Source organism: Tachypleus tridentatus, chromosome 13 (assembly GCF_004210375.1).
Source record: "Tachypleus tridentatus isolate NWPU-2018 chromosome 13, ASM421037v1, whole genome shotgun sequence".
Taxonomy (NCBI): Eukaryota; Metazoa; Arthropoda; class Merostomata; order Xiphosura; family Limulidae; genus Tachypleus; species Tachypleus tridentatus.
In genome coordinates this window covers 194,409,450-194,481,538 of record NC_134837.1, presented here as the reverse complement: position 1 = coordinate 194,481,538, position 72,089 = coordinate 194,409,450, and the positions used below count along the sequence as shown (strand labels likewise).

The window sequence follows — 72,089 nt, the reverse complement described above, 5'->3', positions numbered from 1 at the left end:
TCTATTAAATCCACCGCGTGGAATCAAACCCCGTATCACAGCGCTGCACTTTCGTATCAACAACCCTTATTTTACATTTTTAGCCTAACGACAACCCCCTTTAAAATGATTGCACAACCATTGTACATTAAGCCGGAACACAACCTTCCTGTAAAATGGTTGTACAACCAACGCATATTGAACTCAAATTGCAAAAAAAAAAAAAAAAACAATTATAGATTTTATTCCAAATCTAGAAATTTCAATATGGGGGTTCTTTTTTAATGAGTCGATTAAAATCACACTTTTGCCTCCCTAAAAAACAGCTTGTTAGTTGTAACTTATTCCTGAAGATTTATGTTTTTAAACATTTTAAAATCTGTGATTTAGTTTTTATAGTAATACCACATAACTGTCAGAACATCGACTCATCACAAAATCCTACATTTCACCATACTCGGTATCATTCCTGTATTTCAGTATTATAAAATTCAACCTAAAATATTTTGTTTCTCTGAAGTTCAGCACAAAGCTAAACATTGGGCTACCTGTGCTCTACCCACCACCGGTATCGAAACCTGATGTTTAGTGTTGTAAATCTGCAGACATGCCGCTGTACCACAGAGGGAAGGAGCATTCGAAATGCCTTGCTTGCTTATTCGTTTTTTTTTAATTTCGCGCAAAGCTACACGAGGGCTATCTGCGCTAGCCGTCCTTAATTTAAAATAGTGTATGACTAGAGGGAAGTCATCACCATCCATCACCAACCTTTGGGCTACTTTTTCACCAACGAATAATGGAATTGATCGTCACATTATAGCGTTCCAATGGCTAAAAGAGCGAGCATGTTTGATGCGACAAGGATTAGAACCTGCGACCTTCAGATTGCGAGACGAGAGCCCTAAACGCCTGGCTCATTCGGAAAGGAAAGAATTATCAGAAAATTCTTTCTAAGCCAAGCTGTGCTTAGCACTAATTAGCAAAAGAGGCACAAGGGTTACAGTTGTATATGTCACTCTTTTCTCTAAGCCTAAGTAAAATTAACAATAATGAATAGAAGAAAAATAAATACAATACCCACTATTCTACAAATAAATACGGTGAGGTTAATACTGATAATACGATTTAAAAATTTTATTTGTAGCTATATTGATCGTAAAGCTACTAAGGCAACCAGAAAGCAACACCTTACTCCAACTGGCCTTGCTAGGAGACTGAATGTCACTCTTATAACGCACTCATAGCTTAAAAGTGAGGAATATTTTATGGTATTGCACGGATTCGAACCCAGTTCGCCAATTCCGAAATTTAGATCTCTGCCAAAAAAAAGACCAACCCATGTCTGGTTTCGAAAACAACTAATTTTGAAAAGTTAGTATACTATCCAGAAATTACTACATTAGTTTCCAATTATACTACATGAACTATAACAAATGTCGTAGAAATGTACCTTTAGATAATTATATTCGGTACCAAAGTAAACTGTCAAAAGGCATTCAGAAACAGGTTGGACTAAACTCTTGACAAGACATGATACATTGAAGGGCTCGTTAATTTTCGTCGCCACTGCAACCCTCATCTAGAAGTCTTCAAACCATTCTCAATAAACGTCAGATGAAATGCCAAGGTAAGGAAGGGATTTCCGTTTAGCAGTTTCCATCCATCAAGGCTAGCTGCTTAGGTTGCTCATTGTATTCACCAGTTCAGGCCAACAACAACAAAAAAAAAAATTTTCGATACAGTTGGAGACCCCCTGTGACGACAGATAAACGGACAGCTTGCAGAGAGGGAGTAATAAAATTTCATTTGGTTTATGGGTTGTTCTGTACAAAGACAATTCAGACAAGTAACAAGGTATGTCACTGATATTCTGATGTCCAACAAGCCTCAAAGCCATCACTAAAACCCAGATACTAACCATATTAGATGCATTAGATGATGTAGCTATAAATATTACTTAAATATCAGTATTGACTTAAATAACGCGCAGCTGTTTCATTTATAGACTTCATAAAACGACGATGACGTGGATTTTCCAACTACATCTTTCAAAATTAGACATTTTTTCGTACAATACGAAATAAGTATATAGAACTGTTAGCTGTGCATCTAAGTGGGGTTGATACTATAATAAATATAAACCGATTTAAGTTCAGAACTGTGCTTAATGCTATTACTACACATGGAAATTAGGATAATATTAAAACACGAATGAAGAGGAAATCCCAGAATTTTTTATACAATAGTTACTTACGTACATCAAATAAAACCTAATGTTAACAAATAGTTAACAACTATTGCAGTTTATCAGGGTTCAGAACGACAGATTTCAATAATACTCATATTTTGTTTAATAAATTATACCGGTTCGTAATTTGTTTATACTGCCCAATTAAATACCAGTCACTCTCTACGTCAGCGATAATTAATCGTTTTAATTATGCTTCTGCGCCACTAGACTTTTCCAGAACATTTGTAATTGAATAATAGCAGATTGCAATATGACGAAAGTCCCTTCTTTGTACACTTAAAAAGTAAAAGAAGTAAATTATTTACTCGCTGAAATCTTCATCTAACTGAGAACTTTCCTGTGAGAAAACACACCAAAATTACATTCAATTACTTCGTTAAGACTTGCCGTTCTTTTATAGCGTTTATGGCCGAAATGTTATATAATTTAATAATTTTGTGCAAGTATGAAGAAACAGCACTGTACAAGGTACAATTTTCGAGAGCCCTCTGCTAGTACAGCGGTAAGACTACGGATTTACAACGCTAAAACTAGGGGTTCGATTTCCCTCGGTGGTCTCAGCAAATAGCCTGATGTGGCTTTGCTATAAGAAAAACACATACACCCAATACTCGAGAGAAAATGCAGTTTTAACTTAATAAATGTTGATTGGTTTGGTTTGGTTTGAATTTCGCACAAAGCTACTCGAGGGCTATCTGTGCTAGCCGTTCCTAATTTAGCAGTGTAAGACTAGAGGGAAGGCAGCTAGTTATCACCACCCACCGCCAACTCTTGGGCTACTCTTTTACCAACGAATAGTGGGATTCACCGTCACATTATAACGTTCACACGACTTAAAGGGTGAGCATGTTTGGTGTGACGGAGATTCGAACCCGCAACCCTCAGATTACAAGTCGAGTGCCTCAACCACCTGGCCATGCCGGGCCAGTTTCTATTGAGCAGTGTAAATTTTTTCTTATGTGGTATTCGGATCGTATATAATAGAGCGTGTTTTTTGTGGACTTATATTTACACAAACATTTTTTATCATCTCGTCAATGTCTTGCTTTACTTCCTCACACATTTCAATCTAATTATTTGATAATTTTGTTAAAATTTGGGTGACAGTATCGAAACTTTAGATTCATATTTAAAATGTTATATGGAACTGGAACTGGCAGCTGAAATGCACCCTATGCACAAGTGGATTAAACAGCCAGACTTCGTACTGTCCAAAATTAATCATCCTTAAATTTGAACTGTTGACCAGAGGGTGTGCTCTCAGCCAGCAGCATGGGTCGCAAGAGCTTTCTTCGACTCTTTGAACCAAATAACAGGACTGACTGTCACTCTTTTTAACAAGCCGACGGTCGAAAGTGTTAAGCTAGTTCAGCGGCATTACGTCTTGAACTTTGGACTGTTCAGTACATAGCCCGATAATGTGCTACATCAAGCCCTATATGTTACATGTTTATCTATTTGCATGTTTCAAACACACCAATCGAAAACGATTTCGTCTTGCCTAAATGTGACCAAGTCCGGTCCTATAAATTAAAATCATTAATACCCTGAGGGTAGCGGATTCGAGTCATTGTCCCCAAAACATTCTCGTCCTTTCAGCTCTATGGGCGTTACAATGTTACTATCAATTCCACTATTCGTTGTAAACGAGTAGCCCAAGAGTTAGCAGCGGATGGTAATGACTAGCTGCCTTCCTTCTAGCCTATCACTGCTGTATTAGGAACGGCTAGCGGTGATAGCCCTCTTATAGCTTTGCAAGAAACTCAAAACAAATCAAGCCAACTGCTTCCTTAAAAATGGAATCAAGTATTCGGGACGTATGTTTATTGAGCATTACCTACACATACTCTTCTTCATATTGCATTTCACTGTTATTTATTGAGTGTACAATCTGTGGTCATTCGACACAGCTTGTTCAAGCATGAGTTTCTACGTATAATGAATGACATTCTTCGCAATACTGTGACTTCGTTCGATATCAGTTAATAATTTCGCTGTATGTCCTTTCTCGGAAGAGGATGTGACTCATTTCGTCCATAGGTCAAGAATTCGATATTAACCAAATATCTAAACTGACGTATCAAAACACGCCACTGAAAACTGTGCTTTTAAAGAGCTAATTAGCCCCCTCTACAGGAAGAGATTCTTATATATATCCATGGAAACTAGCAAAGATTCGTATAAGTATATTGCTACCTATTTTAAGTCATATATAATAAATAAGCTTAAAATACTGAAAACAAAAAATATTCATTAATAAGTTTCCATTGAGTAATTATATATAATTTTTGTTGTGATCTCAAATAACAATAAAGTTATTCAACATTATTTTTGGTATATTCGTTTTCAGACACAGTGTATCAAAAAGCCATAAAACTGACGTGTAGCATCTTTAATATTTTGATTAGGTTTAAATTATAGCAAGCTGATGGCTGTCCTGTTTGTCCTTATATACAGATATATAAAACTGGATAAATAATATAATAAAAATCAGTATGTTCTATGAACATACTGGCATGTTTGGTGAATATATATAAATATATATAAATACAAGTGGTAGGCTTGTAAGTTTTGTTTTATCGTCTTAATTTTTGTTTTGTTTTTGTTTCTTTAACAAACAGACTGTTACTGGAAATTTGTATTTACACGTGCTACAAGACGTTTTCATTCTATAACTCCGAGAATCTCCTGGAAGAGCTATCTTCCAACAGGATGGACCACCACCCCATTTTGCTCGAACTGTTAAAGTGTTTTAAACCAAACTTTTTAGAGCATTGGATTGGTAAGAAAGAACCTATGAAATGACTCATTCGTTTGTCCGTTTAACCCTAACGTCCGGGACTTTTTGAAAACAAAAGTCTGTCATGACAAACCAAAAGACCTTGAAGAATTGAAATGTTGGATTTGTGATGCAATCTTATCTATCTTAACTGTTATGTTAGAAACTGTCTTCTCAGAAGTTTAACACACAATTAGGTTAATTATTGTGAATGATAAAAAGACATGTAGAAGTCTAATAATTACTTGAACTACAACTTACAAGCCAAGCTTACTACTTGTCTTTGTATTATTTTTTTTATCTCAAATAAAAATAAAGTTGTTGGTATATTCATTTTCAGACACTCTGTAGGTAAAATCCTGCACTTTTAATTTAAGTTTAAAAACATCTTTATTATTTAACCGTCAAATATATCTTCTAGATCATTCATATAATACACAAAAAGTGAAAAGCAAATTTTTATAAAGTTACCGTAACAAGCGAGACGAAATGATGTGTTTACTCAGAGGTCCGCGGCATGTTTCGGCCAATCTGTAGGAACATCGGGGGAATGTATAATTCTTAATCAACAGTCATGTTATTAAAATTCCTTTCAAACTAGTTTTTACAACTCCCTGTCTTAATATAAATACTGCGTATTTTACATTAATAGGTTATGTTTTGTAGTATGGACGTATAAGGACTATAGGCCTAGGTATGTATGTCCGCAAGCTTGTCACAATGATTTTGCCAGTTCGTGGAATGAAAATGATTTCGAGGCAATGGCACAGAATATATGTATATATATATATGCATCTGTTATATCAGCAGAAGATATATATAGTATCACGTGACATGTACCCATCCAGCGTTTTCTCTTTGAAACACAGATTCTGAGAAACTCAATGTTATTTGAAATAAGGTTTCATGTTGTTTTGATTTTATCGATCAAGAAAATTGGTCAATTAAATGATTAATTAAAGATGTTTATTGCTTCAATAACTAGCAGTATAAGTTTTAACTTCGTCTAGAAAATAATTATAATTGTGTACGAGGCTTTCACACAAAACCCAAAAGCAATTTTTTTTTTCTATCAAAAAATTTATATTATCCGAGAGCTTAAATTTTGTTAATGCTTTACCTAATCAAAGATTTATTACATTTCATAGGTAGCGGCTTGTGTTTGGAGTCCTGTGCTACTAAGTCATGGACATGAGGCGTAATTATTTGCTGAGGCCAAACCCATGCTGCCCGCTTCACACAGTGTCCTGTGAAGTGGCTGACATACTTCGTGACTGGACGCTGCCCCACATGCAACCCGCCTTGCACGGACGTATCACAGAAGCTGGAACAACAAGCTAGTATAACTTAACTCCTGCAGCAATTAAAGGACAGGCGAACACACAGTAGAACTCTTACATAACCTGGTATGTTTTTCTTCGACTCTTAAATGTCTGCATAGTAGGTCAGATCATACACAGTTTGTTTGTTTGTTTGTTTTGGAATTTCGCACAAAGCTACTCGAGGGCTATCTGCATACACAGAGTCATAAACGAAGAATAAATCAATGCGCATTAAAGGCGTTCTTTTTTGTTGTAGTTTATAACAAATTAACAGTAGAGATACCTAGTGTTATAGTTAATATTCTGTAGGCATTCCTTTCTCTCTTCGACTCTTATTAAACATACCAGTACTCGTTCAAATTGCTTAAAACACACCTATAAATACATTACAAAATGTCACGCTCTGTAGCACAATATTTTCAGTTAATTTTAATATCAATTTCAAAACAGAGGTATGGAAAAAAATGATATTATGCCTGCCGGACAAATCATCTGGGATCTTTTCGTTCAGTTGCAGATCATATCTGTAGGCTAATGTCGACCTGAAATGTTGTTTGTATGCAATGCTATCAACTCGATGTTGACGTGTTGCAATTGTTGCCCGGAAGTAAGAGCACTCGATTTCAGAGCTGAGACATTTGTATAAAACAGCAAAAATAGATTTGTTACCAATACGTTATAATGTGCCACAAAGGTTTAAGTTTGGTTTGTTTTGAATTTCGCGCAAAGCTACTCGAGGGCTATCTGCGCAAGCCCTAATTTAGCAGTGTAAAGACTAGAGGGAAGACAGCTATGTCATCACCACCTTCCATCAGCTCTTGAACTACTCTTTTACCAACGAATTGTGGGATTGACCTCACTTTATGAGGCCTCCATAGCTAAAAAGACGATCATATTTGGTGTGACAGGAAATCGAACCCGCGACCCTCCGATTACCTTAATCACCTGGCCATGCCGGGCCTCCAGAGGGTTAAGTAAAAGTGGTTATAAAAGATAATACATGGCTGACTGTACGTATACCTTATACGTATCATTTGTACGTTAGATTAGGCTTAGATTTCCTTCTTTCGTTGTACATAAAATAAAAATATCCAAATCCGGAAATCAGGAAGTATGCATTACATATGGCCTTAGAGGTATAAGAGTTCTTATCTTTCCATGAAGGTTTAACGTATTATCCTTCAGTGTGTGGGTGAATTATCTTCATATAGTTTACACCCATGATGATTATATATGTGTACATATAAATCACGCTTTTATCTCTTACACATTTTAAGACATCGGCACAAAAACGTGAATTGCGGAGATTAAAATCTTTTAGAGGTAAATCAGAGGCTTCCACAACAACAACGTCGACTGTACTGGTATCGATAATTATGTACAAAGTGAAGAAGATTTCCGATTTATTGATACGACCGTACGCTTCGGGGTATCAACGGAAAGGTTAAATATCGTTTCAACTCTACAGTAAAATATTCGTTACATATACTCCCGTAAGCGATGTTGAAGGTGTCTTGAAACTGTTCCAATAATATTCTGGCCCAATTCCTTGGGAAATTATATGAAGACTTTAAATTATTGGGGCGTTTAATTAGCTGTTACAATGTACCGTATAACGTTATGTGTTTGAACAAACGGAGTTGACGCCCATATCGGAGTCAGTGAAACGGATTATTTTTCTACCACCCAATCACACAATTTTGAACAATGCAAAACATACCTCTTAGGGGCTGGTTTAATGGACACTTACTTAGAATAATCTTTGAGGTTCAATCTGTCTTTATTGTTAAAAGAACAAACTGGTTTAACTTTTGTTTCTTTCCCCAGTTGTAAAAACGACGTCTAAAAAAACGTATATGATATCGTGTTAAAATAAAAATATTGTGGAATGAAAACAATTATAACTTATGTTCTTGTATTATTCCATTTCATATCATGATGTTTGTGTATCGTACAGTTACTTAAAGAGAATGTTAGGTGTATTTCAAGGCATCCTATGAAGCGGTGGATACATTAATGATACATGTGACTTATAGTGAAGTACTGAAAAACATTTGTGATTTCTGCCTTCTGTATGTTATATGCTTGATTAACCACATTTACCCGAATAGATCCATCATTTTCTATTGGTATGTAAGGGTGCATCAAGCCCTATTTGTTTAATTTTGGGCAAAGCTACTCGAGGGTTATCTACGACAGCCCCTAGTTTACAAATGATACACAAAATGAAAATTAGCTAGTCTGTTTTTTGTTATGCAGAAAGGTTTAGAAAAAGCTAAGTGTGCTCTAGCCATCACGGATATTGAAACCCAGTTTTTAGTATTATCAGTCCGCAGACATACCACTGTGCCACTGGGGCACAGCATCTAGTTAACGCTACCCACTGACTGATAGTCACATTATTGACGTCCCCAAAGTTGAAAGAGCAAGAATGTTCGGTGATAGGATTCGAACCCGCGACTGTCAGATTGTGAGTGAAGTTCCCAAGTCATGTGATGTCATCCATCCAAATATCTCTCTCATTAAGTTGATTATTTCCTTGCCTCGGATTCTTTCAGCAACGCCCCTGTGAACACTTTCAGTTCCCAATTATATTTCATGTTTATTTATCCATAATATTTTACAGACTCGGCCTATAATAAGCTTTTAAACCTCTCGTGTCATGCGTTCAGCAACTAAACTCCTCGTTTGTTTGTTGTAAATTTCGCGCAAAGCTACACGAGGACTATCTGCGCTAGCTGTTCCTAATTTACCAGTGTAAGACTAGAAGGAAGGCATCTAGTCATTACCAACCATCGCCAACTCTTGGGCTATTCTTCTACCAACAATAGTGGAATTGACCGTCACATTATAAGACCCCTAAGCATCGTGCCCCTAAACACATTGGAAACGTTTAACGTGTATTTGTTAAAGACCGAGTCAAAATCCACGATGTCAATATTTTTAATCAGCAATCGACCATCAGAAACTTTACGGTTACGTTGTACGTATTGCAAACTGTAACTGTTTGTAAATACGTACGGAATATTATGCACAATCAACACTCATACATCATGCTATTCTTTTCTGAATAACAGTAAAATTATTTGTATTAAAAATAACAATAATTAATAATCGGTATTACAGATATAAAGTTGATAATTTTTGCAATTCGCTTTCTCAGTCTAGTTTACACTACAGCACTCGTTGTTCGCATAAAATGGTGATACAAATAGCGCTTGGACCACCGCTATATCCGTTTACATCCCACTCTGCCTCAGGAGTCTTGGTGTTAAGCTCGCCCTTTCAGCCGTGGGACGTTATAATGTGACGATTAATCCCACTATTCGTTGGAAAAATTAGATCGTACGTAAACGTGAAATTGATTACAAAAAGTTGTGAAATGACCAAAGTTTGTATTATAATAATAGTAAATTTTCGTAATCTAGGTACAATAACTAGTCCGGCATGGTCAGGTGGTGAGGACGTACGACTCGTAATCTGAGGGTTGCGGGTTCGAATCCCCGTCACACCAAACATGTTCGCCATTTCAGCCGTAGGGGCGTATAATTGACGGTCAATCCCACTATTCGTTGGTAAAAGAGTAGCCAAAGAGTTGGCGGTGGGTGGTGATAACTAGCTGCCTTCCCTCTAGTCTTACACTGCTAAATTAGGAACGGCTAGCGCAGATAGCGCTCGTGTAGCTTTGGGCGATATTCTAAATAATTATGCGAAAGGCCTAGTCGGCACCTGTTATAGCATATGTGTGTTGGTTGGCATAAATTAAATGTATTTCCCTTTATTTACAGACATATATTACACTGTGTGCGAATGCACTTTATATAATGCGCAAGATAACATTTTTTAAATGCGCACAACTAGCCTTATTTATTCAGCAACAAACGATTGGGTAAATTTATAAAGGCACATTATGATCATTTGTTTTCAGGGTGGAACACGGTCACGTGAAGTTATCTTTTTAAATAAGTTGGGCGAGGTTGGAATTCCCAGTGGCAAATTCTTTTTTTTTTTAATATCTTTCACTTTTCAAAAATCTAGCAACTGGACGTAAGTCGTCACTTTGTATACACTCAACCAAGTAATATATATTTTTTCTTTAATTTAACATTTGGATTCTCAAAATTTTACATTCAAAACACAAAGAAACACAACATAGATTAGAACTAGTATGGCGTATAAACACCCACTTACCTTATTTTCTGAGAACCTGGACGTTAACACTGTGTACACCACTTAACTTAGAACTATTATGTTGTATAAATACCCAGTAGCATAAATTTCTGTACTTGCTGATGTTCACGCTTTGTATGTACGCCACATAAATTAAAACTATTATGTAGTATAAATACTCAGTACCCTAACTTTCTAGGCACGTGGATGTTCACACAGTGTATGTACACCACGTAAATTAGGACTATTATGTTGTATAAACAATCAGTAACCTCACTTTCGGTGCACGTGTATGTTCACATTGTGTACACCACGTAAATTAAAACTATTATGTTGTATAAGCACTCAGTAACCTAACTTTCTGTGCACGTGTATGTTAACAATGTGTACACCACGTAAATTAGAAGTATTGTGTTGTATAGACATTCAGTAATCTAACTTTCTGTGTACGTTTACGTTCACATCGTGTACACCACGTAAATTAGAAGTATTGTGTTCTATAAACACCCGGTAACCTAACTTTCTGTTCATGTCTACGGTTGAACAAAATGACTACAACTTATAGATGGATTAGTAACAACCAAACACACACCTAAATGTAACGTATAGCACCTGAACACCCTGAAGTTGTATATGCCACGTTATACTTAAGAAGCACTAGAACGCCCTACTGTTTTGTCTAGTCGCGTGGCATGTAATAAATACATAAACATTACGTAGGTGCATTCAGTCGCATGTTATATAAATATAATATTCAAAATGATGCTGGGTATAGGGATATGGCAAGAACACGAAATATTCGGCACAACCAAAGGGTATTTAGCGATATAGGCCTGTATACAGAGTCTCGAATAATCAAAATTATGTTACAGAGAAAACTGGAATATAATAGAGCATTCATTCTTGATAAATTACAAACTTGGTCAATAAAATAATTCGAGTAGCCAACTCTTGGGCTACTCGTTTACCAATGAATAGTGGGATTGATTGTCACATCATAACGCTCCCACTGCTGAAAGGGCAAGCATGTTTGGTGTGGCACTAGGTAAATAATTTCTACTCTATCAAAACATATATAGAAGTTTCTTTCCAGGGGTTTATTCGCATTTTCACTTATTTGTTTATTGCTACTTAATATCAGTTGTTCTCCAAATTTCTTGTTTTCGTTCATACAGCAATGTCTATGTTTTTGATAACTATTTGTTGTGTATTAACTTTAAAGTTGCATTTCTTTCAACACTGAATAAATGTTTTACACAAGTGTCGTTTTTAATCGTTTATTAGTTTTCGTTTTCGATACAGAGTGATAACATGTTCAAGAAATACGACACAGCATCGTATTATTTGAATAAGTGATACATTTAAAACAGTGAGGAAATAATTACTTATTTCTCACAGGCAACAACCAGTACAAACAGCAGATTTATTGAAATGTCTTTCTCCTATCCTATCTTACAGTAACATTTATCTCTTAGCGTCTATTGACAAAATTATATCAGTCATTTTCTAGATAGGAGGCCGAAAGTTGCCTGAAGGGGTCACATGTTTTAATCATTCACATCAGTAAGAATTTCAGTCTACTTACCTTTTGGTAATACAGATAATGAACGTGTGAGAAATAGTGTGTATTCTACGCAGTACTTAACTACTTTTTTATTGGTAATACAGATGATAAACATGTGATAAGCAACATGTATACCACGAAATAATTAAATTATTTTATAGCAATAGGACAGCTGATTTTTAGATTTATCCACAGACGGTGTTGGACGAAATAGTCTTTGTAAAATCGGCACAGTTCACCAACATATATGGTAATAGTTTAATTTCCCTATGCCCTATGATACAGAAAGTGTCCACGTGGACCAATATATTTTATAAGCACATCTCGCATGCTATTTTATTCAACTTGTGTAATATGGTAAACAGTTCATGTTGAACTTAAGTAAAGTAACAAATTTAGTTTGAAGTCACGTCATTATATTCAACATTTTCGTAACTACCGCCACTCTGTTCTACTCTCAGTTCTCTACCGCGACGATCACGATTATCCAATTTATAACTCATGCAGGTTTCTTTATTTTGATTTCCATACAGCATTTATCTTAATACTGGACGTGACTAAACAAAACCGACATTTGAAATACCTATAGTCGGTTGATCCGAGCCTTTTAATTCACGAAGATTTCACTGTCGTTACTTCGGCTTTTGTTTGGAGATGTGCTCCGAGGACACGTTGGAGATGATAATTTAGCAGCAAGCCGTAAAAACTAAAGGCTTTCGTTACCATGGTTTCTGAGTGACAGAATTTATTGTGCGAGCTCTTCTAATCTATTAGCAACAGTAGCACCTGATAGTAAGAAGAAATCAAGTGTAATAATTAGTGGTATAAAATGTATCAGCTATATTTAAAAACATTTGAATTTTCTTAATCACGCTGCCATTTTATGGTTTGTTTTAAATTTTCGCGCAAAGCTACATGAGGGCTATCTGCTCTAAACATTCTTAATTTAGCTGTGCAAGACCAGAGAGAAAGCAGTTAGTCATCACCACCCACCAGCAACTCTTGGGCTACTCTTTTACCAACGAATAGTGAGTTTGGTTTGGCTTGTTTTGAATTTTGCGCAAAGCTACACGAGGGCTATCTGCACCAGCCATCCCTAATTTAGCAGTGTAAGACTAGAGGGAAGGCAGCTAGTCACCACCACCCACAGCCAACTCTTGGGCTACTCTTATACCAACGAATAGTGGGATTGACCGTCACATTATAACGACCCCACAGCTGAAAGGGCAAGTATGTTTGGTGTGACAGGTATTCGAACCCGCGACCCTCAGATTGCGAATCGAGTGCCTTAACCACTTGGCCATGCTGGGTCTCAATCGTAGACAGGACCTCGCGTAATCATTTTCATCTGATGTAATTATTAAGGATATCCACGACTTTTTTGTCGATACCACCTTTCATTGTCTTTGGTTTTAAATACAAGAACTACAGCGATGTTTTAAGTAACAATGAAAACTTGTAAATATATATAATGACAATGTTTATAAGAATTTGTTGACTCCTTTCACGTGATTTTATTAACAACGAATCAAATATCGCCTTTTTATTGTAACTCTCATCTCTCGTTATTGGTTTCTTTTAAACTATCTGGTTTTTGTGTGTGTTTTGTTCTTACAGCAAATTCACATCTGCTGTAAATTATCTAATGAAAATAATTTAAAGTCGAATCCAAATTAGTTTATCGCTTTTTTTTTTCAACTTTTTACAAACTACCTTCTCTGTACACAGTTATATGTCACCAATAATAGTAACTGCACAGCACTAATTTAAGAAATAAACTTACTCGTATAACTTCACGGCTGATTTGCTCTACTGGCTAGAAACATCTGTACTATTTAGAAATAACGCGGCCCGGCATAGATAAGCTTGTTAAGGCGTGCGACTCGTAATCTGAGGGTCGCGGGTTCGCATCCCCATCGCGCCAAACATGCTCGCCCTTCCAGCCGTTGGGGTGTTATAATGTGACGGTCAATCCCACTATTCGCTGGTAAAAGAGTAGCCCAACAGTTGGCAGTGGGTGGTGATGACTAGCTGCCTTCCCTCTAGTCTTGCACTACTAAATTAGGGACGGCTAGCACAGATAGCCCTCTAATAGCTGTGTGCGAAATTCAAAAAACAAACAGAAATAACTCTTTATAATTATTTCTCAACTAAGGACTCGATGCTTCGCTGATCCCGTATAACTTGTATAACATGCCTTTGAAGGTACTAGAACATCTGACGTTGAATCTTCAGAGGTTTCTGGTTTAATTGAACGTTATCATTAGAGCCCTGCATGTCCTTCTAGCTAACAAATAAATTACAGTATTGAAAATTTAGCTCTAAACTTTTTATTACTATTAAGTGTATACAAAATTAAAAAAAGAAATCTTATCACATAGAAATCTCTTAATAGCACCTTTTGGACAAACCTTGAAATGTATGATGGGAATGACGTCAAGCCAATTTTCAATAGTATATATAAGAAGATTTATATATCAATGAAATAAATAATGAAAAACATTTTAAGGTAATAAATTAACATTATTTTAAAATTCCTTCAAAAACTAAACCATTGGTTAATAAATGCATTTAATTCATCAGTTACTGCAGATGCAACGTGCAATAACTGATAGTCCAAGAAGTATTGTTAAGCGTCACTGTATCATAGCAACTTAACGGTAATTCGAAAAAGTTGGTTTATTTGGTTTGTTTTGAATTTCGCGCAAAACTACTCGAGGGCAATCAGAGCTAGCCGTCCCTAATTTAACAACGACTAGAGGGAAGGCAGCTAGTCATCACCCACCGCCAACTGTTGGGCTACTCCTTTACCAACGAATAGTGGGATTGACCGTACATTATAGCGCCCCCACAGCTGAAAGGGCGAGCATGTTTGGTGTGACGGGTATTCGAATCTGCGACCCTCGAATTACAAGTTGAGTACCTTAACCACCTGGTCATGCCGGGCATGAACTGTAAGGGACTCATGATTTTGTTTGTTTGTTAGTTGGGCGTTTCAACGTGCTTCACTTTCAATAAGAATTAGTTTAAATTTGATGATTTTTTAGCCTAAAGTTACACAATGGACTATATGCGCTTTGTATCCCGTAGGGAATCGAACTCCCTATTTTAGCATTGTAAATCTGTACGTCCGCTGATTCACAAGGGAATAAAAACTATACAACTGTCCAATTTTGATTTTCGTACATGTTTTATAGAACGGTACAACTCAATCTGTGTTCTGCTGATGTGTCTGCGCAATATCCATTTGTCAGTAAGATTTGTATCATAAACTGTTGTTGGTTCCAAAAACAAATATATTGATCTCTGGTCTAATCTACACACAGCTAAGAAACCCTGTGAAAAACAAACAAACAACAGCATATTATTCCTTGCTCTCCAAATTTATTATTATTTTTTTTATTTTAGCCGCGGCATAATGGCTTATAAAATGACTGAATGTTTTGTTGTTGTTGTTTTTTCAAGTACAAACTTTTAGCTCATAGTTTCATCATCTCTTCACCAATCTGAGATCTAATTACAGTTTTGAACTCAGGAGGACAAACACTTTAGACTGATGTATTTGACCACGACCAAGGTCTCATAGCTTGATTCACTATAATGCTGCCTAAAAGAATATTGTACTTGAGGGAAGAGATACTGATTAGCAATAGAATAGAATCGGGCGTACCATTGCCTCGCGCTTAGCAATGGTTTAACACCACACTGAAGAATTTATAGCTCTAATTTCCGCCAAACATTGTTTGTTAGCACTTTGTCTTTTCATAGATGGATTCTAAACTAATGCCAGGTGGATAAGGCACTCGACTCGTAATCTGAAAGTCGCGGATTCGAGTTCTCATCACATCAAAAATGCTCGCCCTTTCAGCTGTGGGGGCGTTATAATGTACGGTCAATCCACGATTCGTTGGTAAAGGAGCAGCCCAACAGTTGGCGGTGGGTGGTGATGACTAGTTGCCTTTCCTTTAATCTTTGGTAAATTAGAGTTGATTGCCCTCGAGTAGTTTTGCGCGAAATTCAAACCAAACCAAACCCTAACCCAATATAAAGGTAATTATATGCCTTATAATTAAGGCATATATTAGGATTCGGAATAAAAATAAAACAGTCATTTCAATAAATAAAACATTCACTTTTCCTCACTTTCCAAGAAATGAGACAACTCTTTCAACTTTTAATCACAACTTTATTTTACAAGAATAGGTAAAATATTCTTTACACCGTATATACAGTATCCATGGTAGCATAAAATATTGTATATACAAAGGTACAGCTTTTCCTAGTTCTCAGTTGACATATTGTGTCCTTGGATTTCTGCAAGTTCTTTATCTGGACAGCATCTTCCATTCATTCAGGTTCTTTGGCTTTGGATATCTACTCTGCATCAGGAGGTGGACATACATTACATCAACTAGATTGAGACTTTTTTCCCAGACACTTGCGACCTCTGTGAATATCCAATGGACAATTGTTAGTTTCCCAGTTGCCTTATGTACTATATAATATTCCCAGTAATTTTTTGTCAAATTATCATTTGAAATCACAGACTTTGCAGTTTATACGACCAACATGATTAGGCTATCAAAGCGTGTATGATATAGCACAAGCTACCCACTGGTCTAATGTCACAAGCCGCAGTCAAAGGTCCAATGTTAGTGCAAAAATTTGATTTAATCTCACTTGTATGAAATATCCATAACTGTCTTCGCCTTGACAAAACAGGGTAAGCACTACTTCTTCATATCCTGACTAAACACACCTAATTTGTCAAAATACATTGCGCCCTAGAATGGAGTGCGCACCCGATTTTGAAGGTTTAAACTGAAGATGATTTGTTTTTACACATAAGTTGTACAAATTATATCGTATAATTTCTAAATACAGTAAACAAACATCGATATACTAAACGTTTTTAGATACTTTTCAGTAAATATTTTTACGTGTAAATTTTACGAAATTTGTTGAAAAGTTTATTACATACGTTGTAGTACTCTAAGGTAATGATCCATCTTCACATAAATCTTTGTCATTGCTAGAATTGTCGCTATCATCGAAATTTCTTCATCCTCTTCTGGTTCCCATAACGTGTCTCACCCGTCCCACCCATTCACTGGATCGAATACGCAACATTTTTTTGAAACTTTTACCATTGCTTTAATGTTTTTCGGTGGAATATTTTTTTGTTTGTTTATTTTGAAATTTCGCACAAAGCTACTCGAGAGCTATCTGTGCTAACCGTCCCTAATTTAGCAGTGTAAGACTAGAGGGAAGGCAGCTAATCATCACCACTCACCGCCAACTCTTGGGCTACTCTTTTACCGACGAATAGTGGGATTGACCGTCACATTATGACGCCCTCACGGCTGAAAGGGCGAGCATATTTGGCATGACGGGGATTCAAACTCGTAACCCTCAGGAGCAAGGAGTAAAGTGAGATAATCTCTTTTTTGCTCTCATGCCCCTGTGTCATGCAGGGTTTAAAGCTACCAAAATACGCATTGTCCTTTCTCTGGCGGTAAAATTAACAGCAATGTTTCACTCTTACTCCGTCAGTAGAACCAGTCGTGGCCTAGTATTTAACGTATGCGACTACGAATCAAAGGATCCGTAAAATCGCTCTTCGCACTTTAGAGCGATGGTTGCGTTATGAGAGCAACAGTCAAATTCTATTATTCCATTAAAGTAACTCACAAATTGGTTTTGAGTGCTATTGACTAGCTGTCCTCCCTCTAGTCTGTCATTTCAAAATTAGGGACAGCTAGCGGAGTTAGCCCTTTTGTATCTTACGGCAAACATCCGAAACAAACAAACAATTCTCCAAACAACGATTTCCAAAAAGAAACATTCCACGGACGGTAGCTTACAAGTGAATAAACTGTAAAATATTATCTAAATCTTACGATTCGTTTGTGTGTTGTTTTTTTCCAAACAGAAAAATAATAGATTAAATAGTAATATTTTCTCTATTTTGTCAGACAAAAGAAAGAATATTTTGAGATAATACTCGTTAGTTCGAATTGACTTGACTTAAAATTCAAAATTTCTAAAATACAGTTCCTTCCATGAAGTCCTTGATAAGAAGTGAAATCGATGTTTTAATTATAACATGAAACTAAGAGCATTTTATTTAGTTTGTGTGTTTATATTAACTTTCGCGCTAGATCCATCTGCCTCCGTAATATTGGAAAGGGCCGGCATGGCCAGGTGGTTAATGCATTCGACTCATGAACCGAGGGTCGCAGTTTCGAATCCCCGTCAAACCAAATATGCCCGCCCTTTCAGCCGTGGGGGCGTCATAATGTAACGGTCAATCCCACTCTTCGTTGGTAAAAGAGTAGCCCAAGAGTTGGCGGTGAGTGGTGATGATTAGCTGCCTTCCCTCTAGTTTAACACTGCTAAATTATGGACGGCTAGAGCAAATAGCCCTTGCGTAGCTTTCTGCAAAATTCAAAACAACCCAATATTGGAGTGATAAATTAGAGGAAAGGCAGATAATGAACAACAACCACTGCCAATTCTTGGCCTACTCTAATATTCAGAGGGAAATGACTGTCACTTTTAACACACGTCTACGGCCCCCAAAGTAGAGATACAATTTTTGCGGCGATATCAATGCGGGAACAACAGAGTATCGGATCCACAGACCAGAACGTTCTGATAACTGAGCCCATAGATGACTTCAAAATATTCTGAAAAGTTACACACGGACAACCTGTTTATAGCAGTCCTTAATTATCAAGTTATATAAAAGAAAAAAGACTGAGAGTGAACAGTGCCCATCGCCAGTTCTTGAGTTACCCTCACGTGATGAAAGAATGGAATCTGACTCTCACCATTAAAATCGTTCCCATGGTCGCAAAATCCGAAGCGCATTTTTGAGACAAGGATTCAAGGTACATCTGCAGGTCTTAATTTATTCTTTGAGAGTTCTATCGTCAAGTTTTGCTTTTTTACTGGTCAAGTTCACTGTATTAAACATGACCTCAGACATAAAGTAGTTTCGCAGAAGATGATTTATAGATTATTAAAACCAGTCAATCTATTAAATGTCGCAAATAATAACTTTTTTCTGTTCCTTTTTTTCTCTTCTTTCATAAATAAGAGAAAAGAATTTTAGTAAAATCGTGCGCTATCTATTATGCAGTAGTAATTCGGAGAGCAGGTTCGCCCCCTGTTGAGTGATGTAAGAGGTAAACTCTTCGCGTGCGCTGAACAACGGCCAGACATTGACAACGATACAGCACTCACGCCTTGCGGTGGTAAAGTCTAATTAACAATTACGTGAGGCAGAATTAACAGGTACCCCCATCTACAGCACCAGTTTGAACCCATTTTTCATTTTCGTTGAAGAAATGAATCGTTTTAATATTTTACAAAACTCTATATAACTCAATCTTCTAAAAGCTACAACTGTTAATAACAAATACTTCCAGCAAGGTGATTGGTTCTAAGCCTTTTTTTTACCTGTATGTGTAAGAATGTTGCTTCTTCTGCATATATAGGTGTATATAAATGAAATGTTTATTACGAGATTCTAATTTAAGAAGAAAAAGAAAAGTCCATTGCTAGTCCTTGCCATTATTTATTAACCCATAACGAAAAACAAACACTTACAAGGGCTAGGGTAATGGACAAAACTGGTCGTTGTTTAGTTTAGAATCTCTGTGTAAACGTTTTGGTTTTTATAAGATCTTCTGTCATTCTCATATAATGCTGATTTGACCTTCCATATGCAGTTGATGTAATTTATCATACTCGAATTGTTTACATACTCTTACGTATACATCGTATTGCCACCAATTAACGCCCCGTGGGCGTTGCAAGCTACAAAGGGAGTGCTAATCATAGTATTTGTACTGTTCCGGATTCTATTTTTCACGTGTGACTTGTTGATGTCACTGCTAATAAGCGTTTGTGTGTTCACGTGCAAGTGTTTTTTTTGTTTTGTTTTTCAATTCAAAATTATATGTTGGATTTGGTTTGATTCGAATTTTGCGCAAAGCTACACGATAGCTATCTACGCTAGCCGTCCCTAATTTAGCAGTGTAAGACTAGAGGGAAGACAGTTAGTTATCACCACTCACCCCCAACTCTTGGGCTACTCTTTTACCAACGAATAGTGGGATTGATCGTGACATTACAACGCCCTCACGGTTGAAAGGGCGAGCATGTTTGGTGTGACGAGGATTCGAACTCGCGACTCTCGGATTACGAATCGAGCACCTTAACCGCCGGACCTATATGTTGGATTACTTCTGCTGTCAGAGAAATTAGGCTTTATAACAATACCAGGAGGACGATAATCAGGAGCAATACGATATATATATAAAGTGAGTTTTCATCTGGCATCATTGACGTTATCATTGACTCTACTGAGGTTTAATTCCTTAAGCCTATCTGAATTTTCGAAAGGAAGTGTAAAACATTTAAAATATTTATTTATATAAAAACAACGAAAGTGTATTCATTTTCCGCAAAAGCTGTTCGTAAATAAACAGAACAATAAGCAACTTAAGATATGTTAATTCACTTTCAATGGGAAACATATTGATGAAACAAATTACAAAAAAAAAAAAAGATTAAAAGACGCTCATTGTCGACTTTGCGAAATTGATCAGTTAGTTTAGCAAGAAATTGGAAAACAAGCAGTTTTATTCGTTTGTTATTTAGCATGAAGCTGCGCAATGAGCTCTTGGCGCTGTGCCCACCACAAGTATCGAAAGCCCGTTTTTAGTTAGTGGTAAGTCTGTTGGCTTACCACTAAGCCACTGGAGTTTACAAGAAATGTTATTGTGTTGTTGTTGTGTGTTTTTTTTCCTTATAGCAAAGTAGCCACATCGGGCTATATGCTGAGTACACCGAGGGGAATCGAACCCCTGATTTTAGCGTTGTTGTTTTTTAGCTACACGCTTAATTACATTACAAAATACATACGCAATGTTGAGGTAAAATAAGTTTGGAGCCCAGTATAGTCCGGCGATTAACGTACTGGATTTTTAGCTCTAATATTTGCGTCTCTTTAACGCAAAATAATAACAATCGCGTTCAAAACATTGAGGCCATGGGAGATTTATAAGGTTTATGATACTATCCCACTATACGTTCAGAGAAGAGCGGCCCAGGAGTTGGCGTTAGGTGCTTTGACTAGCTTCCTTTTCTCCAGAATGAAGTTCAAAATTAGGTTTAGCTACCGTAGATTGATCTCAAATAGAGAGAGCCCTGCGGGAAAATGTAAAAACAAACAAATGAAATGGCTAAGCTGGCCAAGTGGTAAAGTACAATGTCTGAGACAGATATCAAATTCACGTTTTACGGCAGTAAAGATAAAATTTCAGTTCTGGCATATGATCGACTTGAAGACAAACCTTCAGTATTTCCTTCGTTTGCCGATAGGTTTCGGAAAAAATTATCTGAAAAGTTACTATAACATCAGGAATATTTAGATTTTTGAGAAATTTATATTTTTTTAATAGTGCTTTTTTCGAAAGTTGCGACTGCCTCTCTAAGTTATATATATTAAAAAATATTTATAAAATGATCTTACATCCATTAGGGCAAATTAAGTTCGGAAAAAAAAACATCACTACAGGATATATAGATTCTGAAGTCTCTTGTGATTTGATTAACTTGACAAATAGCTTTTCAAAATATGTAGATACTGAATTTTAAAAACTAATATGCTTTTAACGGCCTCTTTCTAGTTTGGTTGGTTTGGGTTTTTTCCACACCTTAACCTCTCTCTTTCAGGAATAAGGGGTTGATGGGGTGAGAAACTGTAACAGTTTAGGTATTTTCACAACGCATTCCAGTTTCTTGAGCTGCTTAAAACGTTAATTCATATATAGTGTTAAGTATCACAACTCCAAAATAGCCAATGGGATCTGGTATCGAACGAAAGGCCTTTTAAATGGTGACAAGTGTATAAAATGATATATTCACACAACCCTTATTTAAATTCTGCAACGAATTACTGAGGAGATGACTTTTATTGCATCTCTTTGGCCTTATAAAAATTCAAATACTCTATTGATTATCCTTAAAATTTGTGAAAATTATCAAATTATGTGGATTTTGAAACTTATTAATGTCATTGGTGACAACTGGTGTTTGAAGCTTCGTGTTGTTCCACTACACATTAGAAAAGTCAACAGCAAGTATTTCATTGATCTATCGTAATCTGGGAGTCGCGGGTTCGAATCCCAGTCACACCAAACATGCTCGCCTCTTCAGCCGTGGGGGCGTAATAATGTGACGGTCAATCCCACTATTCGTTGGTAAAAAGTAGCCTAAAAGTTGGCGGTGGGTGGTGAAGAGTAGCTGCCTTCCCTTTGGTCTTACACTGCTAAATTGGTGATGGCTAGTGCAGATAGCCCTCGTGTAGCTTTTAGCGAATTTTAAAAACAAACAAACAAACATTCATCTATTTATATACATACGACTAGTTCAAAGCGTTTTGATCCACGTATTGTGAGTAAAAAACAAACATTTAACTGTATTACTAAGTGGTTAGCTTTACATTGAAAGGGATAAGTTTATGTGATTTTTTTACGCGTCGTTTCTACAAAACAAAAATCTGAAAATCAAGCAATCAAAAGTTGCGCGTTAAACACTACGCTTTGCATTCAGTAGTTCAGTTGTTTAAAGTGTCCTCTTGTGTTAACTATTAATGTCTAAGTTTTAAAGCTCATAACACACTTTATTGATATCATAATATTAATGGATCACTGACGTAATCCACTGACGAAAGTACTTTGCATTACAGATTCTTTATTTTATTTATTTTAAAGGCAACATTATAGCTATGACTAGTTTCAATGTATCAGTCACGAAAAACAAAAGAACAATAAATTTTGAAAGTGCACTTTTAATGACTTTTTAAATAGTTTTGCTTCAAACTTGCGAGCAGAAATCAGCTTCATTTCGCACGCAGGTGTACCGACAAGATGAATAGTTGATTCACTGAATTTTACGTTTTATGTAGACACGTAATTACTAGTCTTTATTCTTTCATTTTCTCTTCCTCTCTTAACAGCTGTTTCTCTGACGAAACGTTTTCACGTGAGTCTATAAAACGTTTTTTTTTTTACTTAGGATTGTTTTATGTTGTATTCGAAATAAAACATGTTTCGTGAGTAAATGTCTCCCTAAGAAAGTAATAGGCCTTGAAAAAAACAACTTTGTAACATAATATAATTTAGCCTGATAACAAATATTATTTATTACCTATTACCGACTTCTGAGAAAAGCCTGTTAGCTCATCTCCGAAATCTGAAAAATATCACTGAGACTCTATATTCGTTGTGTGTATTTCGAGTAGGTTAAAACCTCGCACAGGTTTTTCAACAACTTTTACGATAAAAAAAACACGTTACATATATTTAGTTATGTTTTGATCTTAACAGTTGTTCATGAAGCATTACACAAAGATGGATACAACATTCCCCTACATTGTTCCATGACATTCTAGTACCTAAGTTCTGTCACTTGATGCCTAAATGGTAACACCATGTCACACCAGTTACGGAGGAGACTTCTCACCCAAACACTTAGAACCTCAGTGAACATCCAGTGGATAATTTTTAGTTTTTGTTACCTGATGCACCAAAATTATTCCCAATTATTTCTTTCAAAGTACATATTGTGATTTCTATGACCCATATCAGTCATACCAATAAATCTCACCCAATCACTTTGTTTCATCTTGCTGTCTTTCTAACAATTCTTTCTTACTTTTCTTATGTCTACGTTGTTTGGCAACTTAAACTAGCCCATACTTTATCATAAGTGACAGAAGTCAGTAATGTTAATAACTAAAGTGCATTTTATCTATTGATCAGTTTTCTAATTGCATAAATCCATCTAATTCACTTCACCTTTCATTGTGGGCCAGCAGGGGTGTGGTGTTAGGGGCCTTTGCTACTAGAGGGATGCTGATGTTAGTATGTGATGGCACATGTCCTCTGTATAAACTTAGCTGCAAAAAGGATGTAGTGTAAAATACCTGGTTTGTAAGTTCTACCGCCAGGTGGTTTCAGTAAAGATATGACGATTAGTCGTTTAGTTTAGTCATTTGTTACTAAGCGCAAAACTACACAAAAGGCTATCTGTGCTCTGTCACTACAGGTATCAGAACCCGGTTTCTAGCACTATAAGTCCGCAGACATCCACTGTGCCACTGGAATATACAGAACATCAAACGTTACAACCCCGTATCCCACTACATCGGAAAACACACTCTACTGCAATGATGTCCAGTCAGAGGACGGGTGTTACCTCTAAAGTGTCTCAGCAGGTCAGTTTCGAAGTTTCTACAAAAACAAATTTTATTGTTAAGGTTGAAATTTGGATACACCCACACTTCATCTATCCTGAACTAATCTATTTCATCACATGGTATCTGTAGACATAATATTGTTTGTATGTTGTGTAAACATTTTTTTTTCCACTTTACCGAAAGAGGTATATCTCGTGTATCTGGCTGGAGGCAAAAACAACTGGCCTGCTCTCATAATTTACATCAGTTCTTATTAGGGAATACTCAAACCACCAATTTCATTTATTAGTATATCCAAGTATCAGCAGTAATACTGTCACACTTTTCTCATTGCGTGTGTGATTTTTTTAACGGTGATTTAAGTTGCAATACAAATATTTTTGGGTCAGGTATTGGGAACCCGATAGACAAAATCGAGTTTTCCACATTATAGTCATGTTATGAAAGTGATGGTAAAAATTCCATTATTTAATTACCATAACAAAGAATTGGCAGACGGTGTTGTAGGCCAGCAGCATTCCCTGTAGACTGTCACTTCGATATTAGGGACAGTTTTTATGTTGGTTTATGCAAACGTCCGAAACAGCCAAATATTATGGTTCTTGTTTAACTTCAGTTACCCGATAACCTATTTTAACGTACGTTTTTTTCTGAGGGCCTCCAACACTATCGTGTACCTAAAAAAAACAAAAAACTGTGGCCCAAAAAGTAAATGTTTCAATTCGTATAAATGTAATTTTATGTAAACTATTTATAATTCTATAAATCACATATTATTAAACTATTTTATTAACTCACGGACTGGACACGCGGACTCCAGTTTGAGAACCGGCGAAATATTATATACATATAAAGGGTTGTGTTTTTATTTTTTTGGGTTCTCCCGGACAAATTCAGTAATTTGAGAAACATTAAATTACTGTAAGAGAATTATTGCACACATATTAACAATGGATAAACCTTTTAAATTAAAATTGAACACGCAAAATTAATTACTTGAGAATACAACTAATACCTGACAAAGGACGAAATTCCATTTTTCTTGTTTACCTTCACAGGTAGAGGCATTTTTCAAACACTTCCTACAAGCGGGGGTATAATTGTGATATATTTTGCATATAATAAATATTTATTAGATATTTATTATTCAACTCAACTCGTAGTTTCACACGTATTTCGATTAGTTGGAATTAAGCGCAAAACTACACAAAAGGCTATCTGTGCTCTGCCCACCACGCATCTTGAAACCCGGTTTTTAGCAGTGTGACACCGCAGACATCTCGCTGTGCCACTGATAGGGAGGCATACACATATTTATGCACAGATCAGTTCAGGTTTTAAGTAAAAAACAGCGATACTTTTATTATTGAATATTCACTTATAAAATTCGTTGTGACTGGTTTGTTTTTTTCCAAATCAAAACTTTTATTATTGGATATTCACTAGTAAAATACGTTGTGATTGGTTTGTTTTTTCAAGTCAAAGGAAATTTCAATTTCGTCGATTTTTCTATTCAAAAAATTTCATTTTTTTAATATTATCGGTCTTTTCTGTGAAACGATATTCATGATTTGTTCGTTTGTATAAGTTCAAGCCTATGCAGTGAGCTAATTTATACTGTCTTCTGAGAGGACCGAGTTTCGCATTAAAACCTCTAATACTTACCTATATGCTATCATATCATTTCATAATAATGTAACACATTAGCCTGATGGCCTACTCATCCCATAATAAACCAATACATTTATTAACACACTACTTTATATAAAGTCGTACACAAATATAAATCAGAATACGATTGGAAAAAGGCCTACAATCATCATCAGTTTTACGTCTCTCTACTTTTATTGTATCCATTACACGCCCCATCCTCATCACTGCGAGCTCAACAGGATGATGACGCTAAAAATCGAGTTTTGTTACCCGTGGTGGGCAAACAACCAAACCAAAACAATCAACTAGTATACAATGATAAAATGTGATACCTCAATTCCAAGAGAGGCAAGGCTGGTGAATATGGCACAAAGCACTATAATCAATAGAGCATCACGAAAATCTAACTAGGACTTTTAACTACAAAATGCTAAGCCTTCTCAAATAGGAGAATTTCTTCTAGCCTGAGATAAATATATCAGTTGTAAATCGTGCGATCGGATGACAACATTTAGTACGGCTGACCTTTCGAAACCAGCTCAAGGCTATGTCCCTGGGAATTTCCCGCTTTCCAGTCAGAAGTAACAGAGTGTAGGTTACGTCTGTATAGGACTCCAGTTGTAGGCTTAAGGAACAGAAAAGTGTTTGAAAATAAAACAAAGGAGGGCTAATAAATATTATACATCGTTTACCTTAAGGAGCTGGCATAATTCTAGACAAGTTATTGGCGTCGTTTTAATATCATCTTCATGCCTAATATGACAAAAATAAAATAAAAACTCCTTTAAGTTTTATATGAGACATTACTGTTATTATGGATAAGAACAGTGTAGTTTAAAAATCGCTGCTATACAACTGTTCTGTAATGTTGAACAGAAACAAGGTGTACATAAAAGTAATGATATGAAGAAGAAACAAGGAGCGAGTTCCACTGCCCTATATTGAATAACAGGTCAATAAACAGAACAATGTAGGACGGTCGAACTCAGGTCAAATAACGCTCCAGTGTGTCAGTACGTTGTTAACACCACACTTCAGTTTGTTAGATTGATACGAGGTATGATTGTACGCGTGTGAGATTGACTGATATAGTCGGTAAGGTTTTGGGGGCACAATAGCAACACTGATGTAGTCGGTAAGGTTTTGGGGCACAATAACAACATTGATGTAATCGGTAAGGCTTTGGGGCACAATAACAACATATAATCGGTAAGGTTATTATTGTTGGATCAAATATCAATTTAAAAATATAAAAGCATACGAAGCATCACATAGCTAACTGACCGTTGGAGATGTATCAGATTGACCTTTTGTAGCAAGGAGCAATTGGAGTGAAATTTCACGCAAGTAGGCGGAGGGGGTGGAGACGTTCAGGTAAAACCCCTATTTCTGTGATCTGAAAAGAATTCTCCCTATATATTCATAGTAGAGCTATTTACAGTACTTCATTTTCTACATAATCTATATTTTTCTGATGAAGCATTAACATTTTTGGGCTTGAAATAGACGAACTCCCCCGTATTACTAGCAAGCACAGCATGCTGATTGTGATTGGCACGATACTTGACATCACAAATAGATCCCTTTCTCAAACATTCTGAATTTACTTCCTCCAACTCCGGTATATCCGCTAGGGGGCGTGTGTAAATGTATGTGTCTTTTTTTTTTGCACACAAACAGAGAGAGAGAGAGATTTAAAATATATTTAAAAACCCATTTAAACTTGTCAATAATAATAAAAAGACCCGAACTCAAGAATAAAGTTTTATTCCAGTTTCGTAATATTTAAGATGTTCTTCAGACAAATGTGTTAATTGTTGGAATAGTTCAGCTTTATCTCAGAATTCTCAATCTCTTGAGTAGTGTATGGTCAGGTGGTTAAGGCGCTTGACTCGCAATCTGAGGGGCGTTATAATATAACTGTCAATCCCACTATCCGTTGATAAAAGAGTCGCCTAAGAGTTGGCGCTGGGTGGCGATGACTAGCTGCCTTCCCTGTAATCTTTCACTGCTAAGCTAGCTATGCTAGCGCAGATAATCCTCGTGTAGCTTTGCGCGAAATTCGAAACAAACCAAACAATATTGATAAAATGAGAATAAAAACAACATTAATGTTTTTAAAGCTCCACCTATTAATATGAAAATTTGATCATAATTTGATGGTGCCTTATTTACACACACACACACACATATGCATACACGCACACAGATATGCACATCATTCGTAGAATTACAATCACAAGTTTGTGTGGGTGAGGGTGGTAAAACATGGAGGTGTTTAGTGAAGGTATCAATAAAACAAAAACGCATGTGTAACAAGTTCAAATTTCATTCCATCTAAGCCATCAGGTCCCTACACCAATGATATACTGTCTTGGCTGAGAAGTTTATCTACTGTTCTTCTGCATTGTTATTATTATAGTGACAGAAAAGGTAACATATGATTGGACAAACATGTGCCACTTGTTATTCTGGTCTGTATAAGTTGTTTTGAGTATTTATTCACCAAAACACATAAACACACCTGTTTTGCATAAAAGGGTGTGTCTGTAGTATAATGTTTTTCGAAACAGATCAATGCTTTGTTCAGACAGTTTCTCTGTACTTGGTGTAAAGTCATGCCTCGTCACGTACCAGAAGTTATAGGACGTCAAGCTGTTCGACTATCCAGAAATGATATGAAGCAAACGGACATCACCAGAACGGTAGAGTGCCCCACCCGAGAATGATGCTTCCAGAATTGTGAAACGTCATCGGTTTACAGCTGAAAGGATGTATCAGGAATGTTTACTGAGAGTCAACAAAAAAAAACCATTGCCCGAGATCACTGTGCTTTGATCACGTTAAAACGTCGAGATCGAAAGTCTTACAACACCTTAGAACAGAAATAGCATGAAGACGCTCATTCAGGGATAACGAGAAAAACAGTGACAGGAGACTGACTAAACGATATTATTTTGCAAGAAAGGCTATATGAAAACCGATATTAACCAGAATTCACCACTGTCACTGTGTTAACTGGGCAATATAGCATGCCGATTTACAGTCAGGACACTGGCAATATGTCATCTTTTCATAGGAGTCCTGTTTTCAGCATGTTAAAGCTGATGGTAGAATTTCTGTTTTCCGTTTGCCTGAAGAACAAGCAACAAGAAACACGGGGAGGTAGTGCAGTACATCTTTGGGCGACTTTTGATCATGGTAGAAAACTGTTCTTTACATCCTTCTGGGTAATGCCAATGGCGTCTCCTACTGGCATCATATGGAGACGATTTTTTTGCCATATGCTAGAGCAAGGTTTGTTAATACCCCTGTGTTTCAGGATGACAATGACAATGATAATGTTCACAGTCTACGTTGTACAGAATTATCTCGAACAGGAAGGTGTTGTGAGATTGTCATGGTCAACAAAGTCTCCATATTGTAACTACACTAAGAAGTGTTGGGCAGAATTGAGCCTAAAATTCCCAAACACAACACTAAAACAGCTACTATAGTTTAGTTGTAGCGCTTCTAGTGACCAAATTCGATGAATTCGCGGTTGGATTACATCAACAAACAGCCCGGCGACTGTTTCAAATATCTACGTTGGCGGAAAATTCCCAGCTTTTTCAGAAGCGAAACTTAAAAAAGGTATTTTTGTTGGTCATCACATTATGAAATTGACTTCGGATGACAGTTCAAAAGGACAATGATGAAAGTTGAAAAGGAACCGTGGATTGTCTTTAAATATGTTATTCAGGAAGCAAAGAGAATCCAGATAGTTGGGTTGTAATATAAGCTTGAAAGTTCATTTCTTACACTAACATATTGACTAGTTACCCGAAACCCTTGGTACCGTCAGCGAATAACAAGGGGAAGGATTTCATCAAGGCATCAGGGTAATAGAGAGGAACTATAAGGAAGATGGAACATCAGCATGATGGCTGATTATTACTGGTTATTGACACGAGATGCACCAGAGGCAGTACATCAAATAAAGACCACAACACGTTGTTTTGAGATTAAAAGACGTAGACTTCACAAAGAAAACAGGATGAAAGAGGATGCATTTTCGTTTGACATCAATGTTCTTTCGCAGTATGTCTGCGGACACCGCTAAGCACCGGGTTTCGATACTCGTGGTGGGCAGAACACAGATAGACCATTGTGTAGCTTTGTACTTAATTACAAACAAATAAACAAACTAAATATTCTCTTTTCTTCAGTTTTTTGTATTTTTGTAAACAAACATAATGATATAAAACGTCCATTGTGGTAAACAAAATAACAATTTGATCTCAGCGAGTGTTTTTTTCTTTCCAATTTGTAAAAAAAAAAAATCTTCTTACGTGATAGAAAAAAATAATATTATTTTTGAAATCTGAGTAGTTTGATTGTAGAAAATTCGTTATTAAAACAAAAAAACAATGAAGTTTAAATTCGGGGCTTCTCCGTTACCATCTGGATTGATAAAATAAATAAGATGCTCGATTTGCAATCTGTGGATCACGGGTTTGAATCTCTTCACCGAATGTGCGCCTTTTTAGCCATTTGGAGGTTATAATGTGACGGTTAATCCAATTATTCGATTAGAATAGCCCAAGATTGGACGGTGGGTGGTACTGACTAGGTGCCTTCCTTCTCTTCTGTTCTGTCATTTCTTAAACCTAGACGGCTAGTGCAGATGACCTTCACTGGCTTTGCGCGAAGCTCAGTAAACAAACTTATATAATCATCATATGTCTGAATATGTATGTGGTAAAAGTTCCACACTGCACTGTTGCCCATTGTCATATTAGCCTTAAATTATACACAGGCTGAGTGCATTATGTTAAAACAATTTTGGAGTCTCATCACGAAGTTACAGTCCACGCCGTCACATCTGTTCATGTTCTATCTAACGAACATGCAACTTGGGAACATCTTTCTAGCATATTTTTCATTGGAAAAAACAAAACAAACAAAACAACTCCGACATAACACTGTCATGTCCAAACAACACCCCTCTCCTGGGATATTTTCAATAGGAGTTGTGTCCAGTGACTTGACTGGGATGTCTTCATATGGAATAGAATGAATACCCGTTTCATGTTCCATTTGCTTGAAGTATGCTATTGTATACAAGTGAAACGTATTAGTTTTTCAGTTAGAGCTCATTTTTATTAAACTGCATTTTAATGCCTGGGAAACATGGACGGCTTTACCCACTGACCTTTGTGTTCGTGTATCCTGATCTGTCAGAAGACGCTGTACTTTCCTAACGACGCCTGCAATACGACGTGCTACAGGTCTACTTCTGTATGGTTCTGGGGTAACAAATTGATCCATATTCCTTTGTTTTTCCAGTGTATTAAATATGTTCCCATTGTGGAAATTCTAAATCTCCGATCTAAATACATCTTTATGATCTCAGTGTATAAATATTTTACGTTGAAAGAGGCGGATACTTTACTTCCATAAAAATGATTAATTTCCATCAGCATCACACAACCTACGGAAGGTAAAACAATGTTTATTATAGTTCTTATATATTCTATATTCCAAGGTGATTTTATACTGGCTGTGGTAGTCTTGTGACTTGCTGATTTAGATAATCAAAATCATTTTAGTATAACGACGTATATTTAAGGTATGATTCACTGCGTCTTCTCACCGTCAAGTGATTCTATCCTTACACTCCATTAGTGTCAATCGTAGTAGGTTTATTTAAATTTCGCGCAAAGTTACACGAGGGCTATCTACGCTAGCCGCCCCTAATTTAGCAGTGTAAGGCTAGAGGAAGGCAGCTAGTCACATCTCCCACCATCAACTCTTGAGCTACTCTTTTATCATCGAATAGTGGGATTGACCGTCGCATTATAACACTTTCACGGTTGAAATGACGAACATGTTTGGTGTAACGGAGATTCGAACCCGTGTCCCTCAGACTGCGAGTCGAGCGTCCTCACCACCTCGCTATGTCGGGCCAATTCGAAGTCAAATTATCTGATTAATTAATTCACTGCATTATGCCCCATCGAATTATTCTGTTCTAGTGCATAATACTGGCCAAGGACCAAACTAAACATGTACATACTATTTTCAGCTACCCTTATTTCCGAATGGAACAACTGGTAAGTTCATGAAATCACAACGCTAAAATCCAGAGTTTCCTTCTCTGCAGTGGACACAGCACATAAACCCATTGATACTGATCTAAAGCAAATAAACAATCTCAATTACCGACATTCAAGTTACTCCCTCCTAACTCGTTATTCCGTCATTGGTTGAAGTCAGTCTTTTACTTTTCAAAATGAACTCCCAGTTAAGGAATCTATCTATTCCGTATACTAGTCTAAATTACACTAATAACAACAAGTACCTGGTTTGAGTAATAATCGACTTGTACGCAGTTAATACTTTATTTAAATGGCCCGGCATGGCCAAGCACGTTAAGGCGTGCGACTCGTAATCTGAGGGTCGCGGGTTCGAATACCCGTCGCACAAAGCATGCTCGCCCTTTCAGCCGTGGGGGTGTTATAATGTGACGGTCAATCCCACTATTCGTTGGTAAAAGAGTAGCCCAGGAGTTGGCGGTGGGTGGTGATGACTAGCTGCCTTCCCTCTAGTATTACACTGCTAAATTATGGACGGCTAGCGCAGATAGCCCTCGAGTAGCTATGGGTGAAATTCATAAACAAACAAAAACAAACTTTATTTAAATACGTAGCCACTTTTATTTCATTTTCCGAGTGGAAGTTGGTTATTACTAAATACCTCGCTTAGCAAAGATTTTCTGATTTTGTTAAATATCCTGCAGAACCACAGTACTTATAAAAGTATTAACTTTACATAACTAACACTTTTGGAGACAGGAAGGTGAAATCAAAAAGTGCACGAGTTTTGAGGTTGATACGAAATAAGTACAATTCTTGATCAAACTTAAGCTTCTTGGTCTCGAGTTAAATAAATAAATTTTTTTCCTCTTCCGTAGTCTGCAATTACATACGCCATTATTAGCTAACGTTGTTCTGAACCAAAGAATACAAATAAATCAAATCAAAATTATAATTAAAATCAATTTATTTTTAACAGAAATATAATCATAATTTGTTGTTCTAACTAAACAAGTAAAACCAACAACCTAATAACATAAGCAGTTAGGGACAGCAAAACTTTTCTGTAAGGGATGGCTTACGAAGGCCAGCCTCCAGACTATGATGGAATAGTTTAGACACACCGACAGAAATACCTGATTTAATTAGCATATACTGGTTATAGCGCATTGTCATTATTCTGTCAGTGCTTTACCTATCTGTAATGAAAATCTAACCTTCCAGCTATTGTTTAGCTATTAAAAAATACGATTACCAAATTCCTTCTCTCTCACAAACAAGGTCTATCCTCAGGCCTAATCATTAGTTCGAGTAAAGCCACTAGTTATGAGCGAGCTTTTATGTGTTATTTCTCTTTCTTCTTCCGGGATTAAACCTGCAACTTCTTGCGGGTCAGGTGAGCACTCTGCCTTCTAATGTAAAAGGTTATCTTTCTAGTTGATACTTTTTAAAAATAATTTAGACCGTATATTCTTCCCCGGTTTAATCTCTATATTAGACCAGTAAATAACCTTAAAAGTACCATACTAAGGACACACACAAACATGTTTAAAGAAACACTTCAAAGTTGTTGTGCAAAATAAACCCGAAAACCAAAGAGAGTAAAACCCTTAACTGTTGAGATTGGGGACTCTCCTGAGCAAGTCACATTTTTATTATAAACTGATTATTTTTTTTAATTTTACGCAGATACAAGAGGACTATCTGCGCTAGCCGTCCCTAATTTAATAATGTAAGACAAGAGGGAAGGCAGTGAGTCATCACCACCTACTACCAACTCTTGAGCTACTCTTTTTACCAACGAATAATGGGATTGAACGTTACGTTATAGCGCCCCCACGTCTGAAAGGGTTAGCACGTCTGATGTGATGAGGATTATAACCCGTGACCCTCAGATTGCGAGTCGAGTGCCCTAACCACTTGGCCATGCCGGGCCTAAACTGTACATAAGTAAAAGTATGAACGTACAGGCTACTTTTTACGACGAATTGTTGTTGTTGTTCAGGTGTATAATTCACCTTTTTTGATACACAGATTTATTTTTAATATGTATTTTTATTCATTTTGCATTAAAAAACTATAATAAAACATAAGTTTATTGCATGCTTTTTTTTAAAACCTATTCCCGCGGGTTTTTTGTTGTTGTTTTTTGTCTTGATGCCAATCATGAAAACAAAATTGAAACTGACCAGTTTTTTTATCAGATTGTGCACTCAAATTGTAAGCATTATTTTAAAGTTTACACCACGATTCTGTATATTTCATACAAAAAAGTTCAAGTTATTTCAGTTAATATTGTTCTTTTAGTGAGACCTTACTGTGAATAGATGAGCCATGAGAGGGCGCTGATTAATTAATAGTCGTTCCTTTTCACTGTATGGAAGTTGCACCAGCATCCTCTTCAAATTTCCTGCTCCAAAATATTCTTTGAATTTTTTTTTAGTTGAGTTTTTGAGTAATTGCAATCGTCGTCGCTGGATATTAGCTTGTCAGATATTGACAGTTAAAACTGACGTTGAAAAGTTTGCCTGCCTGGGTGGGGTACAAGTTAACTTGGGTGTGAGTTGATTGTGATACGTAATACAGATACTAGACTGCCAATAAATTAAAGATAGTTTAGTGTAGTTCCCGTTAAAGCAGTGTAAAGAACATATATTTCTTAACGTCTTGGTCTAGGTTGTTCCTTACACATTCGTCATTTCAAAAAAAAACAACGCAATTTCTTTTTTGAATTATTTCTTTAATTCCATGGTAATTCCCATAGAGAGGTTGTCGTACTGAAAGTCTTTCCTTAACCCTTAAACAGCGGAAATTTTGTAGGTGGCAGCATCAGTTGGTGACGGCCACCGTTTAAGGGTTAAAGATCTTCGTTTTCGGTAACTACGGCATGGATTGTTTGTTTGTTTGTTTTTAACTTCGCGCAAAGTTACATGAGAGTTATCTGCGCTGGCTAGCCGTCCCTAATTTACAATGTAAGACTAGAGGGAATGCAGCTAGTAATCACCAACCAACGCGAACTCTTGGGCTACTATTTTACCAACGAATATTAAAATTGACCGTCACATTATAACGCCCCCACGGCTGAAAGGGCAAGCATGTTTGGTGTGACGGGGATTCGAACCCACAACCCTCGGATTAGGAGTCGAGTGCCTTGACCATCTTGCCATGCCGTTACTGTTCGGTTGGAGAGCAAAAGTCTACCCAATGAGCTATTTGCTATATTCTGCCCATTATTCGTATCGAAAACCCAATTTTTAGCGTCGTAACTCTTCAGACTTACCGATGAGCCACTGAAACATTTTGTAAAGTTCAAATTCTTTTGTTTTTACACTTTTTATAATGTATCTCACACTATTTTCTGTCAAAGTAGTTTATTATAAATCTAATAGAGTTTGCTCATAATACTACATTAAAACTGTATACAATGTACCATTACTTTTTTCAAAATTTCGAATATTTCACGAGGCTTGCTTGCTATCAACACTTTATATTGAAAAGTTATGAACTGTTTAACCTATAGTTTAAAAACCTCACATGGATTTTTGTTAACGCTATGGAAAATTCGCGAGTTTTCTCGACACTCAGTTGTTCACTTTCTAACGTGCTTTCTGTCGACGGTTTGCATTACATATCTAGAACATGTTATTATTAACCATTGAATATCTTATAGTGATTTTAGTTACCACCTTATATTGAAAATCTTACGAGCAAAGTGCTATTTGAAGTCTCAGTTTCTTGTTAACATTTCCTAATCAAATATCACAAGGCGTTCTGTTAACACATCACAATAAACTTTCATGGATTTTTCTTACCACCAACGCCAGTGGCATAGCAGTATGTCTGCGAATTTACAAAGCTAGAACCCGGGTTTCGATACCCGTGGTAGGCAGAGTATTGTTTATTTTTATTCCTAATTACCAATAAACAAATTTTCTTAACAGTATATTAAAAAGTTCATACTTGTTTTTAACATTCTGTTGACAATCTTATAAGTCTTTCTGTTAAAACTTCCCAATACAATACCATGAGGCGTCTTGTTAAAGCAGATATTGAAATTCTTTTGAGATATGTTGCGAGTAATTTGAATTGAAAAAAAACAAAAAACATTTCCTAATCAAATATCATAAGGCTTTCTGTTACCACATCCCAATAAACTTTCATGGATTCGTCTTACTTACCACGCTCCCCGCCAGTAGCAACGCGGTATGTCTTCGCTCAATGTATAGCCTCACGCCGTTTACAAGCTGACTTTTCTCCGACTAAGATATCTAATGTCGTCGTAGAAATACTGACGTTCGAAGTTAATTTACTGAAGTTAAACGGTTTATAATGTTCGAAATCTATAAACGTTCTTGCAGTTTTCCAATTAATAAGCGTTTATCACAATTACAGCTTACGAAGTTTATAGCATACTGATTGCAGCAAACCAACGACAGTATTCTAAAACTGTCTCTCCGCGTGTTACGATAGCTCGCTTTTATACGCATTAGGCAAGATCCTCGAAAGTTCATCTGGCAATAATACTATCAGTTACTAGTATTTTACATACATAGTATATTGTTGATTCTTACGATTGAGAATCTTCTACAAATTTGGAGAACAAGTGGGACTCTCGCAGAACACATTTAACAATATACGCTGGATGCATTAAACTGAAACAAACGCGGATATTAAAATAAATGTATAACAGCAAATCGGTTACAATCTGCTAATACACTTTATATATATATATAATGCTTGCTTAAAACACTTTCTACAGAAAATTTGCACTTTTTTCTAATAAAAGCATCAAGCTAGTGGTTAACACTTTCTATCAAAAATCTATTGGAACATGTTTATGTCAGGTGTAACGAGATATTAATCAAACCGTAAGTCAGCTCTTAAAACTGCGCATTCTTCCAATGATTAATGGATTCGTATGTTTATATATACATAACTTAATTAAACGTTTCATTAAAGATACCGAAATGTATATGAAACAAAAATGTGTCCTTCTTTAATCCTATTTAACTCTATCTTTGATAATCTAACTGTCGCAAACGAATGAACATGTTAACCTTGAAAACACAAGACAAGTCAGAGATTAATCGTAGTTCTAGTGAATATCAGCCTAGCTTTCAACAGAAAACTGTCTATTATTTTAAGCCTCAAATTAAAGTTTTGTTCACTAGGCTTTGGCAAAAATTAGAACACAACTGACTAGAAAGTTTCAACTTTTTTTCTTAGTGAAACTGTATCTGATGTGTACATAAATTTGTAAAAATAACGACATGTAATTTTAGGGATATGTTTCGAAGCAATTGTATTGTCTTAGCTTTTATCGTTGTTGTTGTAGCTCAAAGATACATAACGGACTATCTGTCCGCCGCGGGTAACCGAACCCCGGATTTTAGTGTTATAATTCCATATTAATCAGGATTCCATTAAGTAAAAAAAAATGTGACAAATGATATCACATATTTAGTAAAAGTAATTAAATTTGTAAAGTAACAACAGCAACAGATTTATTTAACATTTGCCTAATTTGAATGAAATTTACATAAATCACCTAAAATGTTCCTTATCGTTTCTCTTATAGAAGAACGTTTTGTTTGAATAACACGAGACCTTTCGATATATTAGTTTCTTGTTCTTATGTTTCTTATGCAACTCTTACTGACTCAATTAACATTAATTCTATTACTTATGATTCACGAAATATTCTTATTCTCTCTCCATATGCACCTTTATGTGATATATTTAAATATCTACTTATTCATTCGTGGGTTAATTGAATTCACTTTCCTAACTGAATGCTATGTGAAGAAGGTTAGGCCTAACATTATTGTTTAAGTACATTATATGTACCAAACAAACACATTTATGAAGCTAGGTCCTGTAGTACTAGTTATTTACAAGTTCAACATATTTTTTTTTCATTTGTTTTACAGCTCTAGGCGTCGAAATCACTTCAATCTATTAACCACGCTTTGTCATTTAAAAAGACAATAGGCCAAACTTAAATACACATCTCTTATCAACAGGCTCCCATAAGTCACGAGCTTCACGAGTTTTTGTTAGCACTTTATCATCATCACTCTCTTCAAATGTCCGTAAGCCATCACGAAATGGGCCGTTTAAGACACCCCTACCACCACCTTCTCCTCCTACTCGGAGCCAAAATATTATGTACGACCGCCGTGCGCGTTTCCACAGCTTGTAATTGTAAACAACACTGGGTACCTCGAGGCAGAATGGATTCTCACCAATATATCAAGACCACGTGTTACAAATGCATGAAGGTTTGTGAATTTATTAATTCAGAAACATATATATTTTTGATGTGAACAGGTTTGGAATGAGTTTAATTTGAATCTGCGTAGCTTCAAGCTATTTGGTTTATGGTTTGTCGATACAAGTGATTGTTTCTTCCTCTTTGTTTGATTTCTGAATTTCGCACAAAGCTACTCAAGGGCTATCTGTGCTTACCGTCCCTAATTTAGCAGTGTAAGACTAGAGGGAAGGCAGCAAGTCATCACCACCCATCGCCAACTCTTGGTCTACTCTTTTACCAACAAATAGTGGGATTGATCGTAACATTATAACGTCCCCACGACTGAAATGACGAGCATGTTTGATGTGACGAGGATTAGAACCCGGGACCCTCAGATTACGAGTCGAGTGCCTTAACCATCTGGTCATGCTGTGCCTCGGAATTTAAACTACACATCCAAATGAATTAACTCGTACACACGAACATAAAAAGTTAGTTCTATCAGTAAACAGACAATCCGATAAGATTAATAAAACCAAATAAATATTTTCAAATGAAACTATCTTTTTTCTCTATTAAAATGGCAAATGGGAAGTTTATTTCCCTTTTTCCGATCTTTGCTTTGAATATAGCAAAACAAGTGACAATTTGAAAATTTATGTTTTTTTTTAAGTTCCTAGAAGTTAAATTATCGAATTATTAGTATGTTGTTTGTTGTTCATCGGGAACTTCATAAAAATGTGGTAAAGTTTGTTCGTGGTTACACGTGTACTGTCATGATGTTATCAAAGTTGACTCGTAGTCTGAGGGTCGCGGGTTCGCATCCCCATCGCGCCAAACATGCTCGCCCTCGCAACCGTGGGGGCGTTATAATGTGACAGTCAATCCCACTATTCGTTGGTAAAAGAGTAGCCCAACAGTTGGCGGTGGGTGGTGATAAATAGCTGTCTTCCCTCTAGTCTTAGACTGCTAAATTAAGGACAACTAGTACAAATAGCCCTCGTGTAGCTTTGTGCGAAATTCAAAAACAAAACAAACAAACAAACATTATCGAAGTTGTGTTATGTCATGTATTTTCATGTAATGTTACATATTATGCATCATAATAAATACCGAACTTTTATGTTCCATTACTTTGTATTTTGTGTGGGTATTGAAAAAAAATTGATTCCTCCCTAATCAAAATCGTGAATTTGTTTCTGTGACTTTTCCTCAACCAAAATTGTTACTTTTTTCTGGCAACTGGACAATCGCTTTTCTAGTTCAGAGAAGTTGTCTTCACCGTACACATGCGTGCTTTTGTTTCTGCGAAATTAATACTTAGTTATTACCTCCAAAAACTAGCCCCCCGCTAGTACAGCGGTATGTCTCCGGATTTATAACGCTACAATCAGGGGTTCGATTCTCCTCGGTGGGCTGAGCAGATAGCCCTTTGTGGCTTTGCTAAAAGAAACACACACACAAAAACTGATCGACTACAATGAATTATACTTCCTTGTATTGGTTAATTTAAATTTTTGTTTGGTCAACGAGATAATTTTCGCTGGACGCATGATTACAAAAAAAAAAAAAAGACCCGTCATCTGTAGTCGGACTTTCAATAAGAGCGCAGGAACTAAAGGTGCTGAGGGTGTGGCATTCACCTTAACTTGACGCATGAGGGAAGGGAGGGTGCGCAGGCGTGGTTCTCATCATATAAAAGAGTTCCGGCTTTTTAAAATGGTTAACTCAAAAACTGTTCCAACATAAATGATTTTTGATTGATTGTTCTGCATTTAAAACAGTGGAAAAACAGAAATGTTACAATTCTAAAAACTTACTAGAACGAATAACAACTCTTAAGAATATTTAAATACACATATACAGAAACTTCAAGAACATTCACATAATATCTGTAAACAATATTTAGGTTAAATCTATTACATTAAGGCACCTTGCCTCGTGAAACGTTTCACACATATTTTGGTATGAAATACATGATAAATACAGTGCTAAACTTTCTTTACTTTACTGTTATATTTAACTGTGAATGTTCGATTAAATGAAATGAAAGAAACTGTTTTGTAACCACTGATATAAAACGTTTTCGTCCACGATTATTTCCGCTGTTGGTGTGAAAAAGACATATATTCGTTTCTTTGTAATACTTGCAAACCTGTTCTGGCTCATAGTTTGTTCTGTCTTATTTAGCGACTTCTTTTCCCATCGGTTGTTCAGACTGAGAATTCAAAACATTATTTTTAGATAGATTATGGTAAGTTTCCTCTCCCTTGAGATTTATACAGTCTGTTACCACTCTTTGAAGCTTCCAAAAGCAATCACGCGCTCTCCGAACCTAAAGTTTGTTTGTTTGTTTGTTTGTTTTGGAATATCGCTCAAAGTTATTCGATGGCTATCTGCGCTAGCCGTCTCTAATTTTGCAGTGTAAGACTAGAGGGAAGGCAGCTAGTCATCACCACCCACCACCAACTCTTGGACTACTATTTTACCAACGAATAGTGGGATTGACCATTACATTATAACGCCCCCACAGCTGAAAGTGCGAGCATGTTTTGTGCGACGGGGATTCGAACCCGCGACCCTAAGATTTCGAGTCGAGCGGTTTATCCACCTGGCCATGAGGGGGCCAACCGAACCTACAGAGCTAACAATTATTTTTCCCATTATTATTAAGTTTTAAATTATACGTACCTTATAGTAACCGTTCCTTGACTTTGTAAGTTTTTCTTGTGTTCCCCCCTCCTCGAACGTCGTTTGACAGAATACTTTTATATGCATATAAAATTCAAGTGTAAAGTGTGATCATTTCAGATGCCACAGTCACTTTAAGGTTTGATCATGATTTACTTTGGTACATTACTCTCAATTTCCTAAAGAGCAGATTTGGCTGCGTGAAGTGTTTTATCTACACCTTTTCTCTTATCAAAACCTTAGGATTCCTCGAGCAAACTCCAAGGTTTAGAACATAACTCATGACGTCATTGTCAGACTTTAAGTATGCCATATGTGAATTAAGGCAAGGACACCGGTGTTTATCAGGAGCATTACAGAACGCTGGGGGGAGGGTGGACGACTGACTTCAAAGTAAAATTACGTGAGATGCTTAAATATTATGAGAGTGGGTGCGGGGTTCTGCCACCATACTTCTAACTAAGCGCCTATCTAAAAAGAAAACAAGATGTAACGAAAATAATTTCGTTTTGTTTATCCATTTCTTTCTTCTTGTAAATCTTTAGTGCGAGATTTAAGATCTGTAGCATTGTGGAAGGTAATTAATCGCACATTTTGAGCTATTTTTCCTGTTTATTTTGAAGGTTTATATATTAAAAAAGACGTTTAAAATCTTTTATTTCTTGACGTATCCCTCAGTGGGAGAGTGGTAAGTCTACAGATTAAGGAAACAAAAATCGGGGGGGGGGAAACGATTCCCCTCGGTGGACATCGAAGATAGCTTAAGGTGGCTTTGCTACAAGAGAAACATATTTAACCCTCATGAAAAAGGAAACAAGCAACCAAAACAAAATTCGAAGGAAAACATACTTTTAGAAAATTATTACCTACATGATATTAACTTCTGCCTTGTTTGTTGCCAGATATCTGTTGTATTTATACATCATTATTAAAGTTAATTATGCTGTCAATAATAGCTGTTGACAGATTTCTACTACACTTATATATCGTAACTAGAATTCACTTGACAGTATCCAATGAAGCTGTTGCCTGATATCTGCTGTATTAATACATCATTACTAAATTAATTATGCTGTCAATCATAGCTGTTGACAGATTTCTACTACACTTATATATCGTAACTAGAATTGACTTTCGCATCCAACGTTGCTGTTGCCAGATATTTGCTGTATTTATATACCAATATTATAATTAATTTTGTCATCTAGTATAGCTGTTTCCAGCAATCTGCTATATTTTTATATTACTACTCGACTTAATTGTTATCCAATATAGCTATTGCAAAATATTTAATATACATTACAAACATTATTAAGCTTTATATTCAACATATCTGTTGATAGATATCTGCTATATTCATAAAGGCCCGGCATGGCCAGGTAGGTTAAGGCGTTCGACTCCAAATCTGAGAGTCACGGGTTCGAATCCTCCCGCACCAAATATGCTCGCACTTTCAGCCATGGGATCGTTATAATGATACGGTCAATCCCACTATTCGTTGGTAAAAAAGTAGCCCAAGAGTTGGCGGTGGGTAGTGATGACTAGCTGCCTTCCCTCTAAACTTACACTACTAAATTAGGGACGGCTAGCGCAGATAGCCCTCGAGTAGCCTTGCGCTAAATTCGAAAACATATTTATATATTATCACTAGAATTAATTTTACTATCAATCATGGCTGTCGCCATGTTTCACTATACTCACATGTCATCACTGGTATTGATTTTGCTATCCAATAAATCTGGTGATAGATATGTGCTATATTTATATATGTTTAATAAAATGAACCTCAGAATAACTACAACAACACAGGACGAATTCTATGTTAAATAACAGTAATGACAATATGTATAAAACACGTTGGACAAACTGAATATGGTCGAGAGATGTCATTGTACTTACGTTAGTGGAAACCAGTATAAGGCCTATTTATTTAAATTAATTGTTAGTCTATTATATATTGTTTTTTAAAATGGTTTTCAAATTGATCATCTGCATGAATTATCAAATAAATATAAGAAAAAGAACATATGCGTAATTACGAATTTTAAACTTTTGTAACGTGATGGTCTCGAGCTGTGATAATAACATACAACAAACACTCCACGTTTTATAAAGCGTGAAAATCGTTGTTAGCTTTATTAGCAGCAAGCCTGAGTTTGGCTATCGTCCATGCAGAAGCAATGATAGCTTTTGATTACGCTGAAACACTTACGTAATACTGATGTGAGTCTTGTGGTAAAGTAATCATGTCGTCTAATCTTATACGCAGAACCGAAAAGTTGCTATAATGGACGAATTAAATAAACACAAGTTAAATATGGATTAAACGACGAAATGCTTTGAACGACAGGTAAATAAAATTCGCAACAATTAGAAAGAAGCGCCATCTAACGGTGTTTTATAACACTTGCGTTAATTATTTCCAGTGTTTGTGAGCATACGTACGTTTACCTTTATGTTTTCCACTTAGGACTTAAATTCATGTACATATATTTATTTAACAGAAAATTTTGTTTTAGTTCTTACTTTCTTAATTTTTTCAAGTTATTATACTTAGAATATGCGTAATCTATGTAAGCATCTTTACTTCATGTGATAAAATATCGAAAATCTTTTAATGTATCTGTAATTCATTTTCACTGGCCTGTAAAATGTAGTACCTGAAAAGTAGGGTGTAATATTTCAGTCACGTTTTCATAATATTCCGTAACATAATGTAGACGGCTCGCACAGATAACCCTCGTGAATGTTTGCGCAAAATTAAAAACAAACATTCACGAGGGTTATCTGTGCGAGCCGTCCATACTCTAGCAGTGTAAGAACAGAAGAAAGACAGCTAGTCATCACCACCCACTGCCAACTCTTGGGCTACACTTTTGCCAACGAATAGTTGAAAGGGCTAGCATGTTTGGTGGCACGGTGATTCGAACGCGCGACCCTCGGATTACGAGTCGAGTGCCTTAACCACCAAGACATGCCGGTCGGAAGCGAAAATGAAATCCTGTTTACTGAAGTGGTTCTAGGATCGAACTGAAGTTTCTATCTAACGTATTAAAAGTAATTTATATGCAAAAACGGCTCGTTTGGATTGAGAAAATATTTTACATAGAAGAGCGAACAACGTTTCGACCTTCTTCGGTCATCGTCAGGTTCACAAAGAAAGAGGTAACTGACCGGAAGCTGACCACATGTTTGAAAGGGGTTGTGTAACTGTGTGTCGAAATGTAGAGGGCGGTATTAGATGTTTGAATATATAATTTTATTTATTTTATTATATTAATATAGGTATAAAGGCGTTCCTTTATATTGGTTTATTTTGGGTTTAAGTTGTTGTATAAGTAAGGCTTCTTTAATTTTGCGTTTGTTTATGTTTGTTTCTTTATTTAGTATTTGAGTGTTTTCTATGGTTATGTTGTGTTTATTTGACTTGCAGTGTTCGAAAACGTGTGAAGGTGACTTTTTATGTTCTTTGAATCTGGTTTCCATTTTTCTACTTGTTTCTTCAATATAGAAGTCGTGGCAGTTATCACATTGTATTTTATAAATAATGTTGGTGTGGTGTTTGTCAGTGTAGTTTTACATAGTATAGACCTCAGTTTTGTGCCTGGTTTTGAATAAATTTGGTATTAACTGGAATGTCATATTTTGTTACTAATTTTGCCAAATGTTGGTTATTTGTTTGCTGATGTCAGGAATATATGGTATACAGCAGTATATGGTTTCGTGGTTTTTGATTCATGAGCTGTATTTACTTTAATTGGTGGTTGATTTTGCCTTTTGTCTAGGTGTGTGCGTATAATGTTTTCTACGGTTTGTGGAGGAAACTTATTGATGTTGATGAAGTATTGTTTTATTTTGTCTAATTCATCGTTAATTTTGTCTGGTGAGCATAGTTTTATGGCTGTGTTTATTTGGTTTCTTAGTATGTTGAGTTTTGTTTTGTTTCATGTGCTGAGTCCCAAGGAATGTATAGTCCAGTATGGGTGATTTTTCGGTGGATTTCTGTTTTGAATTGTGTGTCAGTTCTTGTAATTTTGAGGTTAAGAAATGATATTTGATTGCTTTCTTCCTGTTCACATGTGAAGTTAATGTTGGGATGTATAGAGTTAATGTGATTGAAAAATTAAGTATGTGTTCTGTAGATTTGAATCCCGCAACCGTGTCATCTACATATCTGTACCAGTATAGTGGTGGATGTAATGCTGTGTTAATTGCTTGTGTTTCAACTTGTGTCATAAAAATATTGGCTAGAACTGGTGATACTGGGTTGCCCATGCTTAGGCCATTTGTTTGTATATAGTTTTGGTTGTTGAACATGAAGTTTGTCTTTATCGTGGTGAATTCTATGAAGGTTGCTAACTGGTTACTGGGAATTTCTATAGTTGGGTTAGGGTCTCGGATATAGAGTTCTAAGGCTATCTTGCAGGCTTCAGTGGTTGGAACTTCTGTAAAGAGGGATATAACATCGAAACTGGCCATTAAGGCTTTATGATTAAGTTGATTTACATTAGACTTGAAATTAAAAGAGTCTTTGATGAATGAGCTGGCTGATGTTACATATTTGGAGAATGCCCATGCTATGTATTTACCAAGATTGTAATTAAACGATTCATATGTGGACATTATTGGTCGTAATGGACAATCTGGTTTATGAGGTTTGGGGATGCCGTATATTTGCGGTGTGCGTGAGTTGGTTTTACGTAGGTAGGAATAAAGTGTTTGTGAAATTGTGTTGGCTTTTTTCATTTGTAGTAGTAATTTGTTCAGTTGCGTCTCGTGTGTCTTTGTTGGATTTGTGTGTATTGGTTTAAATTTGTTCGTGTCTGATAAGATGTTATTCATTTTTTGGATGTATTCATTCATGTTCATTATGACTATAGCGTTACCTTTATCTGCTTTTAGAATTTTTATGTTTTTGTCTTGTTTTAGGTTTTTAATGGAATTAATGTCGCTTTTTGTAAGGTTGTTTTTAGTTTTCTGTTTTGTGAAATTATGTTGATGGTTTTGTGAGAAAATTCTTTGAAAAATCGTTTAAGATGTTTTTAGGTGTTTCTGGAAAATATAAATTTGTAATTTTACCTGGGAAGTTTGGCTGTTGGATGTCAATAAAATTATCTAAGTTGTCTTCTTTCTGTTGGTTGTGTTTGGTTGTTTCCTTGTTTTTCTTCTCTGTAGAAAGTATCCCGAGTCTCCTGGCTAGGTCTTCTTAACATGTTTTGATTTCTATGGTTGGAATATACCTAGGTGCTATTGCGAAGTTGAGTCCTTTGTTAAGTAGATGTTTCTCGTCTGTGTTTAATTGACGGTCGGATCTGTTAATTATGAGGTTAGTCAACGGTTTGTTGTTTTGGTGTCTTTTCTGTTGTTTGTATCTTAGTTTTTCTAGTTTTTTGTTGTGGCAGATCTTTTTGTCTCTGTCGTTCTTCGTATTGATTTGGTTTATGTTTCGTTGTATAAGTCCGTAAATCTCTGGTTTAATGCAGCATGCCAGTTAATGGTCTAGGTTCATTTTTTGTTTTTGTAAGTCATGTAGTTCTTTGTATTTTGTGTTTAACATGGCTTTAAATAGTTTTTTCTGTAAATTTTGGATAATGTTTGTGCATGTATTAAAATTTTTTGAAAATTTTACCTTTACAAAATTAGGGGTTAGTTGTTCTTTTCTACATTGTTGAATAAAATAAATGTCATTTCTTCTATTAATAATTCGTTGGTTTTAATTTCTTAGTTTCTTAACGATCGTGTGAGCGTGTACTGTTAATAGTGGTGTACGGTATGCTAGTTCAGACATAATGGTAACAGGTAAGTACAAATACACTGAGAAAAACACAAAAACTTACACTTCTCGTACAATCGCCGTGATGAAATAATAATCAGTGATGTCGAGAAACCCACTTGTTGAGAAACTTATATGCAAAAACGGCTCGTTTGGGTTGAGAAAATATTTTACATAGAAGAGCGAACAACGTTTCGACCTTCTTCGGTCATCGTCAGGTTCACAAAGAAATTTCTCAAGAAATTTCTGATGTGGGTTTCTCGACATCACTGAGTATTAAAAGTAACTTATAAATACGTAAATAAACTCAAATACCCTAATTTACAGGGTCTGCACGATGAATTAATGTTTAGTTTCTCGTGCAACCTTAACAGTAAGTACTTGAGAAAGGTGGATGTCGTTCAAAGAGCTTATATTAAGAATGGCAGAAACACTCAGTTTTATTCGTTAATAAATCATTCACCGAACGAGCATTTTAGTTCGCTTTTATGCCAGTTACTTGCACTGAACTTGTCCAGAGAATAGTGAAAACCAAGTCACGTTTAGAGTGCTTTAATTAAGTCAAAATTTTGATTGTACAATAAACGGTTGGCCCCTACGTTATAATACGGGAAGAAACGCGAGGGATATCACTTATAATTCATTCTATTAAACCGTAACTACAATCAAACTTCAGAAAAATCACTGTATAACTAGAAATACACTGAAGGCTTTGGGAAAAATCACTATATAACTAGAAAGTAAGAACGTAACTACTTTAGGAAAAACACTATGCAACTTGAAACGTTCCCCAGTGTCACATCGACATGTCTGCGGATTTATAACCCGAGAAAACGGATTTCAATACCAGTGACTGGTAGATCTGAGGTAGATCAAAGTGTAGCTTTGTGCTTGACTTCAAACCAAACAAAAACAACTAGAAACAATCCACAAACTTCAGAAAAAATCACTGTATAACTAGAAACAAATTTTATAAAATAACTATGTAACTAAAAAAACTTTGGAAAAAATACTTTGCTGCTAAAAAGAAACCTTATAACATAACCAACAAGCCATGAATCTACAAGCAGTTTCGTGTATAAATAGTTTATCAACCAATGTAATACGTTTGTATTTTATTACTATGTGATTTTTACCTGCTTTAAAGGAATACTTAATAAGTACAGGATTACACTGAAACAATTGTAGTTTCGTTGAATAGTTATTCGTTTTGTGTGAGATTTTTTGGTTTTTTTATGCAATGCTTAGCTATTAAAACTATCTGCTAGCGTCCCTAATTTTGAACTACTGCGTGACCAGATGGGTACAGCTATTCAGCAACTACCTACCGCCCACCATTTACAAAAAGGCCCGGCATGGCCAGGTGGTTAAGACACTCGACTCATAATTCGGGGGTCGCAGGTTCGAATCCCTATAAAACCAAACATGCTCGCCCTTTCAGCCGTGGAGGCGTTATAATGTTACGATCATTTCCACTATTCGTTGGTAAAAGAGTTGGCGGTGGGTGGTGATGACTAGCTGCCTTCCCTTTAGTCTTACACTACTAAATTAGGGATGGCTAGCACAGATAGCCCTCGAGTAGCTTTGCGCAAAATTCAAAACAAACCATTCACAATAAAAAATTGTCTGTCGTTCTTGCAACGCACACACAGCTTAAAATACGGGGCATATTTTGTAGTATCGCACGCATTCCAACCCTGATCGCGAGCTTCAAAATTGAACCATCTACCGTAGGGCCAATACACGTCCCCCTTTTGTTGAGGTATTTCATTTACATAGGCAGTTTTATATTTTTAATCAAGCAGCTAATATTTCAGCAAAGTGTGCCTGAATTTGGTTTAACATTTTATTCGATTAAAGGAAAGATTAATTTGAAAATATTTTTTTACACTGCTTCATCGGATCTAGCTCAGTGAATTCCTGGGTAAGATGACATAAATTTATCTAAGAAAATAAAGATTAATGACTTCTTTCGTCAATACTTTTATATTATTCAAAACACTTACCATAAAACTCTTATCTGATATTTTTTCATGTTAATAATCCTTAATATTTATGCAGTGAAAGATGCTTCTGTGTTTAAGGCATTTTCAATTTTGCGTCCAACAACTCTGTTATCCATCTTTGCTTAACTTTATTTACTCTCACATACAAAACTGAAAATTTTCCTAATACTCATTGCCGTAGGAAACATTTTTTAAAGTGATCAGGCCATTATCGTTTTCTAGGTGAGTCTGGAGGAAGCATTCCCCCTCAGAAAAATGTCTGAAAATCTAATGCTACGAAACTGAATCTTGAGCCATTTTAACTTTGAGCAATGCGTACACACAAATAAAAAAAAACAATTTTAAATACACGAGTTTGTAGCTAAGAAAATGTGGTCGGATCACTGCCAGATTGCCATTTCTATAGAGGTCTGGGGGCATTCCCCCAGAACATTTAAAAAAATTCAATGCTATAACATCGAATCTTGAGAATTTTTTTTAAATTATAAATACTGCATACACCCAACGTGATATACCGAATTAAAATAAGCAAGTTTTAGTACGCGAGTTGCAGCTATGAAAAAGTTGTCAGGCTAGGGCCTGACCTCTTTCTACGGCCCTGATATTTTATCATAACTGTTTCTAAATGTTGACAAAACTGAAAAATATCTTTCTGTTTAAGATATTAAACAAATCCTCACATTAGGCTTCCTTAGTTCGATTTAAGAAACGCGATGAGATATCATATTTTACAATATTGTTTAGGCTTACGAAACGCTATAAAACGTCATTATAGACTGTGTTACTTAGGCTTAAAAATGTCAGTAAACGGAATTTATTTAATCCCACATAACATATTTTTATGCAGTGTTTCGTCAAGAGCCTGATGTTCACGTAACAGCTTGTGTGTTGCCTTTCAACGCAGCTTAAATTTAAAGGCTTATCATGTTAAAATTATATGCCCGACGTATTGCCTGTAGTAGACAAAACGTAGATATACCATTGTATATATATATTTATATCTTTACCCTTTAAAGAAACGGATAACAAACACTTGTTTTGGTGCACGTGTAATTTCAGTTGATATTCATGTAGCCTTATGATAAACAACTTGTACTGTCATGTGAATTTAGTTTCATGTAAAGAGCATCTCAACAAACAAACTAATCAACTCATTTAGCAATGCACATATATAGATACTTATGACTTTTCCAGGAGTCGAAATATGTTACTAACTCTGTGTTAAAACTAGGAAAACGAAGAAAGGAACATCCAGTTAGATTATGTCATAAGCAGTTCAGTAATTAACACTTTACATACCTTATGAAGACTTCATGTGGATATAGGTTTTTGTTTGTGAACAGTGTTTTCTTCACTAATTTTCAGTGAAATAAATTTGTACGTACAGTACATTTGTTTGTAGTTTGTATGCTGTATTACAGGATTTACTTAAACATTCTTTGTTCATACGTTGTTAAGAAAGTTAATAAAGAAACTAACAAAAACAAACAAAATTTCCAGCTTTGGTAGACACGATTTAGAGAATAAACAGCCATTGTATACATTATACACATTGTCTATGCATTATAGATACATTATTATTATTAACGTATTGATTGTTTGGAATTAAGCACAAAGCTACACAACCAGCTATCAGTACTCTACCCACAACGGGTATCGAAACCCGGTTTCTAGCGGTGGAAGTCCTCTGTGCTACTGGGAGGAGGGATCAGACATTAGTAAATTGATAAATCGGTATTAGTATTTCGTGATATTTAAAGCTACTGAATTTCAATGTTGAATTTATACAATTTTCCATGAATTTCAAAGACACACTGTTAATGCACTAAGAGAATAGAGAAATAAGGAATTACCTTACTGCACTGTGGCTGCATTGTCTAGCTAGGTTGGCCAGCCAGACAGTTGAATAATTAGTTAATTACTTGGCACCGGTTTATAATGAAGTATTAAAATGTTTAAATTATAGCCGTGCATGTTTATAGCCAGACTTGTGTGATATATCCTTTTAACTGAATTTATATCTCGTGCAGTGACTTCTGTTTAGTGGATAGTTACATACATAAAATAACTTACTACAAGGTGACTTAATCACTTCCTTTCCAACAAGGTCGTAGAAATTACCACTCTATTACTTGGTGCATCACATTATACCTTGAACTTAAGCCAAATGTACGTGTTAGCGAATCTAGGGAGATTAAAACCTGGATAGTTAATTAAACACGTCTGCCCTTGTTTTTCTGAGGTTCACATAAACAGTTGCTGAATATGTTTTAAATGTTATCTTAAAAAGTATCTATTTTATCATTCTACGCAAAAGAAAAAAAATGTTTCCAAGTCTATCGTAATGATGCCAATTAGACTCTCAATAGTAAAGCTATAACTACATTTATATACATATAGTTATTTTCTGTACAAGTGAATATTTTTAGTTAACAAAAACAATTGAATTGTTTAAATACGTCTTTTGTTTAATTAGATATGTTTTATTTACAGACTGTTTAACTGCGCCTAATCGTATACGAAAGTTATAAAATATATATACTGTATACAAATAATCGACATAACAAATACAGCATAAGAATTTTTATGTGACTAAGCCTAACTGTAGCACCTGAACTGTCTCGTCACGTGCTCCTTTTCACTTAAGTTCGGTAAATAAGAATTACTTTACTCCAATTATTCATTGTTATGTCCTCCACAAAATCATTAACTTATATTTTCTCTCTCTTTCTCTTTTTTCTTTTCTTTTTTGAGCCTCGTGCATCAGTGATTATCGAAGCAACAGATAATTTCAACCTCTGCGAGGTTTTCTTTCTGCTGTTGACTGACAGTTTACAAAGAGAAACAAAATGGAATGAAAGATAAAATTTATAGAATGGAGTCGTAAATTCAAACAGCAAAAAAGAGATACTGTGTTTATATTTTCTCTTATGCTCCCCCTAACCTACCCCCAGTAGCTCAGAGGTAAGTCTAAGGGCTTACGACGATAAAAAATAGGGTTTCGATACTTATGGTGGGTAGAGCACAGGCATCCCATTGCATATTTTTGCGCTTAGCAACAACCACTCAACCAACTCTTAAGATCTGTAACACTTGTTGTGTGTATCAACAGTTGCAGTGTTGATTATCGACATTAATGAGAGGAAGAAACTTTAGGATTTGCAGTTTTAGGTAAAACCTTATCTCGGCAGTCCGCATCCAGGTTAGAACCTTACTAAAGTTAAAATTAAACTGCATGCTTATGACAGAGCAAATAGTCAAAGTATTTTCGTCCTGTAAAAGATAAAACACGAGAAAATGACGAATTGGCAAACACAAAGCCTAATGGGCAACGATAATTAAGATTATAACAACAGACTATCGTAAATATTTACAAAAATGTTTAAGTCAAGATAAGACGTATTTCTTCATTAAAGAACTTGGGAGCATACATCCAGATAGAACAGTTTGGCTACTGCTTGCCATTAAAGATGTTAGTGACAGGTGAACCAAAACCTTATACGTGTTGTGAGTGTTTGTATGAAAACCTAAAGTAAAAACGTAGTGTGAGATCGCCTATCCTAGTGCCAAGTACACGAAAGTAAAAATATTGATTAAGTTTTAAACTGAAATCGTTTCTGAACTACGCTATTTTCTGTTATAAGACCAATGTTTTAATTTTTTAAAACCTTTAATCAATAAAGACTGTAAATTACGAAATAGACAGATATATTTTCACTTTTATTTTTTATGTATTTCATTTTTAAATATCAGTACGTAGACTAACAACAATATTATGTAATACTTTTGTTGCTAAGCAACATAACATAACAGAATAGACGGAGCATGATATTACCAAAACACATTGGCTTTTCTATATATTAGAAGCTATCAATTTAACTGACTTTACTAATAATTATCCTTCAAATACATCACAAATTTTAGTTCAAGAATGATCTTAATTTTAATTGGTTTACTAAATAATATACCGACGTTTGAATGGTTCCCCTGTACTTTACTGCCTCTTTGCTGGTCAAGCTTCATTTCGCAAAATGTATTGATTTCATTAAGCTATAAAACGTGAGGTTAAGGTATGTTATAGAGGTTGGGCAGTACTTAACCTGTCATTTTTAGACAGGCTATACGCTAGTAATATTATAGTGTTCGAAACATTAAAGTAAAAAAAATTGTATGTAAGGTCTGGGACCAACACTGTATAGACTTATGTAACTCATGCGACTTGTGGTGAGATTTTTTTTTTTTTTCATTTCGAGCGTAAATACGCGTAAATTGACAAACATCGAAAGATTGCGTTTAGCTATAACATTTTGCACACGGTCGATATACAACATGATTTTCACGGCTAAACAAGCTTCAAAGGAACAAACCACGATATCGACCTTCAACTGTACAGGATCGTGGGAAACAGGCAAGAAAAGATGCTCAACAGCGATCACTTTATACGCTTTTACCTGCAGCAGCCACCTGGTGAGGAAAACTAGCTTCGTATAAATATTCATCGTTTTTGAGGACTGGACACAAGGTAGCATATTTTCAAAAGTAGAAAAGCGGGATATTTTAACAGTTGGACTTATGGGATATGTGACGGCTATGTTACTAGTTGTTTTTTTCTGAATTTCGCGCAAAACTACACTAGGACTGTCTGTGCTAACCGTCCCTAATCTGGCAGTGAAAGACTAGAGAGAGGGAAGGCAACTAGTCATCGTCACCCACCATCAACTACTGGGCTACTCAATAAACCAACGAATAATAAAATTGATCGTCACATTATAACGCCCCCACGGCTGAAGTACGAGCATGTTTGGTGGGACGAGATTCGAGCCCGCGACCCTCAGATTGCGAGTCAGCGTCCTAACCATTTGGCGATGCTAGACCTCATACTAAAAGAGTTTCAACTAATAGCTTAACAGCAATAGTAAGGTTGACAGAATTCACAAAGTGTTCTCTCTAGCTTAACAGCAATAGTAAGGTTGACAGAATTCGTAAAGTGTTCTCTCTTGCTTAACAGCAATAGTAAGGTTGACAGAATTCACAAAGTGTTCTCTCTAGCTTAACAGCAATAGTAAGGTTGACAGAATTCACAAAGTGTTCTCTCTAGCTTAACAGCAATAGTAAGGTTGACAGAATGCATAAAGTGTTTTCTCTAGCTTAACAGCAATAGTAAGGTTGACAGAATTTACAAAGTGTTCTCTCTAGCTTAACAGCAATAGTAAGGTTGACAGAATTCGTAAAGTGTTCTCTCTTGCTTAACAGCAATAGTAAGGTTGACAGAATTCGTAAAGTGTTCTCTCTTGCTTAACAGCAATAGTAAGGTTGACAGAATTCACAAAGTGGTCTCTCTAGCTTAACGGCAATAGTGAGGTTGACAGAATTCACAAAGTGTTCTCTCCAGCTTAACAGTAATAGTAAGGTTGACAGAATTCACAAAGTGTTCTCTTTAGCTTAACAGCAATAGTAAGGTTGACTCAATTCACAAAGTGTTCTCTCTAGCTTAACAGCAATAGTAAGGTTGACAGAATTCACAAAGTGTTATTTCTAGCTTAACAGCAATAGTAAGGTTGACAGAATTCACAAAGTGGTGTCTCTAGCTTAACAGCAATAGTAAGGTTGACAGAATTCATAAAATGTTCTCTCTAGCTTAACAGCAATAGTAAGGTTGACAGAATTCACAAAGTGGTCTCTCCTGCTTCATTAGAAAAAAGTTACTAGAAATGTGTTACTCATCCCACATAAACATAAAAAAATCGGTATCCCACGTGCAAATGTTTACACTTATGCAATCATAGTGGCTGCAACATATTCGTCTTAAATAACACCTTTTTCGTTGTTTCTTTCTTTGTTCATTTGCTGAATTTCGTATAAAGCCATTCGACGACTATCTGTGCTAATTGTCCATAATTTTGAGATGACAGACTTAAGGGAAGAAAACTAGTATATATCACTTATCATCATTTCTTGGTCTGCATTTGTTAGTCCAAATATTGATATTTTACGACCATTCTTATAACACTGTCACGACCTCCCAAGTGCAGAGCGTGTTTTTATGTTTTTTGCACGAACCACAGAACCTCAGATCCACTACAGAAAAAACAATTGAACAAATATCGGAATTATAATTTTAAACTTTCATTTTATTTAATTTATTTGTAAAACGCAACAAAACTTGTACCAAGCACGTGCAACTTTGTAAGTGTGCGTGTGTTTGAATATTTATAAATTACTGTAATTTTTCAACTTCTTGCTTTACCCACTCACAGGGCTTATAAATTACTTCCATAAATTTAAAAGTAAATGTTTTATTTAATCAAGTCAAGCCTTAAACTGAAGTTAATAGAATACTGTTCTTCAAAAACCTTTGTATCGTTGTAAAGTTGTTTTTTGTTGGCGGGTCCTCTTATTATAAATTACCAATCCACGTAAGGATGACAGAACAGTTCACGTTTTCTTCACAGGTTTATACACTTTGTAAGTTCTATGCAACGTTTATAAACGTTTCAACGTAAATACCACGCTAAATGTGCTGACGTAAAAAACTTCACGGTTGATCGATCAAGTAGCTTATAACTCTAACTGAACACTTGGACACTTTATGACTGATTCACCCTACTTTCGAAACAATCCCATTATCTTCTTGAAACTCGTTTTTATAATCTACGCTCGAATTTAATATAAAAGGCGTCGTTACAAATTTTAGAACTTTCTAGGCCTACATTTTTATACGTTCAGACCTTCATGTCATCATGGCGATTTTCAGCTTCGTCTAGCAAACAAAATGTCACAACATTAAGATATAGCATACGACAGCATTTATATTTGAAGGCTTAAGTAACTTGGTTGTGATATTTATAACTGCAGAGTTACAACGCTAGAAACCAGGTTTCGATACCCGTCGTGGACAAAGCACAGATAGCCCATTGTGTACTAAATTACAAAACAAACAAACACTAAAGCAACGAAGTTGTCAGAATCCAGTGCTGACGAGGCATTTTGAAACAACGACAGACCTCACTGGGGTAAGGGGCGTGTGAAATGAGACATGTATTGGGGCTACACCTAAAATAAATCTCATTAGCTTGAGGCAGTAAACAACATTTAGGAGAACTGCCGATAGTTCACGATATTAATCAATATTAACCTCTAATTAGAGCAAGTTGCCCTCTTACTAAAAATCGATTTCATAGTGAGGATAACTAATTAAATATAGTTTTTTCGTTCTCGGAGTCATTCAAATACATTGTTTTCACTCATTAGGGTCTGTAATTAAGCACATTGTTACACAATGGGCTATCTGTGCTTTGCCCACCACGGGCATCGAGATCCAGATTCTAGCATTGTAGTCCGCAGATATACTGCTGTACCACTAGGTGCACACCAGTTGGATATCCCCGTTGTTAATAATTAGAAAATAGGGCTTGCTGTGTCACAATATTTTGTATTATCAATATTATATGAAAGAAAAGGGGAAATATATTCAAGCTACGTCGATGGTTGTAAAACATGATAAAACATCATTAAACTGTATAGGATTAATAGGCTTTATTTTTTTATTCATAAAAGCAAATGAGAAAAGTTTAACAAAAAAAACTTGTTTCACAATTTCTTGTTAAGCACAAACCTACACAATGGAGTATTTGTTCTGTACACACCTCAGGGGTAGCTTTGCGCGAAATCCGAAACATAATAAACCATCTGCTCTAGCCGTCCCTAATTCAGCAGTGTAAAACTAGATGAAAAGTAACTGGTCATCACCATCCACCGCTAACTCTTGGGCTACTCTTTTACCAATGAATAATGGGATTGATCTTTACATTACAACGTCCACACAGCTGAAAGGACGAACATGTTTGGTGGGACGGGGAAACAAACCCGCGACCCTCAGATTGCGAGTCAAGCGCCTTAGCCATCTGGCCTTGCGGGGACCTAAGGGATGGATCCCTGAATTTTTAGATACAAGTCCCTCAGCCTACAACTGAGCCAATTTTAGGCTAGTACTGACCAATTTGTGTTCATGTTGATCAATGGTTTTAAAACCAAGTGTAATATTAGGTCATCTTTGTTGGATATTTAGTTCTTGATGTTGACCTTCATGTTGATGTATGGACCGAGCTTGGCTCAATAGCTAGCGTGCTGGACTGTAGATCTGAGAGTAGCCTATGAGATGGCTGTGGGTGGTGTTGCCTTTTCTCTAGTCTACCACTTATAAATTAGGGAGAGCTAACGTGTAATTTAAGAAACAAACAATGTATTTAGAGGCTTTATGCAACTAACCAAATAAAAATTCAACAAATAACAACAGCTTATTGGGGAGGAAGATGTCTAACCAGCATCTGACCTCCCAATCAGGTCTCCAAGAGCTACATCCTGATTACGATTATTACACTTAGTGCGTTTTCATGTGCCCGCAGAAACCTTATGGTTTTGTTCGTGTAACCTAGTTTAACACGAGTACAAGTCAGTAAAAAATATAATTAAATGTTTTCCAGTACTTTACCACAAGTCACGTGTATCATTAATGTATCCACCGTTTCATAAAATGTCTTCAAACACTTTACACACCTAACAATCCCTTTAAGGAACCGTACAATACACAAACATCATGATGAAATGAAATAATACAGGAACATAAGTTATCCGTGTTTTTCATTTCACGATTTTTTATCTTAACATGATACCACATACGTGATTTTCAGACTTTGCTTTTATGATTGGGGAAAGAAATAAAGCTTAACCATTTTTGTACTTTTAACAGAGATTTTTTTCCCCAGTCAACTTCTACGAGTGTGTTTTTGCAGTGTTTAAAAATGGTTGATGGGTTGGTCAAAAAAATGATCCATTTCATCGAGTGCCATAGGAGCGTCACTTTCCTTCTTACAAGTATACGTAACACTGTGCGGCACATTGTAACAGCTCTGCAAGAAAGTCGCCCAACAAATAAATTTTACTGGATCATTCGCCGTAACGTTGTATTATGGAGCTTCTCTTGGATCTATTAGGTTAAGGCTAATCGACTTTGAAGGCTCAGGTACGTTCGTGTTAACTGTAGCTTTATTCGTAGCTTGTCGAGTACCTTTTATTTGACATTCCCTTGTGACTTTCCACATAGCATACCATGCTACGATTGATTAACTTCTGATGAAATTCCATCTTCGTGTCTGCCAAGTTTTATGGAATATTCCTCGTTAGTGTATACTAGACCAAACCTTTTATATACCTAATGAGATAAAGATAGATATTTGAAGAATTTGTTACTGACGACTATACCTTCATCTACAGTCGAGCAACTTGTAATCATAATCTCAGTATAAATTGTCGTAAATTGCTTAATCTGACAAGCTTCAGTACGTTGTCACACACGCAAATCAACTATATATTTAGTAAACTGTATCACGTATGTAGGTCGACTTAGAGATTCAGTAAACTGAATCACTGTTGGATGGACTATCGCTTCAATTTACTGTCTTCTTGTTGGATCAGTTATAACTTTTGTTTACTTTATGTTTGGATCGACTTTAGTTTTAGTTACTGTCTCACTGTTGAATCGATAATTAGTTTATAGCATAATGATTGGACTGATTCTAGTTTTTAGTACTGTCTTACGCTGTTGCATCGGCCTGTATATTTAATTGTTAACTCTCTCAGGTTTCGATCGGCTATTGTGTTAATTTACTGTCTTATTCTTGGTTCGTACAATCACTAACTTGACTGTTACTTTAATCGTTTTATTGTTGTATTGGACAGTTATTAGTTAATTGCTGTTTTCTTGGATAAATTGTAAAACTAAATCACATTCTATTTGTCCTTCTACCTTTAATATATTACCTTATCCTTATTAGAACTTGACTATCACACCTTTATAATGTCAACTAATTTAACTATAGATTCGTTTATGTATTTTGCAAATAACTTTAGTTAACCTACGTAAGCCTAACTGGATTAATTTTGATAAACCATCATTAACTAATTTGACTCGTTTTAGTAATTATTATATGTATAATCTGGCTATAGTTTAATACACTAAAATGTGTTTTTATTCAACTAATTTTAGTAGTTTCAATACTTTATAACAAAAACTAATTTCCTTCGCGTCTTTCACAGATAATTTTCAATTTCCAGACATTGTTACCACATTACTGTTTGATATGTGTCTCAGTTTAATAATTTATATAGTAATATTTCATATACACCTAAACTAACAAGTTTATAGTAGCCCTAATAAACATCTAAAATGAGAATTTCTACTATACAGTAATGTGTACATATTCTGAAAATTTACACAGTGAACTAACGTATACCTAACCTGACATTTTTCATAACTAATGTACACATAATCTCGCAACCTGCAGAGACCTAATGTACATCTAAACAGACATTTTTTATAGTAGACTAGCACTTACCCAACCTCACCAGTGTTATGGTAGACCAACACGTGCCCAACCTCATCAGTGTTATGGTAAACTAACACGTGCCCAATCTCATCAGTGTTATGGTAGACTAACACATGCTCAGTCTAACAAGTATTATAGTAGATAACACATGCCCAGTCTAACAAGTATTATAGTAGATAACACATGCCCAGTCTAACAAGTATTACAGTAGATAACACATGCCCAGTCTAACAAGTATTATAGTAGATAACACATGCCCAGTCTAACAAGTATTATAGTAGATAACACATGCCCAGTCTAACAAGTATTATAGTAGATAACACATGCCCAGTTTAAAGTTACACACATTTTGAAGTACAAGTTTTGTTATGCAGATGACATGCACTGTCAAATACTGTTTAATCTTACACGCTATACATGCGATTTTACTCACATTGTTGTGGGCAAATTCACACAATTTCGGAAATTATTACATAAGTTTACACAAAGGCTGAATTTGCACGCTAAAAACATGACTTTACTCGTATTGTTATCCGTCGGTTTCGATTTGTTTGTAAGGTAATACATATAGTTGTGTAGCTTATTTGGATATTAACTTTAACACATTTCTCATGAAAGAAAACGAATACTTAAGCTACCGCGTAAGAAACGGACAACAATCCAACTACGTTAGCAATATATGGCGTGTTAGCCACACTTTTAGCCATTGTAATTGACATTAATAGCTCTACTTCTCTCTTTCTGTTGTCATGTTACCATTTTAAATAGTTTCAAAAGTTTGTCCCCCTAACGACGTCACATACAATTTATGAGGATCTCTTTTGTCATCATGAAATCCACAAATTTATACAAGACATGCGCAAAATCCGGTGCTTCTGGCCTCTATCAAGTCTTTGTGGTAGTTGCTATTTACCTTCTTACACCAGTTATAAGGAAAATTACCTAAATACAGTGTTTTACGCCTTGTAAGACGCACTTTTTATTTCTTTAAAAATACCTTGAAAAATCCCTATGCGTCTTCCAAGACAAAAGTGATGGGTTAAGGCAAGAGGTTAGCTTAGGGTCGACTTAAAACGGCCTCTCATACAGATCGTAATCTCATTACTTACCAATTAAAAGTATTTTCAATAGCATAAAACATTTAATTTAACTAATACTGTCAATATACTGTGAAAAATATGATGTATTTGACTGCATTTACTCAGTAGGTTAAAAAAAAGTTGAGGTTACATCAAGGTGTTGGTTGCTGAGTCAAAATATTTTTTCTGAAAACTGTCTTTCCAAAATTAGGGTGCGTCTTCCACGATGTAGCATCTTACAAGACGTAAAATACGGTAATTTTCACTACAATAAACCACTCGTGTGAAAATAATTCTCCAGTTGTCATGGTCATTTACTGACGTTTCGCTGAAATTTTCTTGGAACAATTTCAAAACGCTGATTGTGTAAACATTATATATTACACGAATAAGAAACATGACTTAAAACTGTAAAAATAATCATTTTCATTGGAATAAGCTTGGATAACCACATTGTAAAATTACTCGCAAAATAATAATAATAAAATGGTGATCAAAAGTAACAATACAGTTGTAAAAAGGGAAGATCAAACCTTCATTGTAATCGCAAAAGTCGAGGTGGACACCAGTTTCGGCTCCTGCACTACTCTGGTTGATAGTTTTTGTACTTGTATTTATGGCAAAGCTGCAAAGACCACCTACCGCAGTCCATAATTTTGAACTACTGATCATCCACGCGAAGGATTGACAGCTACGCTTACAACGCATCCACAGCTTAAAGTAAAGGAATATTTTATGATACCGTATACACTGGATTCAAACCCAGCAACCATTTCCGAAATCCCAAATCATTCCACAAGGATCAAAGGCGCCTTTGCTGTTACCTTTTCCTTGGTTATTCTTTCTTCGTGTGAATGTGGGAAGGGAGAAGAGGGGTCGGGTGTGGTAAATAGTTAGCATATCTGGACTGTGAAACTGAGGGTCTATAAATCGCCTCCAGTTACCGCAAAGCGAAAAATGCGCTTTGCAATTTGGAGACTTGTGTATATCATAACAGTAAAAATAAGTGTGTGTTTTTATAGCAAAGCCACATCGGGCTATCTGCTGAGTCAACCGAGGTGAATCGAACCCCTGATTTTAGCGTTGTAAATCCGTAGACTTACCACTGTACCGACGGGAAACCAGTAAAAGTGAAATCGCACTGTTCGGTCAAATAAAAGTAATCCATTTCTAAATTAGGGACAGTTACATGCAAATAGCCGATATATATCTTCAAACGACATTGTATGAAAAAACATTGCATGCCAGTGAGGTAATAAGTACAGAGAAAAAGTACCCATCCTTCAAGTAATACAATTCTTTATATCGATTCTAAGTTTTATTTGTATTTCAGATAATATTGGAGAATGTCTAAAAGAAACCCCAAGACCGTTGACGAAGCAAAGTAAGAAAAAGATCAGGGTTGAAAATTGTGTAACACCATGTCAGGCACTCCATCGTAGGTGCCACGATGTTTTAAATGTGGTATAGAACAATTTGAACATTTCAGATGATACTCCATGGTACAAACAGTTAATTTGTTGCACGAAATACTAGCATAAATGTTTTGCCGGCTTATAGGTTCATTTATTATAGCCATATAAGTATTTGAAATGTGGGTACATTTTTGGGCCAAGCCACCCTTTTATTGGCGCAAAAACCTTTAAAATTGAGAAAACCTAAATGAATGAAGTAACAGTCACACGTGAAGAAAAGTGAAATACAAATACATAGAACATTACGTTCTAAACCAAATCCATTCGTAGTTCCTAATACTGAAAATATATAAAACCTCCAAATGTACCACGAAGTACCAATAACCTGATCCAATGTACAGCACTCACCTGAATCGCGATCTCAGCACTTCAGGATAAGTAACGCCCACAAAACATCACCAAAGTGCAACACAACCATAAGATAATATAGTTTTAATTAAATACAATTAAAATTATGAAACAGAATTATTTTTATTTCTCTGACTTCTTTTATATAAAAGGTCGACTGAGATCGGGACTTCTTCCTTGGATCTGTTACGCGTCTAAATGAAAGGTGTGGTTTTATGGATTTTTACTTAGCAGTTCCTAGACAGTCTTGTCTGTATTACATGGAAGTACAATGCACACTTAATATTGTAAAAAAAAATATAATTGAACAAACTAGTATAGGTTGTAGAATAAATATACAATAAAAGTTAGTGCGCCGTTTTAACCATTGTTTTTTTGTTAATCTCACAATAGCTAAAGTCTTATTCATTCACGATCAAACTTCGCGATTAATAAGTTCAAGTCATGTCACTTTTTTTTATTATTATTTACTTTTAGCCAAACGAAGGTTTCGCTTATGTAGTGCGTGTGTTTTCTTATAGCAAAGCCACATCGATCTACCTGCTGTGTCCATCGAGGGGAATCGAAACTCTTAATTGTAGCGTTATAAATGCCCAAGGAATGATAAAGCTAACTTGAGTAAATTTCCCAAACAAGTTGCTGTTGTTAGTAACATTTAGTTGGTTATTGGAAAGTCATTTGACTTTTCCAAGAGGCTAATTTTAACATAATTCCATTTATTCAGATTGGTAAGACCGTCATTAAATCGGATTTACTAAATGGCTTATGTAATTTGTGGATTTATAGTTTAATAACTAAACTATGTTATTATCTTGAAGCAAATCGCTGTTAAAAAAGCAGCTCTATTTCAGATTTTTTTATGTTCTTATTTCCAAGTAGTTTTTAAAAGTTAGTTTTCAAAAGTGTAATTCTGACAAGAAAAAACTTTAGGTTGACACCAGATGTGTTAGCTCCCACAAGGAAATTCTTAAGTTAACGCCAGATGGTTTAGCTCTCAGAAGAGAAATCTTAGCTTAATGAAACACTCAAATATATTAAAACTGTCTTATCTGACTCTGCCTCTTAGATGATGTTAATACGCAATGATTGGAGCGTTGTATAGGGCAACAGACAGATAACAAACTAAATTCAACTGAAGTTTTTCCCTACCATTATATCACATATGCTGGCCATTTCCGCCGTGGAAGCGTTGTAACGTGAAGGTCAATCCCACTATTCGTTGGTAAAAGAGTAGCCCAAGAGTTGGCGGTGGATAGTGATGACTAACTGCCTTTCATCTAGTCTTACACTGCTAAATTAGGGACGGTTAGCGCAGATAGCCTTCGTGTAGCTTTGCGCGAAATTCAAAACAAACCAAACCCTACCATCAATATCATTAGTGAATTAATACTTCATTTCTTCGGAAATTGTTATTATTACTATTACTGCTTAGTTTTTAATGGCCTTCATATTATTATTACAGTGAAGCTACACAAAGTTTTTCATAATTGTGCTTAATTCACACCAAAAGAAAGACACTTGTCAATGGTATCCATCATCCAACTAACTGTTGGTTACTCTTCTCTTATCGTATAATAAGATTTGATAATCACTCTTATTATACATCCACGACCCCAGCAACGGGACGCGAACAATAACTGCGGTGGGTGTCTTTAACTAGCTGCTTCCTCTCTAGCCGATCAGTTCAATATTAGGAGCGGATACGTCCAGATAGTGCTTGTGTTTCTGAAAAAGTGTGTGTTTGTTCTTAAAGCAAAACCACATCGGGCAACCTGCTGAGTCCACCAAGGAGAATCAAAACCCTGACGTCAGCCTTGTAAATCCGTAAACTTACTTCTGTAACAGCGGGAGACTTCTGAAACAAAGTTTCTTTTAAACGAAATCGGTCGTACTTTCTCTCTCTCTCTTTTTTTACTCAATTATTCAGTTCTGCAATTTCGTGTATTAGATGAGCACTTAGAAGAACCATATGTAACTCTAACAGTGTGTTTTATGTAAGCACTTAGAAGAACCATATGTAACTCTAACAGTGTGTTTTATGTAAGCACTTAGTAGAACCATATGTAACTCTAATAGTGTGTGTTTTATGTAAACACTTAGTAGAACCATATGTACCTCTAACCGTGTGTGTATTAGGTAAGCACTTAGTAGAACCATATGTACCTCTAACAGTGTGTGTATTAGGTAAGCATTTAGTAGAACCATATGTACCTCTAACAGTATGTGTATTAGGTAAGCACTTAGTAGAACCATATGTACCTCTAACAGTATGTGTATTGTGTGAAGACGAAAATTCCAGATATCTTTCTCATCTTGTATCTTGACGAGAAATTCTTCGACAAATTAAGCCTATCTAATCTGAGTTTGACGTTTTAGCAAGACAAAAAATGTAATGAATCCTTCCCATCTAAAGATAAGAAAGCGAAAAGTTCTCCTATCTCATTATCTAGTAGTTGACACTTATTTTATAATACGTGACTTATATATATATATCATACCACCAGAGAGCGTTGCATGTGCGTCAACCTATATATAATTGTTTTCTTAACCGAACAGGACTGATTTATTTGAAAACTAAAGACAGGATAATTAGTATAATCTAAATCGTTTATTATCAATATAATCCTTATAATTCTGTATATAGATGCGTCAGTAAATCTTATAGTGTTTTTTTTCACGTAATCTTATAAATAAATGACATTATTATATTTTTTATGCCTCTCACAGTGTCTTCCTTCGCGTAATCTTATAAGTAAATGATATTATTATATTTTTTGTGCCTAAACTAACAAAAAGTTAATACCAGGATTAACTGAATATGACGTTAACATGTTAATCCCTTTACGTGCTTTGACTTCCACTGAAGTCGCCAAATATTTTAACCGTCAAAGAAACATTCATTCATTACGACAGCAAAAAACATTAACAGCAACATCCAGAAGGAATGAAAAAAAAATTAAACTCCTCGACAATCTACACAAAAAATAATGAACCCTAAAACTACTGAGTTGTTTCTATAACGTTCACTACCAGTAATGGGGTCATATAAATATTGAAATATATAAAATAATTTTATGTCTTGCCTGTTCTTAACATACGTTTCTTTATTTGTAATAAAGTACAAGGCTACACAATGGACTGTCTGTGCGCTGCTACCACCACTGGTATCGAAACCCGGTTTCGAGCGTTGTAAGTTCCTAGTCATACTGCTGTACCACGGAAGGGAGGGGCTTTGCCTGTTTCAACATGTTAAAAAGTGAGTAAAATAACCGGGTGAACCCTCTCACTCGGTTTAGTGCATAAAGAATTTTTTTTTGTAATTTTCTTAAAGCTGATGAGGTCCATATCCCCCCTTCTTCGATAACTTTAGGATTAATGTTGAAAATAAAAAGAACTGACGACTCAATTAAACTATACTACACATTACCTCGCTGGCTTAGTGTATTGGGAGGGGGGATGGAAACGTTAAATACTGGGTTTCGATACCCGTGATGGAAAGAGCACAGATGCTCCACTTGTGTCGAACAACAAAGCGAACTAATATACCGAGCATTGAACGAGTGAGAAAAGTTACTTCACATACAAATACGCATTACTTTTCCTATAGCCAAGTTTTCAAAACACATGCTTTATCACACTACACAAGGTAATAACGAATGTTCGACATGCCTACCACCTGGAGCCTCCAATCACCTACTTTATCATTTTCTCCTTTTAACGATAGCTGTCGGTATTGCTGCTTTTAAAAAAACAATTGGGCTAAAACAGTCAACTATTTTCTCTGGTAAAGAAACTATGTTTTTGAAGCACGTGGACTTGTCGTGCTAGCCTTGCGTTAGTGTTTATTAACAGTTCGAGCACTGACAGCATCCTGATTATAGCGTTATTTATCTGTATATTTATCCTTCTGCAATGTGCGTCGCGTTTAGTATAAAGCTTCAAAAGCATGATTGAAGAACATTCGCAAAATACCATTGAAACCGGTCAAATTCTTGAAATATGCGGGTTGACTATAAAGTTGTTGTTTTGAATTAAGCACAAAGCTACACCATAGACTATCCGTGCTCTGCCCACCACGGGTATCGAAACCCGGTTTTTAGCGTTGTGAGACCGCAGACACACCGCTGAGCCACTAGGGAGCTAACTGTTAAGTTCAGTGAAATATTCACATTTTCAAAACGAATGCAGTTTTATGAATACGGATTAATTTTCTTTTTTAAATATCTAAAGAGACAATAAAATACAACTACGAGTCATTAGATTATACAAATTATTCGTCGTTATTTCTACTATAGTAAAAGGGATGGTATGTGTAAAGCTGCAATACCGTAAACAGTAATTACTGTCGTAAGATATTTCCATATTTGGTGTTTATATTTCGTGTCATTAGATATTTAACCATTGTAAAATAAAATAGAAAATAAAACTGTCATTTTAGTTCCACTTTATACACATTAGTTACGATTCAAATAACGAACGTTGCTTTCGGACTGTCGAGTCTAATTATTATGGTAAAACAACTTATTATATATGTACAATACCATAGATTCTGCACTGTGCTTATCTAACATGGATGTTTGTGAACCTTGGATGTGAAAACTTCTGATTCTCGTTTATTATATTATTAACGCTATCAATCGCACCCAGTTTCATTGAAATCGCTTGTTTGTTTTCTTGTGTGTGTGATGTGTTTGGGGGGAGGTGGGGGTAGAGTATTCTCTTTCATTTTCCGAGTGAAGGCGTTGCTCCTAACTGGTCTAAGATGCGGTCCCTACACCTCTCTGCTGCTGTGCGAGTTTTGACACTTCCATGCATGACGCCATCTTGTCTGATTATTTGTTTGTTTGTTTTGAATTTTGCGTAAGGCTACACAAGGGCTATCTGCGCTAGCCGTCCCTAATTTAGCAGTGTAAGACTACGAGACGAGTGCCTTAACCACCAAGTCATGCCGAGCACATGCCAGGAGGTAAAGAGACATTTACATAACTCAACTCACCTTACATTTTCAACAAATCGATATCTGAAATGTCACACGTAGCATTCTTTGTTCCATTAGAATATTCGCGTGAAGTTATACAAGGATTACCTGCTTATGACCGCCGCTAAATGAGAGTACACAGAGCGCTTCTGCAGAAACGAGGCGTGAACGATGAAACTATGGATTCACAATCCTGGCGACGTTTTATTATTTTAATTTAATCTGATAACTACTTAATTTTGAAAAACAATACAACAATAAACAAATGAATAACTACCACCCCCCATTGTGGAGAGAAAGTATTGAAATGACACCGATTTGTTGTGCGGGGGGAGCGTTCCTTTCGATTTTGTTGTTTCATCTCTGTGTTCCAAATCGACGATTCTACTCCTGCAAAAAAACTCTAATTTCGTTAGCCTTAAATTCAGACAACTATTTCCGTTTCTCTTCTACTTTACTGCACCGAACTTTGTATCCACAACTTTCTTTTCGTAAATCTCTTCAAGATACAATTATTTCTTAGTAGAGTGGAACAGTTTGTTTGATTACACAGTTTTATTTACTATCAATATATTGAACACACACACGCACAAACAAACCTCACATTAAAGTAACACTTACAAATGTCATCATTGCTTTCGTGATTACCAGAAAACAAAAAACTGGACGTTGAACTCAATAATTATTCTTCATCTTCTTTAGCTACTGTCTGTGCCACTTATAAAACAAGTATAAAAACATGCAACCCAGACATGGATCAGCGCACTATCTACTTAATTTCAATATTAAAAAATAATAATAACTCCAGAAGTAACGGCATGGCCAGGTGGTTAAGGCAATCGACTAGTAATCCGAGGGTTACGGGTTCGAATCCCCGTCACACCAAATATGCTCACCCTTTCAGCTGTGGGGGCGTTACACATGACGGTCAATCCCACTATTCATTGATAAAAGAGTAAACCACAAGTGGGTGGTGATGACTAGCTGCCTTCCCTCTAGTCTTACACTGCTAAATTAGAAACGGCTGGCACACATAGCCCTCCTATAGCTTGGCGCGAAATTCAAAACAAACCAGAAGCCACATAATAAGGGCGTGCGACAATCTTCCAGTGTATAAGAACACCAGCTTCATTTCAAATCTCATTAGCGTTTGTAATCTGGTTAACCATCCTTTTAGAACAGTGGTCCTCAATTATTTTCTAAAATAAGCTACTTGGTTGGGGAATACGTTGTTCCCCAAATACAGTTTTACGTACGTCGGCGATATCCGTGAACATGGTGCTGGCACAGCCCAAGGATCACCTACTGGGCGCTAATGTTCTAAAATAATCTCCCTCCGCTATGTTAATATTGGTATAACAAAAATATCAACTTCTCAAACATAAAGCTACTTGGCTTATAAACAAAACAGTTTTATATTACTGACACCCTTAACTTGTCCTGTTTGGAGATCAGCGAAAAAACAAAAAATAGAGTAACGAGTAACAACACATGGACAAAATTACACATAACAAGCATATAATTTAGGATAACTATCCTGAAGATAAATATTGATATATATTTATTTTATAATGACGTGTATGTGTGTTTTCATATAGCAAAGCTACACTGGCCTATCTGCAGATTCTTCCGAGGGAACTCAAACCCCTGATTTTATTATGATAATCACTTTATATCTTTATTTAAGTAATCAAGTTGATCATGTTCCACTTTGTGAGAGATTATTTAAGTAATAACGTTGGCCATGTTTCACTTGAGAATGTTATTTAAGTAATCAAGTGGGCTTTGTTCCACTTTGTGAGAGTTTGATTTAGGAAATCAAGTTGGCTCTGTTCCACTTTGTGAGAGTGTTATTTAAGTAATCACATTAGCTATATTTCACTTTGTGAGAGTTTTATTTAGGTAATCAAGTTTGCTATGTTCCACTTTGTGAGAGTTTTATTTAAGTCATCAAGTTGGCTATGTTCCACTTTGTGAGAGTGTTACTTAAGTAACGAAGTTGGTTATGTTCCACTTTGTGAGAGTTTTATTTAAGTCATCAAGTTGGCTATGTTCCACTTTGTGAGAGTGTTACTTAAGTAACGAAGTTGGTCATATTCCACTTTGTGAGAGTGTTGTAGTAACGAGGTTGGTCATGTTCCACTTTGTGAGAGTGTTGTAGTAACGAGGTTAATCATGTTCCACTTTGTGAGAATGTTGTAGTAACGAGGTTGGTCATATTCCACTTTGTGAGAGTGTTGTAGTAACGAGGTTGGTCATGTTCCACTTTGTGAGAGTTTTGTTTGTTTTGTGTGAATGCATCTTATGATTTATTCTATTGTTAACTTAAAACTTAAAATTTCTGAATATATAGTTGCTTTAATTCTATTATACATCATAGCAGCAACTGAAAATAGATAAATAAAAAGAGAGTTCAGCTTTCTAGCATTTCCCCTCACCCTGTTAATATTTAAGGAACAATTCAATATTACTATGGTTATACAAGTTCATAAACTTTCAAACTTTTTACTTAATAAGGATATTAATGCGCCCTCTTATCAGAAGCTGTTTTTTATACAAATTATTCATATTGTAAATATTAAGGTCTGTTTGTTTTTTTTTGAATTTCGCACAAAGCTACTCGAGGGCTATCTGTGCTAACCGTCCCTGATTTAGCAGTGTAAGACTAAGGCAGCTAGTCATCACGACCCACCACCAACTCTTGGGCTACTCTTTTACCAACGAATAGTGGGATTGACGGTCACATTATAACGCCCCCACCGCTGAAAGGGCGAGAATGTTTGGCGCGACGGGGATGCGAACTCGCGACCCTCAGATTACGAGTCGCACGCCTTAACACGCTTGGCAATGCCGGGTCCTTTCTGAAGGGAAAAACTACAAACGAGCAGTGTCTCAGTCGTTAAAACTGATAGGTTAAACAACAGCTTGCGTGGAAAATTTGTTTTAATAATATTTTAATATTTATTTTGATCGAAGAATGAGATTTATAAACAGATTTAAGGTTTAACTATGGGTTTACCGTCAAGTCTCATCTTGTGCGATATTTTCATGGATAGGTGTAAAACTAATGGTTTACAGAACACCAAACTACACAAAGCTACACGAGTGTAATCTGCTCTAGCCGATCCTAATTTAGCAGTTAAAGACTAGATGGAGATAGCTGGTAATTACCACCCACCGTCAACTCTTGAGCTACTCTTTTGCCAACAGATAAAGTATTGACCGTCGCATTCTAACGTCCCCACTGCTGAAAGGACAAACATATTTGGTGAGACAGAGATTCGAACCCTCGATCTTCAGACTGCGAGTTGAGCGACCTGACAACCCAAGCACGCCAGGACCGAAATTTAAATTATTACATTCGGATTATGTAAATAGATTACACTCTCGTGACGTGGCGGCATGGAAAAGAAAACTTGTTAGATTTTGCTAATTACCTGAACAGTTTTAAAAACCAGTACACTGTTGTTCCTTCATGTCAAGGAAAATTAAAATAAATTCAAACCCACCGTTTACTGCAAATTTTTTTGTTTCTGTTATAACAATAAAATCATGTCACGCGAATCCACAAGAACATTTCGCGTTTCTATTCTAATGTTTAAAGATCTTGAAAGTTATGTTCTAAGCAAGATTTTTAAAAATCAATTGTTATTAATTAAATATTTCGCAATGAAGAATTTTTAAAAATAAATATAATGAATATGAATGATAAAAATAAGAAAAGTGAACGCTTCGCACTGGCCAAACATATGATTCGGTGGGGGTAAGGGAGCTGTTTGTGTTCGACTTAATAATAGTCAGTTAGAAATAATAGTGAAGCTGTAGAAGTAATTAAACACAGTGAAAATAATTATCATATCTTGAATGAGGATAAATGGTTGGGAGGTCAAAAGGTAAACATATGTTTCGATCTTCTTTAGGTCCTGCTGTGTGTAGGTCATGACAAGTAACATGACTAGGTGTTCCGGTTTAAATGATCTGTAATCAAGTTTTTGTTATCCACTCATGAAGATGGCGTGATTATCATAGAAACATGTAGATTTCGTTTTTGAGACTGTTGGTGGTCTCAAATTAAAGTTCAAGTTGGGTACTTTTGTTTGTAATTAAGCACAGAACTACACAATGGGCTATCTGTGCTCTGCCTACCACGAGTATTGAAACCCGGTTTCTGAAGTAGCAAGTCCGAAGACATACCGCTGTGCCATTGGCGGAAAGGGGAGGCAATTATGTACTTAAATAAAAAAAGTTTGTCGATTGATTTTGATTCCTTACAAAAATTCTTTGAATTCTTGGCTTCAATCATGTGTTCTGACAATACTATGCTCTGCGGTGTGACAGCCGAAGTTTACGGACGTACAACGTTAAAATCTGAATTTTGAATGCTGCGTTGGACTCAGCAGATAGCCCAATATGGCTTTTTTATTAACAAACAAAATTACAATGCAATAATTTGAAACTTTGCAGTAAAATTTAAATAATCACGAAACAGCCTGACCACAAACTGTAAAAAAAAGCTGTTAACAAAAACTTAAATTGATAAAAGAAATGCTTAAGTTTGTTCCTTCTCAACTGAATTTCCGACATGATCACGTACTTCCAAAGAATTAACAGCGACCTCTGCAAATTTATAATTTGCTTTGTTATTCGATATAAGATGCGAAATATTTCAGCGATAAAAAAATCGTCATTTTCATTAAGAGAAGAAATACCAAATGATTTTTTCAAACGTAAGGGAAAATTCTCTCGTGGATTTGTGAATTGCAGGAATATTATATGTCTTGTAGAACTAGAGTTTATAAGTGAGTCAAGGAATTATAATTAAAGTTGTGATGCAATCAAAAAGTCATTATTGTTAACTGTGTTTTGTGCGTGTATATGTGTTTTTTATGAATATGCGCGAGATTATTGAAAAGCAACAACGTGAAATTAGTGGACTTATAGCAGAAGCAAGTTGAAACAAGTGCCATACACATATGAATCACAGACATTCTTTTCAAACCCCTTTATGGAATACTGACAACCTTATGTAAGT

At 35.8% G+C, this 72,089-nt stretch overlaps 1 long non-coding RNA gene across 2 annotated transcripts; it reads right to left on the bottom strand.

Moving 5' to 3' along the window:
- Positions 1-16,300: 16,300 nt before the first annotated feature.
- On the bottom strand, positions 16,301-41,226 carry LOC143238574 (uncharacterized). Of its 2 annotated transcripts, none has more exons than XR_013020651.1 (2): positions 41,014-41,226; positions 16,301-16,512 (listed from the first exon to the last, which is right to left on the bottom strand). It is a non-coding gene; the product is annotated as an uncharacterized LOC143238574 (long non-coding RNA). The 2 variants fall into 2 exon arrangements; XR_013020650.1 differs by lacking the exon at positions 16,301-16,512 and adding an exon at positions 23,428-25,016.
- Positions 41,227-72,089: the final 30,863 nt, after the last annotated feature.